The sequence below is a fragment of the Camellia sinensis genome, chromosome 10, assembly GCF_055761805.1.
Source record: "Camellia sinensis isolate YWXY chromosome 10, ASM5576180v1, whole genome shotgun sequence".
Taxonomy (NCBI): domain Eukaryota; kingdom Viridiplantae; phylum Streptophyta; class Magnoliopsida; order Ericales; family Theaceae; genus Camellia; species Camellia sinensis.
In genome coordinates, this window is record NC_138970.1 from 35,484,954 (window position 1) to 35,557,042 (window position 72,089).

General features: G+C 37.1%; 3 protein-coding genes and 1 non-coding gene across 4 annotated transcripts; 1 reads left to right on the forward strand and 3 right to left on the reverse strand.

Annotated features, from left to right (window-relative positions):
• The first annotated feature begins 6,058 nt into the window (after nt 1-6,058).
• FAC1 (AMP deaminase, putative / myoadenylate deaminase) lies at nt 6,059-23,051 on the forward strand. The gene is made up of 20 exons (XM_028265443.2): nt 6,059-6,729; nt 8,416-8,594; nt 8,792-8,999; nt 10,093-10,271; nt 10,390-10,441; nt 10,559-10,686; nt 10,797-10,976; nt 11,229-11,296; nt 11,464-11,606; nt 12,623-12,684; nt 14,673-14,786; nt 14,946-15,086; nt 16,192-16,344; nt 16,731-16,784; nt 16,862-16,972; nt 17,057-17,230; nt 17,317-17,397; nt 21,810-21,908; nt 22,324-22,444; nt 22,540-23,051. The coding sequence occupies exons 1-19, from the start codon at nt 6,354-6,356 to the stop codon at nt 22,390-22,392; spliced, it is 2,571 nt and encodes an 856-aa protein (XP_028121244.2). The 5' UTR covers nt 6,059-6,353; the 3' UTR covers nt 22,393-22,444; nt 22,540-23,051.
• Nucleotides 23,052-23,500: 449 nt separating this feature from the next.
• On the reverse strand, nt 23,501-36,774 carry HCC1 (electron transport SCO1/SenC family protein). Its single transcript, XM_028265444.2, has 7 exons — nt 35,515-36,774; nt 35,230-35,418; nt 27,090-27,180; nt 25,765-25,977; nt 24,830-24,919; nt 24,588-24,720; nt 23,501-23,935 (listed from the first exon to the last, which is right to left on the reverse strand). The coding sequence occupies exons 1-7, from the start codon at nt 35,695-35,697 to the stop codon at nt 23,818-23,820; spliced, it is 1,017 nt and encodes a 338-aa protein (XP_028121245.2). The 5' UTR covers nt 35,698-36,774; the 3' UTR covers nt 23,501-23,817.
• A 1,021-nt stretch (nt 36,775-37,795) lies between these two features.
• Nucleotides 37,796-39,730, reverse strand: LOC114318524 (uncharacterized). The gene is made up of 3 exons (XR_014341907.1): nt 39,698-39,730; nt 39,436-39,541; nt 37,796-37,938 (listed from the first exon to the last, which is right to left on the reverse strand). It is a non-coding gene; the product is annotated as an uncharacterized LOC114318524 (transcript).
• Nucleotides 39,731-41,626: 1,896 nt separating this feature from the next.
• LOC114318523 (protein trichome birefringence-like 3) lies at nt 41,627-46,519 on the reverse strand. Its single transcript, XM_028265441.2, has 6 exons — nt 46,233-46,519; nt 45,148-45,385; nt 43,952-44,123; nt 43,288-43,487; nt 42,862-43,020; nt 41,627-42,065 (listed from the first exon to the last, which is right to left on the reverse strand). Exons 1-6 carry the CDS (start codon nt 46,414-46,416, stop codon nt 41,738-41,740), a joined length of 1,281 nt encoding a protein of 426 aa, XP_028121242.2. The 5' UTR covers nt 46,417-46,519; the 3' UTR covers nt 41,627-41,737.
• Nucleotides 46,520-72,089: the final 25,570 nt, after the last annotated feature.

Below are 72,089 nucleotides of genomic sequence, written 5' to 3' on the forward strand. Positions count from 1 at the left end.
GTTTTCTTTTGTTGAATTTGAAAGTACTTTTTTATGTGCAATATTTTTAATGCCAAGTTTTCAAAATTTATCATGTAATTCTTCAAATGCGAATTGTAATTCATCAAAAGAATAAGATTCATTATTAGAATCATATACCTCATCACCTTCATTTGCCATTAAGTATGGATGACATGCTTCATTGTTGTTGCTTTCCTCATCGGAGTAACATTCATCATCATCTCCTTAAGCGACTTTAATTTTCTTTTTACTTCAATTTTAATTCATCATCATCTCCTTATGAGAAATCCCAAAAACTTTTCCATGTTCAATGTTTGTTAAATCTTTTACTTCTTGAATAGCAATCACTTTTGACTCCCAATTTTTTGGCAAGGATCTAAGAATTTTTTTCATCAATTCAATATTAGTATAAGATTTATCAAGAGATTTTAGAACATTAATAATGTTAGTAAATTTAGAAAACATTTCAGAAATAGATTTATGGGATTCCATCTTAAAAAGATCATAATCATGAATCAACATACTAATTTTAGATTCTTTAACATGGTTGGTCCGTTCATGTATGGTCTCTAATCTATCCCAAATTTCCTTGGCCGATTCACATGTAGATTTTATTAAACTCATTAGAATCTAAAGCACAAAATAAAAGATTCATGGCTTTGGTATTCATTTGAATGCTTTTCAAATTTGGAGAAAGATCAGAAAAGCATAAAGCAGAGCATCAAAAAACACCTCACACACTAAAACTGGGCATTAATTTGAAAAAAAAAATTAGAAACAAAATAAAGAGCATACCTTAAATTTGAATTGTATATGGCGATTTCGAGATGTTTCGCCTTAAAATCAAATAACACGAAACAAAACAGAGACAATGAGAGAAGACATTGAATCGTAGATGCATTGGCCCAAGAAGGAATTTGAGGAGAGAGAAAAAGAAGTGAAGGAGCTCTGAAAAGCAACCATTGTGGCCAGTGTTACTGTGACTCTGGAAGATTACTACTTCTGCAACGAAGGAGGACGTTCTCTCTCTAACCTATCGTAACCTATCTCTTTACAATCTTAAACTCATCAAACCCATCCATAAAATCTTCTCTTTTTTTACAGAGACCTTCTCAAAAACCCCCAAATCAGGTTTTGTATTCGACCCACAATGTGACTGGGGGCTAATCAATGGCTCCGAAGATCAAAGACTCTCCGAACACTCAATCTTTTCTTTCGCACCCACTTTCTTCTCAATACCCTCCGGCGACAGTGTTGCTGAGATTTTGGAGAAGTTTAGAGAGGAAGCCAGGGGTGAGAGACGCCATTGTTGTGGTTGAAACAGGGTGACGCCACCATGTCGTCGTATGGGTTAGAAGCCAAACAGTTGGTGTATAATTCTTCTTTGTCTTTTTTTTTTTTTGGTTGAATTTGGCGGCAGAAAATTTCACCTTGGCGCCTATTTTTTTTAACATACAATACACGACATGCATGGTACGTCGTAAAAAGGTAATACTTTTAACGGCAGGCATTATGTGAGTTGTAAAAAGTGTAAAACTTTTAACGGCGGGCATTTTGTGTGCTGCGAAAAGTGCAATACTTTTCATGGCTGGCGTATGTGTGTCGTGTATAATTGATGTATTAGCAGCACACCATATGCACGTCGTAGAAAGTTTTATTATTTACGGCGTGCATTGCAAGCCGTAAAAAAATTATCATTATTACCATTCACAGCCAACACAATAGACACGTCGCGGTTGGAAAAGTATTTACGACGTGCAAAAAAAGTAAGTTGTAAAAGTAAGAAACTACGGCGTGCATTTATTGTATGTCATCGATGTGGTGTCGTAAAAGGTCATTTTTGTTGTAGTGAAATCATTATTATATCATTCGTGTTCTTCCTTGGGCAAGATCCTTAGATGGTCTTAGAGGGTATCTTGTGACCATTGACTATAATTCTCCATAGCTCATAGTTTAAAGCTTGAATGAAAATTTTCATTCTTACTTTCCAGAAAGTATAATTTGAGCCACAAAAAAAAGGTGGACTAGAGGGCAATTGACTTTCAGCAAAATAAACACTAAAATTGGTTACCATGATCTACTCTTAGACGCTTAAGTCAAATGTAAGAGTCCAAGCTCTGATACCAATTGTTATCCCAGGTTGGCAATGTAAGAAGGGGGTGAATTGGATTTCTAAATAAATTGCCAAAATAAAAATTAACCCAAATAATATATAATTAAATATGCTCAAAAATATAAAATAAAGTAATGAAATAAAATGAGCAAAGGAAAGAGAAATCAAACACAACGATTTATAGTGGTTCGGCATGCCGGGCCTATGTCCACTCGCCAAGTTTTCTTCTCAGGAATTTCTCTACTATTCTTCAAATAGTAATACACCACTAGCTTCACAGGTGCTAGTGAACCTTTACAGATTAGTTTAAAATCCAGTGCCTAGTCACACCTAACTAAGTGATTTTATCTCAAAAATCACTTACAAAAATACCTGATTAGTTTTGAATCTGATGCCTAGTCTCACCTAACGCAAGTGATTTTATCCCGAAAAATCACTTACAAAAACTCTCTCTTTTTTATAAGAATAATAAGAATAAGGGATAGAAAACCCTTTTACAATTTTGCTCAAACTCTCAACAAATTTTCTCACAGAAAATATAACCTAATGAAGTACAATAGCCCCGTTTGGTAAAACTTATTTGTAGCTTAAAGCCACTTATAGCTTAAAATAAGTTCTTTTAGAGTGTTTGGTAAAAATTATTTCACCAACTTATAGCTTAAAGAAAGCTAATATTCAACTTATTTTTGAAGTGGGGCTGGAGGTGCTTAACGAGATAGCTTAAGCGCGCAGCTGTTATACAGGGTGCTAAAATGACTTAGATGCCCCTCCCAATCTCCATTATTTACGAAAATGCCATTATATATACACCACATCTCAACACTGTTCATGAACCAGAGAGAGAAACATGCGATTTCTGGCGATGTCTGGCGATTTCCGGCAACGTGTCGCTTGCTCCGGCGATGAAACAGATATCTCTCTGCTATCTCTCTCCCTCGCTCTCTCTGTCTCTTTCTCTCTCTCTCTGCGCTACATGCATGGCGTCGGTCGATCTCAGGTTCGTCACCATCACGATCGCGAAGCTCTGTCTGTCTGAACCAACGCCGTACTCGATCGATCTGAACCAAGCTTCGTTGTCGATCTGAACCAACGCCGTCACGATCTGAACCAACGCCGTCATCGATCGATTTGAACCAAGCTCCGTTGTCGATCTAAACCAACGCCGTCGCGATCTGAACTGTTGCCGGTCGTCGCCCTTGTGCTTTTGAAACCCTAGAAAAAAAATTGAAAATAAACTGAAAAAAAGAGAAAAATATCAATATTAATATTAATTAAAAAAGAAAAAAATACTTTTCAGAATTAATAGTTAATATGAAAAAAAATTAAAAAAATTACATTTCAAAATTAATATTTAACACAATTTATTAGAATTAATATTTACTCAATGTTTATTATGCAGTATAACCTATTGTGTAGTCTGTCTAGAAAAATTAAATATGACACATAAGATAGCCTTAGGAACTACTAAGGAAGATCATACGTTTCATAATTAAAAAATTACTTTTGAGAATTAATATTTACTAAAAATGAAATATTACTAAAAATAATTAAAACGAATAATAATAAAGAATAATAATAATATGAAAAATAATAATAATAATAATTGATGGACAAAATGATAGCAATTTTAATATTTACAAAAATTTATTTCAATTAATATTTACTTTTCATAATTAATATTTACTAAAAATGAAATATTACTAAAAATAATTAAAATGAATAATAACAAAGAATAATAATATTATGAAAAATAATAATTAATAATAATTGATGGACAAAATGATACTAATTTTAATATTTACAACAATTTATTTCAATTAATATTTACTTTTCATAATTAATATTTACTAAAAATGAAATATTACTAAAAATAATTAAAATGAATAATAATAATAATAATAATTGATGGACAAAATGATACTAATTTTAATATTTACAACAATTTATTTCACTTAATATTTACTTTTGAGAATTAATATTTACTAAAAATGAAATATTACTAAAAATAATTAAAAAGAATAATAAAATAAAATAAAATGAAAAAGAATATTCATGTTAATAAAATAAAAAAGAAAAAAAATTAAAAAAGAAAAGAAAAGAAAATAAAATAAAATGAAAAAGAAAAAGAAAAAGAAAAAGAAAAAGAAAAAGAAAAAAATGTATTTTAAATGAAATCACAAATTTTATATCTTATAAGGGCAAAAATGACAATTATACAGAAAAAGCTATTTTACAGCTTATTTACCAAATACTACTTTGCTGCTCAAATCCATAATCCCACAGCTGCACCAAACAAGTTACCAGCTTATGTTCACAGCTATAAGTTATAATCTGTTAAGTTATAATCTATAATTACTTACCCACAGCTCTACCAAACGGACCCAATATAATATTTGAGAATATTTCAATATCACATATTTTTCTCTTCTTCATTTCTAATTTTTCTCCAACTAAATTACTTCTTATATATCATAAAATTATATCTATTGGAGAGGAGAAGGTGTTTCTCTTCAAATCATTGATTTTACGCACAACGCCCTTCATCACGGGCGCACGACACCTTTTCCATTTTAAAAAATTGTAGCTCAAAAATAATTGAACAAACTTCGCTTTCGATAAATAGTGATACAAATAATTCAAAACTTTTGAAGTACAAACAAATGATGCACAGTGAGTGTATAATGTCTTCTCTATTAAAATATTTGAATACACAGTAAGTTCTCTTTTTAAAATATTTGAATATATAGTGACTTCTTTATTAAAATATTTGTATGCATAGTAAAATCTATTTAAATAACATTTATATATATCTTTTTAAAATCTTTGTAATTATTGTAGAGATTTTGGATATATAAAAATAACCTACCACCCTATATGGGTATATCAATTTTGTCAAAAGAAAATAACCTATCAAATTTGTCAAAAGATGACAACCCACTAATATCACATTTGTCAAAAGAATACAACCAATCAATTTCAAATTTGTTAAAAGATGAATAGTGACCAATTGAATTTTTCAACACGTGAACAGTAAATTTTCCAAAATAATTTCGTAAAATCAGATCTTGCATAGTAATTTCAATATAAATAATATTTATAACAAATACATTGTATAACATATATTTTAAAAGATAAAATTGTGTCAGATAATATAAAATATGTATATTAAAATATCGCAATTTATCCCATAATATTTCAGACATTATCAAAATTAAATTACATGATTAACACACCTTATTATCATCATTTCAGCAATATTCATTTTATTTACGTATTATTTTTTAGTTGCTCAGCATTCTGTCCCATACAATATCAGTGGTCTAATAGTCTATAGAACGTTTCTTTTAGTTTAGTGGATACTTGTTTATCGCATAATATCACATACGCACTCCTCCACTTAAGCCACTCCGCTTTAATTTTATGAACCACATTCACTCTAATCTCCCCAATTGTTATGATAATCAATCATAAATAATGAAAATGTTTACTCTTAGATAGTTCTTAATTCTCAATCTCCACTTATCCTATACTACCATTGTTATTGTTACTAAAATTTACACTCCATGTACTCTGTTTTAATTCTGTTTATTCTAAATCTTTTAAATTCAAGTGTTCCTCTAAAAAGTCTCTAACTTAGTGTTAATTTTTTTTTTTACTCTCATCCACTAACAATATATAATTTATAAAAAATATACATCATAACATATCATCTTAAATATTTCTCGCAACCTAAATATTTAAATAACATGATGTAAAAATTATATTACAAGTAATCTCATTACTGGGATTCTCATTATTTTTTAAACATTGCCGTCTAAATATTGCCATTTAAAAAGTAAACTTTTTAACATAAATTAACAAAAAAAAAAAAAAAAAAAATTTAAATGTTTTATGTTAATCCCAAACTCACCCTAAATCCTATAAAAAATTTTAACAGCGTCGATGATACAAGGACAGCACTGGGAACATTTTCTGAATTCCTCCCCCACCATACAAAAGTAGAGAGAGAAAGTAAGAGAGAGAGAGAGGATCCCCAAATGGCATAAACCCCATTCTCTCTCTCCTTCCGCTATAAATACTCGAGCAGCCCACAGCTCTTCCTAATAAAAAAACAGAGAGCTCTCTGTCTCACTCTCTCCTGTACACTCTCTCTCTCCTCTATCTATACCCATTCTAGTTTAGCTCTATCTATCTATATATAAAGTGCTAGGAAGAGTTTGTGTTTTAGAGAGGGAAAGTCATGGATACCTATGCTGTTCATCTGGCGATGGCGGCGTTAGTCGGAGCTTCGTTCGTGGCTGTCTCGGCCTACTACATGCACCGCAAAACCCTAAATCAGTTGCTGGAGTTCGCCAAGTCGGTGGAGAGGGAAAGAGACCGAGACGACGCCGAGGACGACCACGACTCGCCGCAGCATTCCAAGAAGTACGCCGAGAAGCGGAGGAGCCACGGCGGCCGGAGGAAGGGGAATGGCTATTACCGCCGCTCTTCGACGTCGTTGCCGGATGTTATGACTAATTGCGGCGACGTCGACGGCGGCGATGAGAGGCGGAACGGTCCGGTTCCGATTGATGGCATTCCGGCTGGGTTGCCAAGGCTTCATACACTTCCTGAAGGTATGTTTATGTCGGATTTCTCACCGGAGATGAAAAATCTGTACTGAAATTGAGTGGAACAATTGCAATAGCAATAGCAATAGCCCTGATTTAGCACTTTTATACTCGCTAAATTGAATTCTTATTATTGAAAATTGGAATGATCAGAGGGATTGATGTGTATATGTTATAATTTAAGTGTGATGGAAATAAATTTAGTTGAAAAGGTGTAATAGATGAGTCGGCTGTGAAGTGCCGATGGTATGTTCGAATATGCACTGTATATGTAAAATTAGAATAAAATTTATAGAGTACGTGATTATTTGGACAGTGGTCATGGCTTCAATTTTGAGCTCTATTGTTATATTATCCCCAGCTGTGACTTTGCCCTTGTTGTTTAAGATCATCGGTAATGCTCTTGAAAAGCAGCAGGCATGCCTGAAATACAATTGGGAAATTGCAAATCAGTGAGATCTTTCCAAAATATTTACAAATTCAAGAAAAAGTTTGTAACTTTAATTATTAAAGTTGATAAAATTTACCACTAATTTGAAGTTGTTTTTTTAAAATTTCCACTGAATTGCAATTTCCCCAAATACAATTAGTTGTCCCTTCCAAACCTTTATCAGATAAGGGTGTTTGATGGGATTGATGATATAGAAGTTAAGATGCAGAAGCAATGACCGAACTAGCATAATGCTCTATTTTCGAAGTCATGCTGTTAGTTTTTAATGTTCTATTTTCAAAAATATGGTATTGGCATAAAAATGCAAACTTTGACAAATATTTTTATTGGTAATAAAAAGGGAGACAACTTTTTTGAATTGTCCCCTCGTGCAACGGAAACCCTTTGTTCATTGTCCATTTTATGCAGAAACTCATGACTAGCTCCTCAAAAAAAAATGAGGGTTTTTTTCTTGGTGCCTCTTTCTTTTCATGGCTTGGTTTGGGCTTATAGAACTTGGAATAAGAGAGGCAGGATCGTGTGGAAAGCTCCCATTGTGCGATTAAATGGTCCTTTTGGAAATAAAGAAATGCAAGAATTTTCAGGGATGTGGTTGATGTTGAGGTTGTGGATAGTACCATCGTCATCTTGGCAGCATCTTGCTGTCATTGTACAGTGAAATTTCTGGAGTTCAATTTCTTACGAGTAGGACTTCTTTAATTAAACATAGCTTTGTTATCTTGTGAACCCAGCAAATGTTGTCTTTATCATTTCACATGTTGTGACTTGTGGGTTATAAAGTAGCCTGTGGTTAGCCGCTTAATTTTTGCAGACTCCTTAAGTAATTCAACCTTAGCTTGTGGATTGTTTAGCCATTTAACCCATCTGGAGAATTGCATTATTTCTACTTTCCCTTTTCAGTCGACTAGTTATCTTGTGCAGAATTACATGCTCAGCATTTGGTCATACAATGAACACTTTCAGTCAAACAAAATGTCTTCGAGGAAAACAGAATAATTTTTCATTAACATGTGGTTTAAGTGAAAATTTAGCTCTTGATTGAACAGAATGGTGAAATAGGACCCAAAAAAGTTGGGACAACAATTTGTTGAGTTGAGTTGAGCTTGCATTTCCTTTTGTACATTAACTCTAATTATTTTGTAATTTCTTGTATTTTGGTAGGTACTTATCAAAAAAATGTTTATGCTTTTAGCAGTCAGATTTCTTTTGCTTCTGATAACAATAGTATTCTTTTATTTTAGGGAAATCTCCTGGCCATGCGAGTTCGACCAAAAGAGCTGGGCATCTAATTAGACCAACTTCTCCTAAGTCTCCTGTTGCTAGTGCTAGTGCTTTTGAAAGCGTAGAAGGATCAGATGATGAAGATAATATGACTGATAATGCCAAACTAAATGCGTATATTCATACTAACGGAAATGTTGTAAGTTGGTTAAGTAATCTCTCTCTCTCTCCCTGGTCATTGATGCTTTAATTGAATGGCCTTGCTTCAATTTTACAATATTGCTTCTCACAAATCCTGATTATTTCTACTATACATCATGTTTTACTGCATTTGGCAATGCTTTTATTATGTGTCTAATTATTTCCTGAATTTTAGTTAAACCTTACAATGCACAGGTCCCAGAGTGTAATAGCCTGTTCAAGGATTTACCAAGCCAGAATAATGCCAATGGAGAGCAAATACCTATAGCTGCATCAAGTATGATTCGGTCTCATAGTGTGTCTGGTGACTTGCACGGTGTTCAGCCTGACCCTGTAGCAGCTGATATTCTTAGAAAGGAGCCAGAGCATGAAACCTTTGTACGACTTAACATTACCCCAAATGGTATTTGCTTCTTCCTTCTCTCATTGGTGCATCTCGTTCTTTTCTGCACTCACATTCTCTTAATACCCTTTTGTGTGTAGAAATTACCCCGTGAACAATGTTTTCTAATTTTAAGTGTAGAAATTCAAGGAAGAAAGGAGAAGAAAATAGTTTTAGGAATCACTTCTAGAGGCTTTAGGCATCGCACCGTGGTTTGATTGCATCACAAAATTTATAAAAGAAAGCTGTAAAGTTCTGAAAATTCTGTAACATATCAACTCTGTTAATAGAAGCAATACACAACTTTATAGATTTTACGGACTTCCTTTTTCAATTAGGACTAGGATTCCAAGTGAAGAAACTAGACTTTTGATTTCTGAAATGTATGTAAGACCAAATAAGACTCCTAGATAAATAACCAATTCAATTACTTGATTCACAAGACGATCCATGAGCGACCCCTGCACAACCCATATCCATAAATTCTGCAAATTACCAAATACCCCCTAACCTTAAATAAACATAAATAAGACACTATTAATAGTAGAAATATAATTATAGATGGTTCTAATTGATCCCAATTGATTTTGGCTCGAAACCAAGCAATTTCCAAATGCTTTCTTAATTTTAGTTTTCCTTGCTCTTGTTGTAGACTGCATCAAAAACATGGTTTTCTCCCCTGAGGAAAATTGATGAAGTTATGATTTAAGGTGATTATGGGATGTCTACTGAAATTTTAGTGCAAGGGAATGTCATATTTCATCATCTCTAGGCTTATGAACCAGAGTGCTTTTGCCCATTTCGAGATAGGGGTGAGGGCGGCTTTGATGAGAGCTCAGGGAATTTGTCAATTGAAATTGATTTTGTAATGAGAAGCAAAAATTTGAAAAGTCATTAACACCATGTGATCAGATTTGCTAAGTCCTACGAGCATTATCTTACTCTCATCATTGTTTTGGCATATTGTTGTTGATATGCAATTAAGACTCTTTTGAAAAATAAAATTTGATATTATAATGCTTTGAACAAAACTTTAAGGTATTGTCCTGGATGGAATTGCATCTTGAGGGCAATGTTCTAATTATTTTTTATTTTTTCCTCTAATTATTATTAGAGATGCCATCACCTGAAGAAGCGGATGTATATAGGAATTTGCAAGCTTGCCTTGAACTCCGACAAAGTTATGTATTTAGAGAAGCTATTACTCCATGGGAGAAAGAAGTTATATCTGATCCAAGTACGCCAAAACCTAATCCAAGTCCATTTGATTACACTCCTGAGGGGAAATCTGATGTGAGTTTCTATTTTTGCTTCTTTGTTGTCAGTGTTTCTTGAATTCTGGGCTTAACTTACTGAGGCTTGTTTTCAATGATTGGTTTTCTGGTCATTGACATTTTAAGTTCTCTTGCAGCATTATTTTAAGATGGAAGATGGAGTAGCTCATGTTTATGCCAATGAAGATTGTAAGCTGCCGAAATTTTGATTGCTTTATGCTTCCTGTTTAGTGTGAATTGTTCATTTCTGTTTGATTTGAGACTAATTCTGTATGTCTGTTTCCTGATTCTTGTCCCCTTCCACAGCAAAAGAGAAGCTTTTTCCTGTTGCTGATGCAACAACCTTTTTCACTGACCTGCATCACATTCTTAAAGTAATAGCAGCTGGGAATATCCGAACATTATGTCATCATCGGCTGGTTCTTTTGGAACAAGTAGATCCATCCCCTTCCCTTTCTTTATAAACTGAAAGTATGCTAATTTTATTATGTTGAGAAATAATGATATGATGTTTGATGTAATGCTTATCTGGACATCTATTCAGAAATTCAGTCTTCATTTGATGCTTAATGCGGATAGGGAGTTCCTAGCTCAGAAAAGTGCACCACATCGTGACTTTTATAATGTCAGGAAAGTTGACACACATGTTCATCACTCAGCATGCATGAACCAGAAACATCTTTTGAGGTTTATAAAGTCAAAGTTGAGGAAGGAGCCTGATGAGGTAATGGCTACATTTTTATTTTTATTTTTTTGGTTTCCCTGCGTGTTTCCACTATGAGATTTGATCTGGGAATTTGGGGCTTCTTGTGCTTTCTATGGTCAGTTTCTAGCCACATAGAAAAGTCAAACTTGACACCTATTAAATGTAAACGAATCCTTGCTTAACTAACTAATGATAAGAGTTTCATTTGTGAAGTTGATATTTGTTGCAATTTCACTTAAATTTGAAGCTTTCTTCCGCTTCTTTTTTCAGGTTGTAATATTTCGAGATGGAACATACCTGACCTTGAAAGAGGTTTTTGAGAGCTTGGATTTAACTGGGTAATGAAGTAGTCTCTAGAATTTTTAATTTCATCATCCACTGTATCATCATTATCATCAAGTTCTCTCTCCCTTTTTTCTTTTTTTTTTTGGTTGCTGTTGTTGTCATGTATTTTGGCTTTTGTGAGATTCCTGGAATAATTTTTATTTTGCAATTATTCAAACAGGTATGACCTGAATGTTGACCTTTTAGATGTTCACGCTGACAAGAGCACCTTTCATCGTTTTGATAAATTCAACTTAAAGTATAATCCCTGTGGTCAGAGTAGGCTAAGGGAGATTTTTCTGAAGCAAGAAAACCTTATCCAGGGTATGTCCTGTTTGTTTTCTCATTTGAGTGAGATGCTGAAGTTGCATGTTGAGAAAGGGTTTTCTTTCTTGTTCTGTATGATTTCCTCCTGGAACTTCCTGTAACTACTTTGCATTAGGTTTCTTCATTTTGAAATCCAGAATTAGGCTTGAATAGTTGAAACAGTTTGTTCTTTTGTTAGCAATTAGTTGAGAATTGGTTGGTTTGGAAGAACTGCTGACAGGTCTGTTAGCAATTCTATTATGTAGCAATAAATGATCTTAGAATTGTGGTGTCAACCTAGTTGTCTAAGCAGCAGAGACACCACTATGGAGGGGCCATATTGTTGGCAAGCACTCTTAACATTGAGAAATGTGTTGGACAGTGCCTAAAATTTTTAAAAAGAAAGATACACACTTTTTATTATAGAAAAAGAAAAAAGTTGTTAGCAAGATATGTAAGAAAAGAGTGTTAGTAATAGTATATAGGGAACAACTATGTGCATGACACTTGTTAAGCTTCATTTTCCAGGTTATGCAGTTGTTAATATAGAAGTCTGAACAAGTCAGTCTTGATTATATATTTCTCTCATATGATCCACAAAATTATCTACTAATATACACGAAACATCCATATATTGTGTGTTTTCGCTATGTCCCTAACCTACTATAAAATCACAGTTGCCTTGTCCATGTCATGCCTGTGTCTCCGCTACAAAGGTCTCACTCTTCCCCTGTATATCTTCGTGGAAATGTCTATGTTTCTGATTTACTTGTCCCTTGATATTAAACCGTAAAATTTGTCACAGAAAGGACCAGATAAAGATGATTTTACTTAAATGTGCCTCCCAATTTAAAAGATTTTTTTACGAGCTTTAATATTAAATTGTGCTTCTAGTTCAATTCAGTTCTGTTTCATACATTATTTTTTGTGTCAATATTAACAAATTGTTTCTTTTGATTTATCTTCAAAATTTATTCTTTTCCTCATATGTTATTTTTGTTAATATGGTTTTGATCATTTCTACTATCCAACAGGTCGTTTCCTCGCTGAGCTGACAAAGCAAGTTTTTTCAGATCTTGCTGCAAGTAAATACCAGGTGTTTTTTTTTACATTTTTTCATAGATATTCGTTACCAGATTCTCCTAGATTAGTGAAAATATGCTGTCTGCTTTTGTTTCACTGCTGTTTGCTCAGATAGTTAGTGAGCATGAACACTGAATGTACATAACTTGAGTCATTCATTGCTTCCACCCCTCTTTTAGAAATTTTAAAACCTTTTTATTCTTTTAAGGGGGTTGGGGCAGGGGTTATGATTACTCCTTTATTCGCATTAAATGCTGGTGCTCTTTTACCACAAACCTGAACCAGAGAATTTAATGATATGTAAGAATATTTAGCCATGATTTTCTTTCAGCAATATTGTTTGCTACTATGAAGCACGGACACCTCTCCGAGGGCTCCGTACCAGTGTCGGACACGTGTCGGACACGGACACGCGTCCGACACGCGGTGGACACGTGTCGGACACGCACTACAGAGTGTCCAATTTTTTTTTATTTTTTCTGAATCCGGACACGTCCAGGACACGTTATGGACACTTTCGGACACGCACGGGGCCAATTTCAGAATTTACAAAACATTTTTAGGGTCAATTTCAGAATTTACAAAATATGTTTGGGGTCAATCTGTAAAAAAGCCCTAAATCGATCAAAAAGCCCTAATCGATCAAAAGCCCTAATCGATCTAACAGCTTAGTAGAGATCAAAAAGAGAAAGAGAGAAGGCGAAGAAACAGAGGAGAAGAGAACCTGGGCTCGTCCGTCGCTCGTCATCGCTCGTCGCTGCTCGTCGCTCGTCGTCGCTCCTCGGCCGTCGCTCGTCGCTCGTAAGGTACATCTTCTTCCTTCCTCAGCTTCGGTCTTCTTCCTTCTTCTTCTGGTCTTCGCCAGTCGATGTCTCTCTCTCTCTCTGTCTGTCGAGGTCTCCTCTCTCTCTCTCTCTCTCTCTCTGGTCTTCGTCCATCGTCTCGACTTCGGTCTCTCTCTTTCTCCGCGACTTCGGTCTCTCTCTTTTTTTTTTTCTATTTTCTTTTTATATTTTTTTCCCTATATTATTTCAGAATATATATATATATATTTATTAATTAATTTTTGTTAATAAGTCTTTTTTTCAGTATTTATTTCAGAATATATATATATATATTTATTAATTAGTTTTGTTAATATGTAATATATATATATATATTTTATTAGTTTTGTTAATATATATATATATATTTTATTAGTTTTGCTAATATATATATATATATATATATTTTATTAGTTTTGTTAATTTTAATAATAATGTGTGTTTATTAATTTTATTATAGGAACAAATTTGTAATTCTGAAACAATGGCTACTGCGGGTGGTAGTTCTAATGATGTACCTGATGATTATTTTGATGAGAACAAACCATCATGCATTTTGTAACAATTGATGGTTGGTAGCTTTAAATGACATGTTATGTATTGATGGAATGCAATTTTATGTTATTTCAATGTTTTTTTAATTATTTTTTAATAATTTTATGACATATAATAAATAAAATTAATTATATATATTGAACGTGTCCCCAGCGTGTCCGTGTCGTGTAATTTATGACATTGTAATTTCCCCTAAATTTTATAGGTGCCATTGCATGGTGCAATGATAAACGCTTGAGCTGCCAAGCATGAGAACTTGGGTTTTGTGTTTTTGAGGCAGCCATATTTTGCAAGTAAAGCCAAAGTTTAGGCCTGTACGCAGTCCACCTCTCTTAACATCGCCACTTGAGGGGGATAAACACTAAGGAATGGCCTTCGTTATTTGCATGAAATTTTATGTTCTTTGAACTGTCTTTAAATAGTGTGCTTTCGGAAGTTTTGGTGTTTTTTTTGATGTCCAGTTTAGGCTGCTCATAAACTTTTGAAATTTCATCCCATGACCAATTAAATTTCAGATCACCTTCTCAGGATTTCCTTTTGGGGTTGTTTGTTTGTTCTTTTTAATACATATTTCTGATGGTTTGTCCATATTAATATTTTGAAGTTGTTGTTGCTGCTACAGATGGCTGAATACAGGATATCCATATATGGTAGAAAGATGAGCGAGTGGGATCAAATGGCAAGTTGGATAGTGAATAATGACTTGTACAGTGAGAATGTTGTTTGGTTGATTCAGGTACTTAATAGAATCTGTGTCTCAGAACCCATCAAATTTGTTTTTTGATGTTGTACTTATTTATTCTCTTCTTGTCTTTTCCTGTACTTTAGCACTTTTATTGTTGTTTTATGGAAATTCTTTCACAAATTAAAAGAATTTGAATTCCTCTTTCTTTAGCTTCCGCGATTGTACAATGTGTACAAGGAAATGGGAATTGTGACGTCATTTCAGAACATTCTTGACAATATCTTTCTTCCTCTGTTTGAGGTTACTGTTGATCCAGATTCACACCCCCAGTTGCATGTTTTCTTGAAACAGGTACACCCTCTATTGTTTATGAAGCCTTTTCATTGTACCAGTTATGGGGTTATAGTAAATCTTTAATATGTGTATGCCAAGGAGAATTTTGATATCTAAAAGCTGACTATAGTGTGATGAACTGAATGATCATTGTTGGTCTGTTTTCCTGTTCAACAAATGTGTTTATGGGCTTTGGGATTCAAATGTTTATGTTCTTTTTTCACTTATCAAAGTTTTTTGTTTATATTTTTTTTCACTTGTTTCTTTGATGCATGCACATAGTTATGCTGTTTTGTCTTTTTATGTTTCTTATTTCTTGATAGAGTAAAATATATGTTTTGTTTATGAAGGACCTCTTTCGTTAGCTTGCACTGGGTTGCATTTGGACTTATGGCTCTTTGCTCCTCAAAAGATGAGGTTTATCGTTGTATTTCTACTGTGATATTTCTTGAGCAGCCTTATTTGGTGGCAATTTGTGTTTCAAAGGAAATTATGCAACTTGTTCTTATGCATGTCCGGTCATGTCCTTTCTTGCCACACAGGAATGTTTCATAGAGCTATGCACTTTGCAATCAATAATTGAATAAACACTGTGCTGAGTAGATTTTAAGTCCAGCTATGTGAAGCAATGACATCTGGCTTTTGGCTAATCCACCCTGTTCCAACTTGTTAAATGCACATGCTAAGTGTCGGACACAAAATGGCATGCGAACAGATATGGATATCTCTGTCATGGTTACTTTGATTAGATGAACTTGTAATGAGTGATGGTACTCCATCACAAAGACAGTTTAAGATGGGCGCAATCACTTGCTTAATATCACATGAACAGTTCTATAATACTAGTTTGGGGGTATTAAAGTGGAAGATATGGGTCACAATCCAGTCCTAGTCCCATGGCCTGAGATCTTGATGTTGGACAGCCTGAGACACTAACTACACTTGACATTTATATTTGAGTATGTGCAATGTTGATCTAACTGAAATCATATTGCAGATTTTCAGTACTAGATGCTGTTTGACAGTTTAAGTTGCATTCTGGCTTATTTTTTGTTTTATCATATCTGAAGGTCTAAGATTACTGACTATGATATTTGTCCTTGTCATGTACTTGCGATTTCAGGTTGTTGGGTTGGATTTGGTGGATGACGAGAGCAAGCCTGAAAGACGCCCTACAAAACACATGCCCACGCCAGCTCAATGGACTAATATATTCAATCCTGCGTTTTCGTACTATGTGTATTATTGTTATGCTAACCTTTACACTCTAAACAAGGTGCGTATCATACCTTCAGAAACAACATTATACACTCATTCTGAGAAATGCTAGCAAGTAGGTGTAGGATATGACTTTTGGATTTTAGATTCTTTCTTCTCTCTCTATGAAAAATAAGAGCTATTATGGAACTCCACTTATCCGACCTCATCCATGTCAGTATTGTTTGTTTCATATATATCAGCGTCCTTAGAAATGGAAATTTTGCATATGAATGCCTATTTTGCCTATTTTTTTTTTAATCGAGTTGCATTCCTCTTCCCCATGTAGCATAGACATGGACACTACAGGATAAAGATTCTAATTCGTGAGAAATTTGTTCTTTCAAGTTGCTTGTTCCTTGTTTTACTTTAGTTAAATTCTGCACTTCTAATGTTATGTCTCAGCTTCGTGAGTCAAAGGGCATGACAACTATCAAATTCCGCCCGCATACTGGGGAGGTATCGATGGACGCTCCATTCAACTTTTTTACAATTATCACATTGTATAAAATGCTCATGTATATTATTATGTTTAGGCTGGTGACATTGACCACCTTGCTGCATCATTTCTTACGGCTCATAATATTGCGCACGGAATCAATTTGAGAAAATCTCCTGTACTTCAATATTTGTACTACCTGGCTCAGGTAAGAAGGAAGATTAAACTTCTTTTAGAATGAGGCATATTGAGTGTCGATCATTTCTAATTCTTAATGATTTGTTGTCATCAGATTGGCCTGGCTATGTCTCCTCTGAGCAACAACTCCTTATTTTTAGACTACCATCGGAACCCTTTCCCTATGTTTTTCTCACGGGGCCTCAATGTTTCCCTTTCTACTGATGATCCATTACAAATCCACTTGACAAAGGAGCCCTTGGTGGAAGAATACAGTATAGCTGCTTCTGTGAGTACCCTCCTTCCTTTGCATTACATAAGTACATAGACATGAAATAATGAAGGTTCAAGTAGATTAACTCTCCTCTCTTACAGGTTTGGAAGTTGAGTTCATGTGATCTGTGTGAAATAGCCCGTAATTCAGTCTACCAATCAGGTTTCTCACATGCTCTGAAGGTACATAGTCTTATCCAAGTAATAGCAATTACTGACAGAAAACTTTCCAATCTCTGCTTTCAACTGGAGCTGGGTCTGCTCCAATCCTCTCTTTTGGGTTGGGTCGATTGAGATGGTGCAATTTTTGTGGGTTGGGTCATGTTTTGTTTTGGGTTAGAATTGCAATTCCACTTGACAACAAGTTAGACAAAATTTAACAAAAAAATATTCTTTATCTTGCATCCTCAAAAAATTCTTAAAAATAATATTAACCTAGTATAAAAAATCTAAAGAAGTTAATGAATAAAAGCGATGGAGAAACTATAATTATTGCCACTCTGCCGATAATACATTATCTATTAAATGGATGAGCATTGAAAATGTTGGTTAGACACGTTGTAGTCAATTTAAGTTTTGTGTGGGAATTTGACTGAACATTTGGTGTGTTGCATTAAAAGGTGTGTGCTTCTTTGCCTATGGCGGATATGGTGTCCAATGAAATGAGAAATGGGGTAGAGAAATAGTGAAAGAGTAGTCTGAGTGGAGGGTTTGTAAAATAAACATCTAGAGGAGACAAATTGCAGGATTTTTTTTTTGAAAAAATTGCACGAGATACAAAAGATATGGGTGGACATATATAAAAATTCTAGGGGGCAAATTGGAAAATATTTTTATAAATATAGGTAGAAGTAAACTTATTAAAAAGTTGAGGGAGCAACTGACTCCCCTCTGGGCATTGTGGCTTCATCGTTGGTTAGGCTAGTTCTCAAGGAAACCCGTTGTGCAATAGTATATACTTTTTGTAGATGATATTATGTTAGTGGATGAGATTAGAGAAGGAGTTAACACAAAGTTGGAGATTTGGAGAGAAATATTTGAATTTGAAGGATTTCGGATAAGCAGAACTAAAACAGAATACATGTAGTGTAAATTTAATAACAGTAACAATGAAAGCAAAGGAGAAGTGAAGATTGAGAATCAAGAGCCATTTAAGAGTGAACATTTTCGTTATTTAGGGTCGATTATCACAACGGCAGGGGAGATTAATACGGATATGGTCCATAGAATTAAGGCGGGCTAGTTTAAGTGGCGAAGTACACCTGGGGTATTGTGTGATAAACAAGTACCCACTAGACAAATGAAATTTTTATAGAACGGCTATTAGATCAACAATATTGTATGGGACGGAGTGTTGGGTAACCAAGAAACAATATGTAGATAAAGTAAGTATTGCTGAGATGATGATGCTAAGGTGGATGTGTGGCAAGACTAAAAAAGACAGAATTAGGAATGAATGAGTATATTCGGAAATGGGTAGGAGTAGCACCGATAGAAGATAAGTTGACAAAGAATAGATTGAGATGATTTGGTCATATTCATCGGAGACCAACAAAGGCAGTAGTGAAGAGATGCGATGCAGTGACGGTAGATGGAAGTGTTAGGAGACGGAGTAGACCTAAATTGACGTTGGCTAGCGTAGTAAATAGAGATATGAATCTACTTAATTTGACCAACGAAATGACCTTTAATAGAGCTGTGCGGAGAAGAAAGATTCATGTAGCCAACCCCTTATAAAGCATGGATGCTTCGAAAAACATGCCGTACCCGTACCGGGTACTTACCGACGTATGGTACCTCGTATGGTACTTCTGTATACATATCAGATACACGAAACACGTATCTAAATTTTTTCTTCTTAATTTTTGGAGTACCTAGACGTACCTAGTATATATCCAAGTTGTACTGTATCTCAGTTGAAACAATATTTTTTTCTTCTAAACCAAATCAAACCAAACCAAGCCTTAAGTCCCGTCAAATGGGGTCGGCTACATGAATCCTTCTTCTCTACGCGGCTCTATCAAAGACTATTTCGCTAGTCAAATTAAGTATATCCATATCTCTATTTACGACGCTAGCAAACGTTAATCTAGGCCTATTTGGTCTCCTAACACTTCCATCTACCGTTACTGCATCACATCTCTTCACTACTGCCTCTGTTGGTCTCCGTTGAATATGACCAAACCATCTCAATCGATTCTCTCTCAACTTATCTCCTATCAGTGCTACTCCTATCCATTCCCGAATACACTCATTCCTAATTCTGTCTTGTCTTGTCTAGTCTTGCCACACATCCACCTTAGTATCCTCATCTCAGCCACACTTATCTTATCTACATGTTTCTTAGTTGCCCAACACTCCGCCCCATACAACATCGCTGGTCTAATAGCCGTTCTATAGAACTTACCTTTTAATCTAGTGCGTATTCGTTTATCGCACAGTACCCCAAACGCACTTCTCCACTTATACTATTCTGCCTTAATCCTATGGGGCCACATTCGCATCAATCTCACCCGTTGTTGTGATAATCTATCCTAAATAACGAAAATATTCACTTTTAGGCAAATATTGATTCTCAATCTTCATTTCTCCTTTGCTTTCATTGTTACTGTTACTAAATTTACACTTTCTGTCTTAGTTCTGCTTATTCGGAATCCTTTAAATTCAAGTGGTTTTCTTCAAATCTCTAATTTTGTATTAACTCCTTCTCTAGTTTCATCCACTAGCACAATATCGTCTGCAAAAATCATACACCATGGCACGTCATCCTGAATATTTCTCGTCAACTCATCCATAACTAAAGCAAAAAGATAAAGACTCAAGGTAGATTCTTGGTGTAATCCTACAGTAATAGGAAATTCATTTGTCTTTCCAGCAGGCGATCTAATAATGGTCGTTACCCCTTCATACATGTCCTTAATTATATTAATGTAACATTTTGTTACCCCTTGCTTCTCTAACATCCACCATATTATATCTTTAAGCATTTTATTGTATGTTTTTTCAAGGTCGATAAACATCATATGAATGTCTCTTTTCTTTTCTTTATACTTTTCTATTACTCTCCTCAAAAGATAGATTGCTTTCATTGTTGACCTGTCAAGCATAAACTCAAATTAATTCTCTGATATCTTTGTTATATCTCGCAATTGGCGTTCTATCACCCTCTTCCACACTTTCATTATATGACACATTAGTTGTTGCAACTTTGAACATCTTCTTTATTCTTATAGATTGGCACTAAAATAATCTTCCTCCACTCATCTGGCATGTTCCTAGTCAACAAAATTTTGCTAAACAACCTAGTCAATCAAGCAAACTCTTTTTTATCCAAACACTTCCAAGCTTCAATAAGAATATCATCGGATTCTAAAGCCTTATTTGATTTCATCTTATTAAGTGCAATCTCTACTTCAAAGTTCCTATAAAACCATTAGTCTTGGTTTATCGTATTACTGGCTATTTTTTCCCCTATTGACGTTCCTTCATGTTCCTCATTTAATAGTTTCTCAAAATAGTTTTTCCATCTTTCCTTAATCTCTTCATCCTTCACCAATACCTTAGAATCCTCGCTCTTAATGCACTTAACTTGATTAAAATCTCTTATTTTCCTCTCCCGTGTTTTAGCAAGTCTGTACCCTCTTCTATAATTAATAATATTTTCTTCTTCTACAGAAGTAAAACTCCTTTCACTAGACTTCTTTTTTATTTTTCGTTTCATGTTTAGTATGATTTTAATATTAAACTATAATTTATAAGTTATTTAATATATTGACATTTAATTTTGATTTATATTTTTACTTTTAACATTAAGTGTTAATTGTAGGTTGAACCTTAACAAATTAATAATTAATTTTTGCATTACTCTTAATTAAAAATAAATATTTTTTTGCAAGCGTAACAAGCCGTACCCGTACCCGTACTTTTTTTTTTTTTTTTTTTTAAAAAAAATTTACCGTATCGATGTACCCATATTGTATCAGTACCAGTACTCGTACCAATATCCGATCCCATTTGATGAGACTTCAGGCTTGGTTGGTTGGTAACAATGATGTAGTTTTGTTACTGGTGGAAACTTTCAATTGAAGTGATTATGGATTTTAACTACAAAATCTCTTGGTCCATATGCTTTTTGACTTCTTGACATGCTCAAAAGAATGTGATGGGCACCTTGTGGATGTACGAATGTCATAGAGCACTGCCTTGAAGAGACTATCGAGAAGTTGAATTTGTGATTATTGTATATCCATTATAGTCCTAATATTTCTCATTCTTAATTTGTTTGTCGGGTGGTCTGTTGATTAGACACATTTTTCGGTTGCATTGGTTAAGCTTTGTTGCTACTTTAAAGCAACTATAAACTACATGGTGAGAGACTGAATTCTGTGGGAATTTTTTGGTCTATTATGTTTATTCTTTTTTTAAGCCAATCCCAAATACTATGGATTGTGAAGTTGAGATTGTAAGTTTGGTTTTGTTTTGTAAGCTTATGTAGTTAGTAACTAGAATGGTATGTGCTATTTGATTCTTGGGAAAGTATTTTCTCATTTTTGGTTATTGACCATCGAGTATTTTGGTCGTTTTTGTTTTGTTAGTCGCACTGGATTGGGAAGGAGTACTACAAGAGAGGACCTGATGGCAATGATATTCACAGGACTAATGTGCCTCGTATCCGGTTGGAATTTCGCGATTTGGTATGTTTGTGGAACCTTTTGCATCTGGTTTTTTATATGTTTTTGTGCTCTCTTTTTTATATAGTTCTACTTTATTTGAAGTCTCAATTTGGTACTGAAGAAGCGAGACTTCAGAGAACCGTTGCCTTCATTTTAAAGAAAAAAATGCAAGAAATAGTTGTAACGATTCAGGCTTTCACAGCTTAAGTAGAGTGATACTAGTTAACAAGTTTTATAGTTTAGGGAATGAAAAGAAGTGGTGAACCGTGTTGTTTGCCTACCTCGTTACGTGAGAAAGCATATGCTGAAATCAGAATCAAAATGATACGTGAGATGGTTTGGACATTGATATCCTTGCCCAGTTGCATTTTCTGTTAAAACAAATGGGCCCCTGAGAGAATAACAAGTTGCTAATTAATGGAACTTTGCTTTGCAGATCTGGAGAGAAGAGATGCAACTAGTTTATCTAGGGAATGCCAGTTTTGCTGAATACATGGAACCATAATATGCTTGGCTTGTGCTACTGCATTCTCACTATATTTCTTATGTTTCCAGAGGTACCTATCAGGAGTTTATTGTTTTTGGAGATTTCTCAGTAAATATATATATATATATATATATAACAGAAAGATGGTTTGTGTTCTATCACCAGTTGTCGGAGGTGAAGGGCCTGCATTTCTTCTCACCAACAGTGAGTTGTACATGAGTCCACGAACTGGCCTATAGTGCAAGCCAGAGGTTAAAGCAGGCAAATGTTGCGGGACATGAGTATGCAAATATGCATGGAAATGTATTTGGTATTTGAGGAAGAGCTTGGGTCTGCAGAACAGCCTAGAGTACCTAGCTAGATCCATCCCAATATATATATATATATATATGAGTGAATGGAATCTAGTTTTTTAAGGTTTACTTAGGTTAACAATAATTAAATACATCATTAGTGAACTTTATACTAATGCTTAGCTTATATTTACCAAAGGGAAGCAAGGAAAAATTCTTCCCATGCGTAAATTTGTTTTGTATTCATGGAATAAACGTGTAAAACGTTGAAAGATTGTCTTTATTACCCATGATAAGGAATAAACTTAAATTATTGTATGATCATAATTTCAAAGGGCATTCATTCAGTGTTGCTCCTGAAATGAAAAGGTGTGATTTAAAATACACAAATGACCCAGTGCTTTCCGTATTTTTAACTACTCTTTTTTTATGATTGACAGTACTGACACCTACTGGAAGTGATTTTCGAAGGGGTGTTTGGTTGTGTTTTCATTTCTAGGAAAATAGGACTTACGATGGGTCCCGGACTCCAATACCAAATAATAATATATATAAAAAAAAAAAAAAAAAAAAAAACCTTTGGATGGCTTATTAAAGATCAATGATCTATGCCTAGAGTGTTGCAAGATCACTGCTCTAGAAAGCTGTATAGGCAACAAGGAGAGTGGATCTGCTGCAAAGCGGAGCCTCCAGCGGTCTGGAGGAGGCTTGTAGTTGTGGCACTATTTCGGATTCCCAACCGATTTTGGCACTAGTTAAATGGGGTAAATTAGCAGACCTTGAATCAACTATAATATCATCAATAGGGTGTCCCTCAATTTAATAGTAATTAGTTTATACAGCAAAGATCATCACTTTGTAGCTATTCATAAACAGTAACCATTCATAGCTTCACAATGTATCTGATATCCTTTGTCATCCCAAGCAATAACAAACTTTGAAACAAAGGCAAAAAGATGCAGATCAAGTGTCAATAACCTACAAAAAGTACATCCTCATGACAAGTTTTTTTCCCCATATCTAAGCCAGTCACCCATTCAAAACTGAATAAGCTGCAAGTTCAAAAAATAATCATAGAAAAGTGGCACAGGGAATAGAACTACTCCGCCAAAAGGCCTCCAGAATTCAAGGTACAATGGATATTTCAAAATCATGCTTTTATTTTCTTATACTGCTTTATTTCTTGAATTATACCATCAGTAAGTGCATCAACATCATAGTTCTTCCCGAAAAACTTCAGGAAATCCATGTTAGGATCCATCAAGTACCTGCAAAATGTTACCATAAAAAACATCAGAACATGGTTCATATGAGTATATAATCCAATTCTTGTAATCTTTTGCTAGGAATGAGAATTTCAACAAGGTCATTCAAGTTGAGCCAGACATCTCTCTTGAACATATGTTCAAGTTGACCTAGAACATATGCTGAAATAATTTATCCACTTCATGTTTTTCAAGGGATCATGTAGATAAACTGATATTCAGAAGAACTGAAATTATTCTCTAACTCCATCTACTTTTATTTCCAACTCTATCCAAGAAAAAGATGTACACTAGGAAGAAAATTTCAGTGTCCTAAGGCTCATGATAATCATCAGCAAAGGATCTCTGCAACAAAATTAAGGAGAAAAGGATAGCAGGTAAAAAGAATAGCTCATTTTTATCATGATTAGAGAGATGTAGTATAGACAAACACCAATTGCCAATCAATTTGAAAAGAAAATTTCCTATCACAATAAAGCAATATCTGATAATTGGATTAACTGTTGCAAAGAGAAGGTACCCATTGTCTGCAATTTGTACATTTACTAACATCAATGAAAACGAAAATGACTCATGTCCAGAGCAGGGATGACACCGATAGCATATAAATATTTATTAATTTGAGTCATGTTATCAAAATAAAGGCTATACATACATGATTATTGAGTGATCAACGAGGTAGTCCGAGCCTTCCTCTTCTGTCTTCATATAGTAGACTCGAAAAGCACGAGCAGCTTTCTTTATCTCATCCGGGTTACCAGTTAGTCCAACCAAATTTGGGTGAAATTCTGGGACATTCATACAGATATAAAAAGAACAAGTTGAGAGACATAAAAGCATCATATGCAACTATTTATAAATCATGCATCTTGAGTATGCAATTCCAATCTTAAGCACCTTTAACATATTCGCGAACTTGCTCAACAGTGTCTCTTTCAGGATCAACTGAGATGAATACTGGTACAATTTCAATCCCTGCTTTTTCCTCTGCAAGCATAAATTTAAAAAAAAAATTAAAAAAAAAAGAAAAAGAAAAAGAAAAGAAAGATGCCATCACGAAACCATCAAGATAACAACACATTTTCAAGTGAAGGATAATGAAATAATGGAACCTCCACTTCACCATCAGGAAGTGTTGGCGTTTAATGACCTTATATTTGACAGATTGTTCTGTCACGAGAACTTGATGAGTAAACCTTATTCAAGCTTTAAAAAAGGAAAAAAAGATCATTTCTAAAGCTGTCACTAGTCCCAAATGCCTTCATACCAGAATTCCATGTACGACAATCAAGGTTTAAACTGCTGTCGGATGACAAAGGGTGTGGGTAACAGGCCATAAATCATTTTCTCTTTCTTCTTTTGGATCACACAACTCCACCAAATAGTAGGAATACACATGTTTTAAACCTCAACTCCCCTAATTTAAATGATGTTTGATAAAGCAAATAGTTTTTACTAATTTTTTGGGCACACAACTCCCTCAAATTATATATACAGATACATTCTTTGTGTTTGTTTTGAATTGTTCGCCGAGAATAATACATTACTGCTTTTACAACGATAAAAGCATTAATAACATAGTTAGAAATCTTCTTCTTTTAATGAAATAAATTGGAATTTGTAATACCTATATGATGATTCAAGAAATGCAAAATTGCATTTTCCCATCAAAACTTGATTTCTCATTTTCAAGCAAAGTAGATTTTGGTTAGAAAGAATGAAAGATTGTATATTTCACCTAATCAGGATAGACACATCATGCTCTACATGTGGCCTCAATGGAAAATTTTCAGATCTCCAATCCATTTAACATGAAACAATTAGCAACTTACTTATTTTATCAACTGCATCAGCAAGCTTTTGTAGCCCATCTGGGCATATATCAGGACAGTGCGTGAAGCCAAAATATACCACCGTCCAGTTTCCCAAAAAATCTCTATCAGTCACTGCATTCCCATTATGGTTGATAAGATTGAATGAACCACCAATGGCTGCTTTCCCCGCAGATGGTCCCTGTTTTACTGCATTTGAAGAAGTATTTATTTCTGCAGCAATAAAACTTCAATCAGCGCAAGGTCAAATAATGAAAATATTAACAACTCTTAAAAGTATAGGATAGTCACACACATTGTAGAGTGTAAGAGACCAAGAGGCAGTCAATAGAATAGGCTATGGATCAAGAATGCGCAATTCAACACCACAATTTGGAGTTTTACTAATTTCTAATGACTTTTTGTTCAGCTTACCAGTTGAAAACATGATTCACTGTAGCTGATGTATTTTAAAAAGTTGCGGTCAAAAGAGTTTTATTTTCTATTTTTGCACTTGAGGCCTGCACTCTCATCTATATTAGAGGACATTAATGCAAAATGGGGAACTACATGTTAGGCAAATAAGACTTGAAGGAAATAAGCATGTTAATATGAAATCACTTAAACATTGATTCCATGAATTATACTTTAATGATTAATTACATTTTCATTATTCAACTTTCCAGGCCACACCAGATGTATATGTATTGAGGCCAACAAAAGGCCTTGAGCTGAATTGAAAAACAATATTTGCCAGATGAATGCAACTACAATCCCAATCAACCCAAGCCAAATTCTGTAACTTCCAACAAAGCATATAAATAATAAAACCAGAAATAAGCTTTTGATTGGATCATCAAGAGCCCTAATTTAAGCTTCCAACTACTGCATACAAGGCAGAAGAAGAATATTTGCAAAAGTTCTGTTCAAGATTTCCAGTATAACAGTAGTACAATTCGAAATTTATTCTTCCACATCAATCCAAACTACAAATCTCTAATCACCTTGGTGACAGAATGCGACAAAGTTTCACCCATTAAAAATTTGTGGTCCCTCAACACAATAATCGCCCTAGGAGACCTGTAACTTATTAATTGTATTGTGACAAATTATGGTGAAAAAAATAATACATGAACAAGTTCGAACAACAGGTTGAGCTGAATACACAAAATTAATTAATGATAATAACTGCACAACTACTAGTCTTTTAGTGAAGAATGAAGGGAATGTACCCAAGCAGGTTACTAATTCATAGAAAATTACTAAAAAAAAGTCCATTACATGATTATCAGGTCTACAGTTCAACTTACAAGTATCCTACAGTCCTACTCACCATAGTAATCTACCTTCAATATGCCGTTTCTTCTCCCTGTCGTAGTAGAAGATTAGTCCTGCTCCAGTGGCAACCAGCAAAAGAAAGCTCAACCATGAAACAGGCTGCAAAAGGAAAATTAATCCATTTCATTTATTTATTGGACAAGTAAAGAGTATTGGATTACAAATTACAAGTCAGTTTAAAAAAATCTATTATATTAAATTCATCGCAGCAGTCACATTATACAACTAACAAGAAACGCAGGACAAAGGATGATTCTGACATACTAAGTTACTAACATATGTACAAATAAACATACAGGTTCAAACAAATAAGCAATAGCCAAGATGAGTAAAATCTAACTATAATCCATTTTTGGATGCATTTATCATGCACCTAATCATCCATAATCTAATTGTGTTACGCTTATCACCATTTTTATCGTGCACTCAACAACCCGTACCATCTCTCTCGCTACTTCGTTTTGCAAATGCATCGCATATATATATATATGTTGGAAATGGTTAATTTTTTCCTAAGTTAGGTTTATTTTTAGGTGGGCCCCGAGTGTCGATTAACTCGGGTTAAAGTGGTAACGCGTTCTATGCCGCGTTGTGATTCACGTGGTATATTTGGTTGCTCAAAACCATTACCGAGTGAATGGGAAATTGAAGCCAAAGTGTGCTCCATGAAAATGGAGTTTTGGTGGAAATTCCTTAAGGTTGTAAATTGGCTTGTCCCACATTGATTTGGTGGGAGGTTTTGAAAGGGTTTATAAGGCTTAGGGTGAGATACTTGGGGTGTGCCCCAAGGGGTACCCAAGTGTTTTAGAGGGAGAGGTTATGGGCAAAATGGGCTAGACTCATTGGACCCAAAAATCACCACACACGCGCGCGCGCGCCGCCGCCGCCGTCCGTCCGGTCGGTCGGGCGGGCTGGGCTGGGCTGGGCTTGGGCGCGGGTGCGTGGTGTGTGGTTTAAAATCCATAATTCAAATTAAATTGGTTTGGATTTTTTGTTCATCCAAACAGGGCCCTTCCCGGTTTCAAACAGAAATAACCTGTTTTGGAAATAGTGCACACCCAAACAGGGCCCTTCCCGGTTTCAAACAGAAATAAACTGTTTTGGAATTAATGCACACCCAAACAGGGCCCTTCCCGTTTTGCTATCTGTTTGAATTCAAATCCAACAGGTATCATACCTGTTCAATTCAAAACCAAGAGTTACATACCTGTTTAATTCAAAATGAAGAGCCACCTTCACATCTATAAATAGGACCACCCTCATTTGATGTTTGCATTCAGAAATTTCGTATTTCACTTCTGTTTTCTATTCTTCATCTTGCTGCATTTTATTTTCAAAAGAAAGAGTGTAAACACTAAGTGTGTTCGTAAGGCAAACAATTAGTAGTGCTGCTATTGTTTGTGGAAGATCATTTCATCCTGGGAGATAGACGTCCGAATTCTGAAAGCACCGTGGAGAGGACGAATCTGTCTTAAGGAGACAGTGTTAAACACTGGACTTGATCACAAAAATAATTCGAAGAAATTAAATCAAGTAAGTTATTTAATTACTTTCAGTGTTATTTTTATTTGTTTATTTATTCAGATTTTAATTTTGTTTTTGTAACAAAATAAAATCTGTTTTGTTTTTATTTATTTATTTTTTATTTCGAGTTTGATTTTTGTAATCAAACATATTCTCTCCTTTTCTCTATTTCTTTTATTCTTGTTGTTGTTTTGTACACAACAGAATTAAATCTTTGTAAATACAGTGAAGATTGACCAACAATCTTAAGACAGATTCCTTTTTGGGTATCTTCATTGTATTTAATTTTCTGTGTTTTCAAATTAATATTCTGGTTGGAAAAACAAATAGTGATTTATGCTATTTGACAGATAGTAGTAATATACTGTCTCTTTTCTTTGACAACTACTAGTAGTACGATACTGGTGTCATTAACAATTCAGAATATTATTTGGTATTACAGAAAATTCTTGTGATATTTTATTTTTCTAGTTTTTGTAACAAGGAAAATAAAATTATTTTGTTGTTATAATTATTTTCTGGTTTTAGTAACTAGAAAATTAATTTGTGTTTTAATATTTTCTGATTTTTGTAATCAGAGATTATGGCTACTGCAACTGAAACTGCATCTGGCAGTGATACTCCTATTGTTACACCTACATCGGTCCCTATCCAGAACCATGTTCATGTACCAATCAATCATGGAGAAAAACCGGAAAAATTTAATGGTACCGAGTTTAAGAGATGGCAGCAGAAGATGCTGTTCTATCTTACAACTCTTAATTTGGCCCGGTTTCTCCATGAAGAGGCTCCAGCACTTAAAGAGGGTGAAAGTGATCGGCAAGTTGTTGCCGCTGTAGATGCTTGGAAACATTCAGATTTCCTGTGCAGAAACTACATCCTAAATGGCCTTGACAATATGCTGTATAATGTATACAGTCCTCTGAAAACAGCAAAAGAATTGTGGGATTCTTTGGAGAAGAAATACAAGACAGAAGATGCCGGCACGAAGAAATTTGTCGTCGGTAAATTTCTGGACTTTGTTATGGTAGACTCCCAAACGGTAATATCTCAAGTTCAAAGTTTTCAAATAATTTTGCATGATATTCATTCAGAAGGTATGTCTCTTAGCGAGTCATTCCAAGTCGCAGCTTTAGTGGAAAAGTTACCACCGGCTTGGAAAGATTTCAAAAATTATTTAAAACATAAACGCAAAGAGATGACTATGGATGAATTGATTGTAAGGTTAAGAATTGAAGAAGATAACCGAAAGGCTGAAAAGAGGAATGGGAAAAATCCCATTGAGTCCAAGGCAAATGTGGTTGAACAAGTTCATAAACCACATAACAAAAAGAGAAAGTTTACTGGAGATGGTCCTAAACAAGGCGATAGTAGTAAGAAGTTCAAAGGAAAATGCTATAACTGTGGCAAAACTGGACATCGAGCTTCTGACTGCCGCCGCCCTAAAAAGAATCATGGAAGTACAAGTAAGAAGACCACCAATCAGGCCAATGTAACAGAATTGGATTACATCTCTGACGGAGTGAATGACATCAACCTCTCTGCTGTGGTGTCTGAGGCTAACTTGGTTGGAAATCCCAAAGAGTGGTGGGTTGACACTGGAGCAACTCGTCACATATGTGCGGACAAGAAGATGTTCACTACCTACAATGAGGCTGCAAATGGTGAACAACTTTTCATGGGAAATTCTTCTACTTCTGCTGTGGCTGGACAAGGGAAAGTAATCTTGAAGATGACATCAGGGAAAGAACTGACCCTCAACAACGTACTACATGTACCTGACATCCGGAAGAATTTAGTTTCTGGGTCTTTGTTAAGTAAAAATGGTTTTAGGCTTGTATTTGAGTCTGATAAGTTTGTATTAACAAAGAGTGGTATGTATGTTGGTAAGGGATACATGAGTGATGGTCTCTTTAAGTTAAATGTAATGACAGTTGTACCGAAAGTTGCTATGAATAAGAATAACACATCTTTTGTTTATATTCTTGAGTCAAATTTATGGCATGGTAGATTAGGACATGTGAATTTTGATGCTTTGCGTAGATTAATTGGTTTAGATTATATACCAAAGTTTGAAATTAATCCTAATCATAAATGTGAAATTTGTGTAGAAGCGAAACTAACTAAGGCTCCATTTAAATCGGTTGAAAGAAAAACCGAACCTCTAGAATTAATTCACACTGATGTATGTGATTTAAAGTTTATTCAAACTAGAGGTGGCAAAAAGTATTTTATAACATTTATCGATGATTGCACAAGATATTGTTATGTTTATTTACTTAGAAGTAAAGATGAAGCCTTAGAAATGTTTAAACTCTACAAAACAGAAGTTGAAAATCAACTTGGTAAAACCATTAAAATGGTTAGAAGTGATAGGGGTGGTGAATATGATGCACCATTAAATGAATTTTGTGCACAACATGGCATTATTCACCAAACTACAGCCCCTTATTCTCCACAGCAAAATGGAATTGCTGAAAGGAAGAATAGAACTCTAAAAGAAATGATGAATGCCATGTTACTAAGTTCAGGCTTACCACAGAACTTGTGGGGGGAAGCAATATTGTCTGCTAATTATGTTCTTAATAGAATACCCCACAAGAAAACCAAAAGCATTCCTTATGAATTGTGGAAAGGTCGACCACCTTCCTACAAATACTTAAAAGTGTGGGGGTGTTTGGCAAAAGTTGAAGTACCTGTTCCTAAAAAGACTAAGATTGGACCAAAAACAATAGACTGTGTGTTTATTGGTTATGCTCAGAATAGTAGTGCATATCGGTTTCTGACTTATAAATCAGATATACCTGATATAAATGTGAACACTATTATAGAGTCAAGGAATGCTGTGTTTTTTGAACATGTCTTTCCTTACAAGAAAGGACAGGAATTAAGTTCACAGAAAAGAACTTATGATTGTACACAAAGTCAAGAGACTAATGACAATCAAACACAAGAGACTAGTAATAGTCTCGACCAACAGGATTTAACTAATGATGAACCAAGACGAAGTAAGAGAGCAAGAACATCAAAATCCTTTGGTCCAGATTTTCTGACATACTTGTTAGAAAATGAACCTCAAAGCTTTAAGGCAGCAATGACAGGTCCTGAAGCACCTTTGTGGAAAGAGGCTGTTAATAATGAAATTGAATCCATTATGCAGAATCATACTTGGGAATTGGTGGATCTTCCACCAGGTTCTAAACCTCTTGGATATAAATGGATATTCAAGAGAAAAATGAAAACAGATGGTTCAATTGACAAGTATAAAGCAAGACTTGTTGTTAAAGGTTACAGACAAAAGGAAGGTCTGGACTATTTTGACACATATTCCCCTGTGACAAGAATAACATCCATTCGCATGCTTATTGCTATAGCAGCGTTGTTTAATTTAGAAATACATCAAATGGATGTTAAGACAGCTTTCTTAAACGGTGATCTAAATGAAGAGATCTATATGGAACAACCCGAAGGGTTTGTAGTATCAGGGCAAGAAAAGAAAGTTTGTCGACTTGTAAAATCCCTTTATGGATTAAAACAAGCACCTAAGCAATGGCATGAAATATTTGATCATGCAATGCTTACTAATGGGTTTAAGATAAACGAATGTGACAAATGCGTCTATGTTAAAAACACTGACCAAGGATATGTCATAGTTTGTCTTTATGTGGATGACATGCTTATCATTGGAAGCAGTCAAAACATGATCAAATCAACTAAGCAGATGCTTAACAAGAGATTTGATATGAAAGATATGGGGGTCGCAGATGTTATATTAGGAATGAAAATTACTAAAACATCTGACGGATATGCATTATCTCAATCTCATTATATTGAGAAAATTCTTGATAAATTTATCAAGGATGATTTGAATTTAGCTAGAACACCTGTAGACATCAGTCTTTATTTATCGAAAAATAAAGGTGATGCAGTGTCTCAGTTAAAATACTCCCAAATCATTGGAAGCCTAATGTACCTAATGAATTGTACTCGTCCTGATATAGCTTATGCTATAAGTAAATTGAGTAGGTACACTAGTAACCCTGGAGAAGACCATTGGAAAGCGATCATTCGAGTTCTTAGATATCTAAGATTTACTCATGATCAAGGTTTGAACTTTACTCGATATCCAGCAGTACTCGAAGGTTATTGTGATGCCAATTGGATATCAGATACTAAAGATTCAAAATCCACTAGTGGATATGTTTTTACTCTAGGAGGCGCTGCTGTTTCTTGGAAGTCCACGAAACAAACTTGCATCGCACGATCCACAATGGAATCCGAGTTTATTGCTTTAGACAAAGCAGGTGAAGAAGCAGAATGGCTTCGTCACTTCTTAGAAGACATTCCAATGTGGCCAAAACCTGTGCCAGCTATTTGCATTCATTGTGATAGTCAATCTGCAATAGGCAGGGCACAGAATCACATGTATAACGGTCAGTCACGACATATACGTCGTCGACATAATACCGTAAGGCAATTGTTGTCAAACGGAATAATCTCAATAGATTATATAAAATCTAAAGAGAATATTGCGGATCCGTTAACAAAAGGTTTGACAAAAGAGCTAGTGTATAGTTCATCAAAGGGGATGGGATTAAAGCCTATTACATAAGAGTCGTCATAATGGTAACCCTACTTATATGACTGGAGATCCCAAGAACTAAGTTCAAAGGGACAACTAAGTTATGTATGGCTCGCCAGAAATCACCAAGGGATTAAAATTCCTACCCATTCCTATGGTGAGAGTGATATCTGCAACATATGTTGTCTGCAGGGGTATAAGGATAAGCTTTGCTTTTAATGATTACTTATATCTTGATTAAGGCATAAAATCAAGACGAGTATAAAGAGATACTCACAATAAGAATCATCTATATGAGTGTTGAACTGGGGCCGGTTCTATGAGAATGAAGAGGCTAAATTCTCTAGAAACACTTATGAAAACCAGGTGCGTTCAAGGCCAAAATGAACACAACAGTGAGAACCACGATGTGTTAGAAGATATTTTGTGTGAAATCTATTGTCTTGGCTTACACAAACGGCTGAACAATTCAAGGCATCGCGTCCATTGGTTAGCCAGTAAGTCCGATAGGTTATCACTAGGGAAGGTTCAAAGCCGAAAACTACCTATCCTGATGCAAGATATTTTCGACTTATACTCTTTCGTTAACTCTGCATATTGTTGCATTTCCGTTGTCATCAAATTCCATTCATGTGGGGGATTGTTGGAAATGGTTAATTTTTTCCTAAGTTAGGTTTATTTTTAGGTGGGCCCCGAGTGTCGATTAACTCGGGTTAAAGTGGTAACGCGTTCTATGCCGCGTTGTGATTCACGTGGTATATTTGGTTGCTCAAAACCATTACCGAGTGAATGGGAAATTGAAGCCAAAGTGTGCTCCATGAAAATGGAGTTTTGGTGGAAATTCCTTAAGGTTGTAAATTGGCTTGTCCCACATTGATTTGGTGGGAGGTTTTGAAAGGGTTTATAAGGCTTAGGGTGAGATACTTGGGGTGTGCCCCAAGGGGTACCCAAGTGTTTTAGAGGGAGAGGTTATGGGCAAAATGGGCTAGACTCATTGGACCCAAAAATCACCACACACGCGCGCGCGCGCCGCCGCCGCCGTCCGTCCGGTCGGTCGGGCGGGCTGGGCTGGGCTTGGGCGCGGGTGCGTGGTGTGTGGTTGGGTTGGGCTTCTAATCTTTTTGGGCCAAAAACATTTGAATTTAATTTTATTTTTATTAAAATAAAATCCATAATTCAAATTAAATTGGTTTGGATTTTTTGTTCATCCAAACAGGGCCCTTCCCGGTTTCAAACAGAAATAACCTGTTTTGGAAATAGTGCACACCCAAACAGGGCCCTTCCCGGTTTCAAACAGAAATAAACTGTTTTGGAATTAATGCACACCCAAACAGGGCCCTTCCCGTTTTGCTATCTGTTTGAATTCAAATCCAACAGGTATCATACCTGTTCAATTCAAAACCAAGAGTTACATACCTGTTTAATTCAAAATGAAGAGCCACCTTCACATCTATAAATAGGACCACCCTCATTTGATGTTTGCATTCAGAAATTTCGTATTTCACTTCTGTTTTCTATTCTTCATCTTGCTGCATTTTATTTTCAAAAGAAAGAGTGTAAACACTAAGTGTGTTCGTAAGGCAAACAATTAGTAGTGCTGCTATTGTTTGTGGAAGATCATTTCATCCTGGGAGATAGACGTCCGAATTCTGAAAGCACCGTGGAGAGGACGAATCTGTCTTAAGGAGACAGTGTTAAACACTGGACTTGATCACAAAAATAATTCGAAGAAATTAAATCAAGTAAGTTATTTAATTACTTTCAGTGTTATTTTTATTTGTTTATTTATTCAGATTTTAATTTTGTTTTTGTAACAAAATAAAATCTGTTTTGTTTTTATTTATTTATTTTTTATTTCGAGTTTGATTTTTGTAATCAAACATATTCTCTCCTTTTCTCTATTTCTTTTATTCTTGTTGTTGTTTTGTACACAACAGAATTAAATCTTTGTAAATACAGTGAAGATTGACCAACAATATATATATATACACACACACACACAGAGAAATATATATAAGCGTTAAGGAATCGATAGAAATTACCCCTCCGCGAACAGATTTTCCTTGGTCGGCAGTGTGTTGAGATTGATCGGACTCGTCGCCATTTCCAGAGGCACCTTCTGGAGATCCTTTTGTCGGTGAATTCGCCTGATTGACAATCGTAGTAGCAGTACACAGACATCTACGATGATAAATCGCCAAAGATTGCAATCCAAGACTCAGCCGAAATTCCTAGAAATGAAATTAACAACAATTTATTCAACAATACACACACACACACACACATAGAGAGAGAGAGAGAGAGAGAGAGAGAGAGAGAGGACGAACGGATTGGGGGAGAGGAAGAAGACGAGGAGGAGGAGGAGGAGGAGGAGGAGGTCGGTGGAGTGGAGTCTCGAGAGGTCCATGAAAGAGACGGAGACAAGGCTTGGGTGATCTCGGAAGTGTGTAGGAAGTGAGAGAGCGATAAAAGCAGCGAAGGCTTGCGTTTCTTGAGATCGCAGTCGCCATGGACAAAAGGTGTTTGTTCTGTTGTCTATGAGAGAGAGAGAGACTACTATAACAACGACGCACACAGACAGATATCAAAAGAAAGAAACGGCTTTTTTCTTCTCTAAAACCCTATTTATTTTATATAAATTGCGTATGTTTTACGTCTCACGGTGGCATGGGCTCCGTGGCACTACTTCGTTCAAAAACTGTGTTTTTTTTTTTTAAATTTTCGGTTTGGTTAAATTTTTTGAAAATTATTTTTAAAGAGTTCTTTTTCTATTTTTTTATATTTTAATTAGTAATTTTTTTAATTTTTCATAAGAATTTAGATTAAAAAAATATAACTAAATATATATATATATATATATATATATTTGTTACAATATCACTTTCTGAAAAATCAAATAGAACGGCTTTTTTTTTTTGCTTTCAGTAAATATTTTTTAAACTTAATTTAGATATACTTTAAAAATAAAATATACATAAAAAATATTTTTAAAATTTACTAAAATTAAAAAAATATTTAAAAAATTTTGTAAATAATTTTTTATTTTTTATTTCCATGGGTAACATCTTTGCAACTGCAAATTGTTAGTAAAAATTCTGTCAATTTATTGTGTGTTTTGATTATTACCAAAATTTCACACGACGACATTTGCAGTGGTATGACGTTTCAAAAAGTCTAAATAGTCAACTTTTAGATTTCTCACCTTTTAGCCTCCTGGTAGTGGATTTGGGAGATTGCTGTGCAGCAAAATAGATTTATTTTGAATTTTATTTTAATAATTCGAATAGTTTATATTTTAAAATATATCAAGTAAAATATATTTATATTTATAAAAATAAATAATAATTATGATTTAAACTATTAAAATGAATACAAATGTGAATGAATAAATGATATCCAATTAATTTAATTTTTTATAAATATATTCTACTTGATATATTTTAAAATATGAATAGTTCATATTATTAAAATGAACGAACCCGAAATGAGCACATTTTACTACTGTGCGAGCTGCACAACAGTCACCTCAAATCCCTTGACTAGTTCAAAAAATTAAAAAAGACAAAAAAAAAAAAAAAAAAAAGAAGCCAAATTGTCTCCCCTCCCATCCGCATAAGTCCCAAAAAAAATAAAAAACAAAGGAAGAAGACGCACGACAAAAATCAGTACACCAATATTTACAAGATTCAGTTACAAAACATTATGGGAGAGAGATTTCCTGTTATATATTTTTTTTTTTTAAAAAAAAAGAGACAATACAATGATTGAAAGTGTCACCATACATGATAAAATGAATACAAATTATATTACCAAAATTTAGTAATATAATTTTTGCATTGATAAAATTTAGGTATGAAAATAACATATTCACACTCCCCTTTAATCTCTCACCTTTTCTTTTTTTTTTCCCCAATCATCTTCCCTCTCCATGAAAAAATATAAAATTTCAAATAATTGTAGGCACCATCAATCTATCAGTATTCACTCTTAAATAGGGAATGTAATCAGGGGGACGCTTTTACCTAAAATAGGTATCTTCCACAAGGGGGTTCAAATCAAATTTTGCTAATTTTGCACATATGAACTATAACTCATTAACCACAGGTGGTACAAATTGCGTCTTTTTGTAAGAGGAAGCAGAATATAACTTATAAGTATCAAGGCAGCCTCAAGAAAACATTTACACACGGGATTGTGTCTGCATCTCTCCCATAATTACAATATACCAACGCATCATCATCAGAAGAGCAGGTTGATAGCACAGGGAGTAAAAATTCGTACACATCACGATGTTGATCTGTGGTTGCCAGCCAAGTATATATCACTGTTTTTTAAAATCCTGCAGCAAATGCAAGAAATGTGATTAGGCAAAGCTCACGGCAAATGGCAAGCTTACCAACACAGTGATTAATAATAGTTTTCTACCTCAAAATTCCTCGACAAATCCTTCACTTGCTCAGTAAGTTCTCGTTTCGTCTGGGCAGCTGAAACAATTATTCGGAAACAGCATTAGCCTCAGCATAAACACAATGCAGTGCATATTATTGAGTGGAAATGAAAAATAGAAATCATATCAATCAGTACCCTTAATAGAAAGATCTTCAATTCTCTTCGATGTCCTCACTGCGAATCTCTGGAATGCAGGGCTGAGAAACCACAACACAATGAATTTAGCCAACCCCTACTTAGTTGTTTATCCATTGTATCTTGATTATGCTCCACTCTACATGAATTCTTTCACTTCTATGTAACTTCAGATAGAAAAACATTACTGCTTCAATTGGAAGCTAAAAAATAATATGAGAAACAAAACAAGGGAATTGTATAAACCAAGTGGCAGTTCACCATCATATCTGGCAAGATACACAAATGGTTTGTGGTCTGTCACCACCAAAACATTTTTCTCTTCAACATATGAACAAACATTGAAGAATAATGTGAGGCCATGAGACAAATAGAATGATACGAAAACCATTTAAATCATGTGTCTCCCAAACGTCCAATTACAACATAAAAGTTGCAATGGATAGCGAGGGTGCATTGCTTTAGCTTCTTCAATCAGCATCACCAGATTTGAACCAATCAAATAGGTCATATTGAATTGCTCAAGTCCATGAAGCATTGGTTCATTACAAAGGACAGCCTAGTGTACAAGGCTCCCATCCCATCATTATAGGGCTTGGAAATGGTCAAATGTACACAGCCTAAACCTTATATGCAAAGAGGCTGTTTCAATATTTCAAAACCATAACACCCAAGTCACAATGGAGGAACTTTACTTGCCATTGCGCCAAGACATGCCCTTCCAATGAATCAAAAATATAATAAACCATATATGCAGTGAAGAAAAAGAAATTTTCATGTCCTTAGATTCAATAGTGACTACACTAAACTAATTGCTAAGACAATATCAATATTCAATACAATTTGGTCAATTTTCAAATTCCAAACTACTAGAAAAAGAACAAGAACAAGAACAAGAACAAGATCAAGATCAAGAAGAAGAAGAAATAAGCTCCTTAGGTAGTGTTTGGTTTGGGTCACTAGAATTTAGTAGAATAGAATGGCCATTCCATCAAAATGCCTATTAATATTCTTGGTTGACTAACAAAGAATGAAAAATACATTGCAAATGAAAGCATCATTAACTGTTGTAAGGAAATGATCATTCTATAGGGGAGTCTAAGGAATGACCATTTCATTCCATTGCATCTCATGAACCAAAAACATTACAACAATCAATAGAGGTCTATGGAGACATCATAGGCAAACACTTCATTATACACGAACATACAACTTTCTACACAGCCCAAGTACACCCTCAAGCTAAATTACAACACTAGAACAATGGCACTCAATTTTACAACTTAATAGACACTTTATAGACAATTAAGAGAGAGAAAAAAAATCTTGAGTTAAAAGGAAGAAACCGTCGACCCACAAAAATATGGTCAAATTACAATGGGGAAAACATTGGTAATAACAGATAAAAATACATATTTTTTATTATGTGGAATAAGTTTTATAAGAATAACATGTAGCACAAATTTCTTAAACTTTCAAACCTACAAATCAACACATATCAGAACATTTGAAACGTTTTCACTTCAGGGGATAAAGCATATCAGGAACCAAATGATCCAAATGGACAAAACCAAAGTTTCAATTGAACAACAAAATTATAGAATTCAGAAGCAAAAAAATTTATCAGTTTAACAATAAATGTACAGAGATGAGTGAAGGAGTACCTATTTGCAAGACCATTAACAACGACCTCGTTAACCACATAAGATATGACTCTGTGCAAGAAATTCCCTCCCGCCATGATCGTACCTCAGTGTTTCTTCTCACAGGCTAATCAACAAAACACAAATTCAATTTTAGGAATCATAATCAACTAAAGCTGAGAACTTTAATGATTTGATTACGGAGATTGAGAAATTTTTACAAACAATACGAACTTCGAAGCGAAATTATTGAGAAAATTTGCGATTTAAAAATCCATATTACCTGAGAAACAATAGCGAAGCGAAGAACCCTAGTTTTGAGTTTCTCGAAACCCTCGACTATAGACCGGGCTGAGACCGAACCGCATTTTATATGCGGAGTGTAGGCCTAATGTTCGGGAAGATCAACGGTTGAGATTTGTCGGGTCATTTGCCAAGTTTGCGGGTTATTGGGTTATGGGTTGTTAGGTTATGCTTGGACTCTGTTTGTTTGATAGGAAACCTTGAGAGAACGGGGAAAAAATGGAAATATTATCAAGAATTCCTTTCTATTTGATGCAATTTTAGGTCTCGTTTGAAACAGATTATTTTAATATTTTTTTAATTTTTTAGTTAAAATATGAGATAAAAAAATTAATATATTTTTAATGTCTTTTTATTTTTTTTCAAAAAGATATACAAAAAATAAAGAAAAAAATAAAATTTTAATTTTTTTGTATAAATTATTAACTTTTTAATTTTTTTTAATGACTTTAACTCTTAGGATAGTGAATTGCTAAACGAAACCTTAGTAGAGGCAAAAACGACCTATAAATTTTTAACAATTCTTTGTTTATGACAATTAAAAAAATATGAAAATCATGCTTATTATTTGTTTCTCATTTTACTTAACAAAACTAATCTCTATGATTTACCGATTAATGCTTGAGACCTTTAAAATTTGTGACCCTCATGACCCCCTCAATTGATGTGGACAAGACATGTATGTATTTTTTTTTTTATTTTTTCCTCTCTCATAGGTGCATGGGGTCGCGAGGGTTGGATTTTGTGAGGCCTATATCAAAACCTTGATTTACTTATAAATTTTTCAATCATGATTCAAAGCTCTAATAGTAGAGCTCTCGTTAGAACTCCACTGACGTGGCAGGAAGCAAAAAAAAAAAAAAAAAAAAACGTGCATCAAGTCATCAAAAGGTGGAGTCCACTGCCATCTCATTAAAATTGTGATTAGAGCATCATAATTAGACCTCTAAAATTTTTCACTATCTAATGATTGATTTGGAACACAAGCCATGTCATGTAAGGTTGGGGGACTGCTGGATAATTCTAACTAAAATGTTGGGGGTGTTTGGCTTGGTTAGATTGCGTTAACAGTATCTCTAATAGTCTTTTTAATTTTATTTTTATTTATGTTTTTCTATTTTATGGAGTCAAATGTGAAATAAGTTTTTTTGAATAGGCTCCCTATTCAATTCTCTATTTAAGAAAGAAAACTTCTGATTCTTTACATTTATAGAGACTTCAATCACTTTCTATAATTAAAAAATCTCTTATCTTTTTCTCAAATGGTGGAAGAGAGAATAAAGTTTGAAAAAATATTTTTAATGACAATGATAAAAAAATAAATATTTTTAAAATATTTAAACACATATAGAGAAAAAATAGAGAATATTACTAGAAATGGTAATTGAAATGGTGATTCATAAAATAGGAAATATGCTTTTTAACTAAAATCTAAAGAAAATTTAAGCACTACATGGCATATATGGGTTGGTTTAGAATGTGAGTTTGATTTTTGACTTTTTGACTATTAATCTTGCTTTAAAAAGTTTCGTTTAGTATGGCCTTTTAATTTTTTTGACTTTTGTGAGAGAAAAAATAAAATGATTATGATTTAGATATGATATTTTTTAATTTGGAACTAAAAAATCTATTTTATTTTTTTGTGACTATTTTAGTCTCAATCCACTCCAACCCAACTTCCCAAACGAGTACAATATGTATTTTGTTTTAAAAAAAAAAAAAACATAAACGTGTACTTTAATGTCTTCTATAAATAAAGAACAATAAACATTATTGAAAGGCACCTTAGTATTAATTTTTGCCATTGTTTTTAAAGAATTTTTGGGTACTTTGTATCATTGAAATAGTACTAACTTAGACAAACAAATAAAAGATCAAATTTGCAAATATATAATAAAAGAAAATTTCCTAGAGAGGAATGAAAAAAAGCTATATAGAATTGAAATCTTTTGACACAAAAACAAAAAACATACCAACATACAAACAAACAAAACAAAAATGTACATGATAATTTTCTTTGCTACAAATAAGCTAAAAATATTTGATTCCACGTATCAGGAACTCCGGGCAAACACCAATGTATGCAATCTGAATTGTCGGCAATTTGCTTATTATTAGTCAACATTTCTTTTTTCAATTTAACGTAAATTGATGAATGAGCATCTTTACGATACTCTGATAATTGCGTTATGTTGATGAAAGTGATTGGGACTTTCATTTTTTCCACCAGATTGGCCACCACACTCATCATCCCTTTATTAGACCCACTTCCCCAATACCTCTTCTTCATCACTGGCTTTGTTTCATTGTAGCATCTGATCCCATCCTTGTTTTTCCAATCTACACTTCTGAATATATGAGGTATAAATATTAGTTAGTATAGGGATCTTGTAAAAAAAATAGGTAATTATTCAGTATTTTCGGAGTATGGACACGTGGTACTCCATAAAGTTTTGATTGGTAGAAAGGGGTAGGGGCTCACGATTTATGTTGGGAATGGGGGAACAATATGGGGCTAAGTATTTGATAATTGATTTGGAGTATGACCACATGCTATTCCGGAATTATTGAATAATTTTTCAAAAAAATTCAAATAATTCTATGACGAATAGAATCCAGAATGGAATTTTTTTAGTTGATAATAAATAATTTTACGACTTTTTAACTTTTTTATATCAGAAGTGACCCTTTTCTTATTACTTCAAACACGCACTTGGTTTTGTAAATGCCACTTTCAAGTTTTCAAGCTAAGAATATTTTTCATAAATATGTTGAATAAACATGTGAAATGAACTATTTATAGATGAAGGACAAAATCCTCATACATTTGGACATGGTTTGAAATATAAACCAATTGCTGATAATATTTTACAAAACTCAATATAGAATCCTAAGTCCCTTTTGCTTATGATCAATACATAAATCGATCACAAAAATAAATATAAAACATATATACAGGAATAGATAAGATTTTACGAATTTGTTGGTAAGACATTTTAAAAAATTTGCTCCATTCATACATTATATATTTTATTCCATAATCAATTTATGTGTTCTTAGACTTATCTAGAATATATATATATATATATAGAGAGAGAGAGAGAGAGAGAGAGAGAGAGAGAGAGAGAGAGAGAGAGAGAGTACTTTGAGTGAGTGGGAGACATAGTAGTGAAAAACACACGAGTTTTGTTAGGATCAACATTTGAGTCAACCCAGTTGGCCCATGTTTTCAATCCCATTCTGTAGGCAACCTGTGTCTCCAATTCTTCAGATCCTTCTTCACCATTTGCAAATGAACCCCACCTGTTTTCTCAATCACACATTTTTAATTTCACCTCAATCACACTTTGCTACAAACAAATACAAAAAACCCACGTAAAGTTTTGTTTGGATCAATGACTTATAAATAAAAATTAAAGTTAAATTATTTTTACTTTTCCCTTCACATTTTCATTTTTTTATTTTATTTTGATAAATCTTTCTTAAAATCTTTAATCCAAATATAATGTAAAAAAAAGTTAACTAATAGAGATAGGACTTTTATTTTCTTCTGAGAAAGAGAGAGCTTACAATGAATTGACCTTGGTCCCACTCATCCACCAAACATAAGTGTTAAAGGCTAAGATATCAACTCCTTCCCAGTATTTGGAATGCTTGGAAAGTGAATCCACTTTGACTATCCTTTTCTTTGGATCTGCTAGTATTGGATTATCTGTATTGGACTCCACTAGAAATGGTGCCCAGTAGAACTCAATTGTAGCCTTGTACTCCTGAGTAATTTATAGATGAGAAAAAAGAAAAATAAATTGGCTAAGAATATTATAAAATATCTTGGAGAAAAAATAACAACACCTAATTAAAATCAGTGAGACATAAAACAACAAACAAGAAAGATAATACAAATCAAAATTATCACACATACAAAACAATATAAGAATTTACGTAATTCATCCTATAAATGAGGATTACACGAAAACAACAAAAAAATTATTAAAGTTTCAAAAATTTAGGAGAGGCTGATGGTTTAGTGATAAGTGCTTATTACGACTTGCAATATCCAACAAAATTATACCAATTTTTAAATCCTTCAAAATTAGACAATTTTGAAAATTAGAGAAAAAATAATTTTAAAATAATACGAAAAACAAACATAAATCAATTTTTTTTTTTTTTTAAAAAAAACTCTTTTGATCAAGTTAAATATTTTCCCCTCTCTCCTAAAATGGCCAGATACCTTGGCTTTGAAGACAGAATGAGAGCGGCCTCGTTTCATGGATTTCTGATCTTGAGGTATAATGGAATCAACCAGACAAACGAACGATGCCCATTGATTTTTTTGCAGAGAATCCCCAACAAACATTAGCCTTTTTCCTCGAAGTTTCTCTAGTGCAATTTTTGGATTAAACCTGAAAAATATGAAAGAAATCATTTCAGACAACTTTCTCTAATCATATAAAACTCCATGCATTAGTATATATAAGAAAGTGAAAAAAATTCATAAAGTACCGTATGTAGATTGTTTAATTCCAACTCCCTAGAAATTATTACATGGATTTGGTACACAAGGTGATCGCATGCTTGACTAATGGTGTTTTGTGATTTATTCATATTTTTATAGTTACATAATTTTTTGTCATTAGAATGCACATACTGCTTTGAAAAGACATAATAATTATTTTTAAATTTTTAAATTTTTAAATATCGAGATTTGTATGTTTTGAAATTCTAACTATATGGGATAATTATTCAGTAATCTCAAAATATAAACACGTGATATTCTATAATATTGTAATTGGTAGAGAAGGTGGACATGTAAGATATTGTGTTAAGTAATTGAAGAATATGGAAAGACATATTAAATAATAATTAATTAAAAAATATAAACACGTGATACTCTAACAACATTTAATAATTTTCCATCTAATTGAAACAACACAACATTTAATAATTTCCCATCTACATGAAACAACTAGATGTGTAGAGATTTCAGGAGAGAATAGTCCTGTCAGACACAATGACCCATGCTAATTGGTAAGACCACAACCCCTCGTGTATTTTGTACTTTATGTTGTGGGTTTTATTTGAGTTTTTTGTTTTTCAATTTCTTTTTTTTTTTTTTTGTATTTAATGAATTTTTTCATATTTAAGTTTTTTTTTTTGTTTTTATTTTGTAGATATACGTAAAAAAATATTTGTAAAAAAATATAGAAAAAAAGTTTATTAAAAAAAAAAAATCAGCATATGTCTAATAAATGTTTTTAAAATTTTTAAAAAATATTTTACACCTAGATCAGGTGGACCTAAAAAAGCAAAAACTAAAAATAAAAATTGATTAACATACGGAAAAAAAAAAAATCAAAAACAAAACGAGTTGTACACAAAAAAAATTCTTGAAATTGAAATATACAATGTAAGAAGTGATTTTCGTACCTAGGCAGCATACAATCATCTGGTTGCCATTCCCATTGACGATAATCAGAATCGGGCCGTCCATTCTTAAGACAAGAGAATTGCCTATCTAGGTATCGGCAAGTCTGGTCCGAGTACAATGGCTCAAATGAACTGTTAAACACCCATTTTCCATGGCCAACACTACACTCATTTGGGTCAAACTCAAACCTATCATCAACTTCTGAGTTAACTACCTCATCTTCTGCATTTCTCTCATCTGCATCAACATTTCATGTATACTACAACATTAGAATCATTAGTTAGGATATGTTTGGAATTAAATATTTTAGTTAAAAAGTCAAAAAATCACTACAAATTGTTGAATGTTGTTTCTTTTTTGTTGCCCGTCTTATCGTAAAAAATTAAAAACACTACTAAAAAGGTTAATTCTCAAATGAGCCCTTAATGTAGAAACCAATTTAGTTCTCTCAGTTGTTCCTATGACCCATGTTGAAAATCATGAGTTTGAATTTGTTAATGGTTAAAAGTTGGATTCTCTATTCATTCTTGAGGTTATGTGTGAAGATTTAGCCGGATAATTATATGATATATATAGGATGAAGAGCTGTATGTACTCAGGATTGACCCGGATGACAGGTAAACCATTGAACATTATTCATGTGGTTCTACTTTTTATATAATTTGTTTCTTGAATCAATTTAGTCATTGTAGTTCTAATTGTATCAATTTTGTCTTTTAATTTTTCATTTAGATCAATTTAGTCTAATTGATAATATCAATTAACAAAAATTAAGGGCAAAATAATTCATTCAAAAAGAAATAAGTCATTCCAAATTGAATGTCAACCATTCAATCACTTTGGGAAAAGTGAGTTAACAATTTTGCTCTTTGATTTTAGTCAAATTGTAAAATAAGTGTTATCAATTCAACTAAATTGTCAAAATGTGAAAAATTTAAAAGTAAAATTGATACAATTAGAACCATAAAGACCAAACAGACACAAGCTCCACGCTACAGATATTAAGGGTGTAATTTGCCAAAAAATAAATAGAAATAAAATAAAAATTGGTAGGAGGTTAATGAATAACTATTAGCTACTATACCTCTTGTAGACTTCCTAGACTTGACAACGTGTCTTTTAGAGCAGGATTTGAAATTGAAGATGGAGTGGGAAGAAGTTATGCTTTCAGTGAACAAGAGAGCAAACAAGGCAAGAGTGCAACAGATGACAACAGCAACAATGGAGAAGATAGACAGCCTACCCCTAGGAGTTTTCATTGTGCTCATTAAGGAAAGGAAAGTTCCAGGGAGAGCAGGGAAACTTAAGCTTAACACTCGGATATAAACAGAAAATGTTGAGAAAGTTTGGGTGGTGCTGCAACAGAATGATGAGGACTTTGAGAGAGGTTTTTGTAGCAATTTTAATTACTAGTTTTTGAGTAAGAGTGAAGCCAAAGTCATGTATATGATGGAGGTTAGAAGTAAGTTGAAAGGCTACCATTTTGCTCCTTAACCCATATATAGGAAAACAAAAATGTGTCTTTCTTTTTTGATGATCAAGATATCTCCAGTTTAACCAAATTAGACCCGAGTTATCTCGTATTTGGATAGTCGCAAAAAGAAATACTTAGAGGTCATGAAATTAATGATCGAACAAACTTCCAATAGACCTTTGGAAGACTCGAATTTGTGATCTTAGATTTTATTTTCTAGTTTTTACTGCTTGACCCATCCTTTGGAGTTAAGAAAATAGAAATGTTATGTGTGTATTTTTTTTTAATAAAATAAAAAGTTAATTACACTTAGAATACCCTTATATTTTTATTAAAATTTCAATCTCATCATTTTCAATTATGATAGTCAGCTATTTACATTTTAAGTCAAGTTGTAATGTTACATTCTATTCATCTATCATTGATAGAGTTGAGGAAAAATAAAAATAGAAGGTTCAGAATAAGATTTTTGTAAAACTATAGTTTAATGGAGTGAAGAAAATGTTACGTATGACTCGCATGACAAATTCTATTAGCCTTCTTAACACCAGATGTTTAAAGTGTAGGGGAGTGACTACTATTGATAATAAAAAAAATAATTAGTATGTTTGGTTTCAGTTTTCTGCATTCAATTTTCTGAAAATTGTGTTTTTTGTTTTTTGTGTATTTTTATTTTTAGTGAATATTTTTAAAATTTTAAGCATTTTTTTAAACTTTTTTAGATGCACCTTACTTAGATATATCTAAATAGTAAAATATCGGTGAAAAAATATTTTAAAAAATTAATAAATACACAAAAATAAGAAAAATGAACTGAATTTTCATTTTTTAAAATATATTTTTTGGTATTTAGTGTATTTTTAAAGATTTTTTCACAAATATTATATTTTTTAAGTGTATTTATGTTAGGTGTGTCTAAAAATTAAAAAAAAAAATGCTTAAATATTTTTTAAAAAATCATTGAAAACATTAAAATTTGGAAAATAAAAAAATAAAATTTTTTGAAAACTGTTTTCTGAAAATCAGAACCAAACAAGCTAAATAATTTTAAAACAAAAATTATATATATATATATAACTTATCTATAATGTTATAGCAGTAATATTTTTACAATTATGAGTTAAAATTGTCAATATTTTTAATTAAAATGAAAAGGCTACAAATTTCATTGCATCTTAGAACGAAATTGTATAAAAATCTGTTTATATAACTTATGAGCATGCTAGATATACAAAATCTTTTACGAAACACTCACATTTGATAAAAATTTTAAAATCTCTAGTGATTTGATAATTTGTATAACGCGACTTTTTACTTCTTATATGATTTATCGTGTGATATAATAAATGTCATTAGTTTTTTTAAATATAATAAATTCTAGATATGCGTGTAGCTTTTATCACGTAAATACATATAAATAAAATAAAATAAATCAGATGATAAAAATCATTATTTCTCGTAAAGATACTATGCCATTGTTTTCATCATATCATGTGGAGCCTTAAAGGGTGTTGATTAGGTGGGACAGCTTATCTATCAGCTTATCTATAGAAATTAGGAGTTAAATTTCTCCATCTCTCACTCTCAGCTGTGTCATGACTTGTAGTTACAGTTTTACATAGTAGAAGATATGTGCCATAACTGGTTAAACTTACCAATCATAAGGTTCTACAAGAAATTAAAATGGATATATTCAAAAACTCCCCAAACCATCCACAACTACCTTGGTGGAAAAGCACTTCTGTACTAACTTCTCAGAGCAACCAGGGCCATTCTTCTGAGCTATATATATATATTGTGTGGGTGAAAATCTGACCACACTGCCCGTCTAGTGATCAGCTGGAGAGCACAAGCAGAATAGATGGCTTAAGCAACCTGAAACAGAAAGAAAAAAGCTCCGGCGGTGGTTCTTCCACCCGGGGACACTCCGACGATCAAGTCAGTATATCTCTCAAAGATAATCAAGTACTAAACTGAATACTCACAGTATAAATTACATACCTTAGACCCACGGGGGTGCCTCTCTTTTATAATATACTTAATCCAAGTCCCACTAGAAGTATGACTTCTATGAACTCTAGTTCACTGCTTACTCTGGACTCTTTTAAGTGATAAAGATAAACTCCTTGAGAGTTTTATCCTTATCTTGGTTCAATCCCCTTTGTGCCTTAGGACTCTTGCCCCTTATCTCGGATTCCGATATCTTCAGAGATGACCTCGGCTTCTCCGAGATTACCTCGGCTTAACTACCAAGGCACGTGGCACCTCGGCTGACACGTCGGCGTCACCATGCCACGTGTTGGTATTCAGAAAATATATCCCCACAACTGCCCCCTAGGTTCTATTACCTCGGCATTCTGAGGTGATGGAACCTATTCCGAAATTTTGTCACTTCTTTTCTGAGTAATGGCTCAAAAACTATTTAGCCAAGATTATCTACTTTCAGCCGACGTGTTCTCTTCGGAGAACAAGGCTTCGATCGTATTCTCCCATGCGCATGAGCTGTCATGCATATCTAACTGTTTCTTTTACGTGTTTCATCTTTATTAGAGCGTGTCGGTGACGCGCCTGAAGCTGTCTGTTCATTTCGTCTGCGCCGCCTGACGCGTGCATTACCCTAGGCGTAATGATTACCCTAATTTTGCCGCCGTTTCACATTTTTGACAAAACTTTTCTTTTGCCTCTATCTTTTCTTCACTTTTTCATTCCGTCTTCTTGCTCTTTCTCTCTCTGAAAGCTCATTCTTCTTCGAATCTGCCATCGCCTCAATCTCTCTTCTGGATTTGCTTTTAACCCCTCATTCTTGCAAAGCCTTCTTCGCTGTTGCAACCGGTTTCTGGGTTCGGCGAACATTGCCTCGGCTTCCTTTGTCCTGGTAAGATCCTTTCCTTTAATTCTTCCATTCTTTTTATGTGCTTTTGTCTGTCTGTCGCCATTACTGATCTTTTGCTCGAAGTCTTGATTTTATTTGTATCTTGAATTTGTGGCTATGCCTTGAACTTTTATGATTTTTCATCATTCTCTTTGCCGCTGTTCTTGATTTGTTTCTGTATTTCTATTGTTTCTGAGAACTATACCTCTGCTCTTGAATCTGAAACTTCGTCTTTGTTTTCTCTTTTTTGTATCTGCCCCAGATCTGTGCCTTCGATTTTTATCTTCATACTTCATTGATTTGGGATTTGTCTATAGAACCCTTAATCTTTAGGGAAACCTGAAAAACGCCCATCTTCTGAAACATATTCCTCTTAGTTTAATCCAACATAATGGGTATGTGGAGGCATAGGGTAAATACCCCGACAAAACTTGAATACTTTAGGCAAGAATTCTCTATCCCAGCCGACGTTCATCTTAAATTGGCTGGGGATAATGATACCATCGTGCCCACAGATCATACAATGCCTTTTCCAATAGTTGCTTTTACCGAATGTGGACTTCGGCTTCCACTTGATCCCCTTTTTCGTCAAGTTCTCCATTTCTATAAGCTGAACCCTATGCAACTTACTATCAATTCATATAGGGTAATTAACGGTATTATTGCCTTAGCTAGGCAAGAAAACCTTATAATCACCCTAGCCGACCTTCAATATTGTTATACCATGTGCCCTCTCGATCTGAAGGATAGGGGTTTTGTCTATTACCTTAAGCCAAGATCCACTCAGTACAAAATTATAGCCGACCTCCCAGACTCCAACAAGGGGGCTGGAGATGATTTTCTCATTGCTTCTGGAAATTGGGAATTTGGCCCAGATGAAGATGTCCACCTCTACCCTCTTCCTCGAACACTTACAGAGGGCAAGAGTAAGAGCCCTGAGTCAACACTTAGTTGTTTTTACTTAAGACTTTAATACTTTATTTCTGACGCCTGTTTCTTTGCAGATCTTCATCAGCCACCGAAAAATTTTCGCTAATCCTTCTTCCCAGGAACAGATCTGAAAACACTTCTTGGCCTCCCAATCCATAAACGAAAAGCCCCAGTATTACTAAACTTCATCCCTACATACAAATCCACCTTACCCGACGTCCCAAGAAAAAGGAAAAAGAGCCTTTCTCCACCTACAGCCACAACCTTAACTGCTTCTACATCCCGAACAGATCAAGAATCCACATCTGACCCAGCCGATCTTCCATCAACTTCGGCCCCCTACTTAATACCAATTCCTGAACGTAAACGCCGAAGAAAGCTTGTAAAAACAGCCGAAATGGTTCGTCCAAGGCCTGTCGTCCAAGATCTTCTCACCGACCTTCCAACTGACGCCGAAGCCGCACCAACGCAATCAATGCTTCCACCCAAACCAAAGAGGGTAAAAAAGGCTCAGCCTAAGGCCAAGGCTACAGATGCCGAGGCTGAGGATGCTCTGCCGATTTCGAAGCTAGCTGAAAGCAAAAAATCAGCCTCTACTTCAACCAAAAGGTCTGCTGAGGGCCAACCCTCAGGGTCTACACAAACAAAGAGGCCAAGGTCATCGTCTGCGACGACCTCGGCTTCGAAGAAGCCCGACGTCCCCTGGGCCCCTGATCTATCCCTGGAGGATAGGCCCATCATGGCTAGTGAAAGTGCTGACGACATTAATGTTGCTGTCGCCCTTAGCACTGCTCTTCTTCTACCAAATGACTTGGAGCGAAATAGCAAGCTTAGTGAGTATGAAAATTATGCTCTTATGCTCCAACATTCTGCTCAAGTAAGTATTTCTGTTTGTACTTGTGATTTTTTTTTTTTTTCTCTGTTCTTCACTGAGAGTACTGTCTCACATTTCTGTTTTTCTGCAGGCCATTCAACATGCCCACTCATTTGCCATGCAATCCTTTGAAAATCGTCAAAGGTTGGTTGATATGAAAAGGGAAGCATCTTCTATGAAGAGAGAGATCAAGTCTCTTGAAGCAAAAATGAAAAAGTTGGAGGATCAAGCCGAGGCTGCAACCAAAGTTCAAACTTTAGCTCTTGAGAAAGCCGAAGCTGCTGAGGCCGTTAGAAAAGTTGCTGAGGCCGAGAAAAGAGAGGCCGAGGTTCAGAAGGCCCAAGCGGAGAAAGAACTCCAGCAAGCTCTGGCTACAAAAGAGGCCGAAATCAAAGAGGCCGACGAAAAGGCCTATGCTCAAGGTATGGCCGACGTCGCAGAAGACTACAAGCTTCAAGTCAGGCAGGCATGCAACAGGGGATTTTTCCTTGGTTGGATGTCCTTGATAAAGAAGCTTGACCTTCCTGCTGACTCGCCATTGCGTCAGGCCGACGCTATTCCGTTACCGTTTCCTCCTCCTCCTCCTGAAGGTGAATCAGAGTCTGAGGCCGAGGCCGTTGATGAAGATGAAGAAAAAGATGATTGTGACGCCTTGGTGAGAAGGCCCAAGAATGCTGCCGAAGCCAAGTCCCCTCCTCCTGCTGAGCAGGTTATGGACTTGACTTTGGATGAGGAGGGTGATGGGGCTGAGGGGGCACCCAAGGAGACTGCCACTGGGCAACTATCGTCCAATCTTCTGTTGGTAGAAAGAAGTGTTGAGTCAACAATCGCTGAGATTGATGCCGAGATAGAAGCGGAGAAAGTGGCCGAGGAGGTACCACCAGAGTCATCTGAGGTCCCAGTCCCTGCAGTGGCTGATGCTGAGGAATCTTGAAAAAATTGTCCTTTGTACTTTTTTCCTTCTCTTTTTTTTCTGTTCTTTTTTTTTTTTGCGCTTTGTACTTTTTTACTTTCTGGGTAATGCAAAACTCTTTCTTTTGGCCGACGTGGTTTCTTCTATATGTAACTGCAACAGTTCTTCTTCTGGATGTTCCAATCTTGTGATATTCTGTTGACTATTTCTGCATAGTCTTGTACTTATGAAATTTTTGCATATTTCCTCATGTTGCTTCTTTTGTGCAATCTCCTCGGGGTTTCATACCTCGGGTATAACCATAAAACTTTGACTTCGGCAAGATACTATCCTGCAAACTTTTCATAGATTTCAACAAGTATAGAACATATAAAATGTAAACTTTGCAAGCTTCTTCTCAATTAAGTATTAAATGATAATCTTAATCTGACCTACTTGTAAATTGCTACAAATTTTAACAAGTAATGAACAATATACTTAGCCTTTATTTTAACCTGTAACTTTCTGTATACCTCGGCGGTTGATCATATGTCGGCTTAACATAAACTTGTAAATTGCTACAAATTTCAACAAGTGTTAAGCATCTTCCCTAGGGTTTAAACAACCCACATATTGCTATGAGAACTTAAGCAATAACTTCGGCTTATCTTCGTTTTGTAAATTGCGACAAATTTCAACAAGGGAAGATAAGGAATCAGCTTAATTCCAACTTGTAAATTGCTACAAATTTCAACAAGTGAAGATAAGGAATCAGCTTAATTCCAACTTGTAAATTGCTACAAATTTCAACAAGTGGATTAAGGAATAACATCGGCTTAACTTCAACTTGTAAATTGCTACAAATTTCAACAAGTGAAGATAAGGAATCAGCTTAATTCCAACTTGTAAATTGCTACAAATTTCAACAAGTGGATTAAGGAATAACATCGGCTTAACTTCAACTTGTAAATTGCTACAAATTTCAACAAGTGAAGATAAGGAATCAGCTTAATTCCAACTTGTAAATCGCTACAAATTTCAACAAGTGGATTAAGGAATAACATCGGCTTAACTTCAACTTGTAAATTGCTACAAATTTCAACAAGTGAAGATAAGGAATCAGCTTAATTCCAACTTGTAAATTGCTACAAATTTCAACAAGTGGATTAAGGAATAATATCGGCTTAACTTCAACTTGTAAATTGCTACAAATTTCAACAAGTGAAGATAAGGAATCAGCTTAATTCCAACTTGTAAATTGCTACAAATTTCAACAAGTGGATTAAGGAATAACATCGGCTTATCTTTGCCTGAGTTTGATGTGTCTTCGAAAACATCCATGCATAACTTTATCAATCGAACATGTTGAAAGGATTCTGAAAAGACTTTATTGATAATATCGGCCAAACAATGATGTTTATCTAATGATAGAAAAATTTCAAATTACAAGTATTCCAAGGTCTGGGTAATGCTTTGCCCTCATTGTCCTCAAGCCGATATGCTCCATTGCCTAATACTGAAGTGACTCTATAGGGTCCTTCCCAGTTTGGGCCAAGCTTGCCCTCCCTGGGATCCTTTTTGTTCCCGACGACTTTTCTCAGGACTAGGTCGCCAACTTGAAAATCTCTTGGATTAACCTTCTTGTTGTAAGCTCTGGCAAGCTGTTGCTGGTATACTGCGAGCTGAATTGCAGCTTTTTCTCTTCGTTCTTCCAATAAATCCAGGTCTCGGGCTAAGAGAATGTCATTGGTGCCATTCTCTACTCCCTGGGTTCTGATCCCTGGGATGCCGATCTCCAATGGGATGACTGCTTCTGTGCCATAGGCCATGGCAAAGGGGGATTCACCTGTTGATCTTCTTGGCGTAGTCCGATATGCCCAAAGTACGTTGGGCAGTTCGTCCACCCACTTTCCTTTTGCTGCCTGCAGCCTCTTCTTTATTCCATCCAAGATTACTTTGTTGGATGCTTCTGCTTGCCCATTGCTTTGAGGAAAACTTGGTGTTGAGAAATAATTCTTGATCTTGAATTTTGCACAAAAGTTTTTGATGAGTTTGCTGTCGAACTGTGTCCCGTTGTCGGCAACAATTGCTCTTGGAATCCCAAATCTGGTGATTATGTTTCTCCAAATAAAATTCTTGACGTCTACATCTCGGATTTTGGCAAGAGGTTCTGCCTCTATCCATTTTGTAAAGTAGTCTGTTGCTACCAGCAAGTATTTTCTCTGCCCAGTTGCCTGGGGAAGTTGTCCAACCAGATCCATGCCCCATTGGGCAAACGGCCAGGGGCTGGATACTGGGTTTAGGTCGGCAGCTGGCTGATGTATCAAAGGTGCAAACTTTTGACATTGTTCACACTTCTTTACATAAGCTTCGGCATCCTTTTGCATGTAGGGCCACCAATACCCCTGGGTAATGGCCCTGTGGGCTAACGATCTGCCCCCTGCATGGCTTCCACAAATTCCTTCATGAATCTCGTAAAGGAAATCTTCAACCTGCAAAGGATGTACGCACCTTAAAAGTGGTCCAGTGAAGGACCTCCTGTAGAGATGGCCTTCCGCTGTTAGACTGAATCTGGCCGATTTCAGCCTAATTTTATGTGCTTCTTTATGGTCTTCTGGCAGCTTCCCCTCTTTTAGGAATGCAATGATTGCATCCATCCAACTTGGTCCAAGGCCCACGCACATTGCTTCTTGTTCAATGCTCTGTTTATCTATGCTCGGGGCCGACATGTAGTCGATCATAATTGTCCTTGTTTTTCCAGTTTGAATTGAGCTGGCCAAGTTTGCTAACGCGTCGGCGTGGGTGTTGTCATCTCGGCTTACTTGGAGTAATCTGCAGTTCTGGAATAGGGCTGCCAGTCGGATGACTTCCTTTGCATATGCTGACATTCTTTCGTCTCTGGCTGCAAATTCTCCTGTTGACTGGTTAACAATCAATTGTGAATCACAAAAAACAATTACCTCGTCTGCCTCTGCTGCTGCTGCTAGCTTTAGCCCTGTAATTAATGCTTCATATTCTGCTTCGTTATTGGAGGCTTTGAACCCCAGACGGATGGACTGTTCTACAATTTCTCCATCTGGAGATATCAGCAGTACTCCTGCTCCTGCTCCCTGGCGGTTTGAACTTCCATCGACGAATAGTCTGAATGAATCGCCGATGTAGATGCTGCATGGTCTGAGCTTTTCTTTCTCTTGCTTTTTTGTCTTTGACTGGAGTTCTTTTTCCTTGTCGGGCCGATGCTCATCTTGGCTCGACGGAGCCTGAGGTGTGATGGCTTCCGGTGTGAGTTCTGCGACGAAGTCGGCCAAAACTTGGCCCTTTATTGCTGTTCTTGGTCTAAATTCTAGGTCAAACTGGCCTAGTATTACTGCCCATTTTGCTATCCTTCCTGTTAAGTCTCCTTGATGTAATAAGGACTTCAGTGGGTGCTCTGTTAGGACCACAATCTTGTGTGCCTGAAAGTAATGGCTCAATTTCTTTGAGGCCATTACCAAGGCTAGCATTAATTTTTCCAGTGGTAGGTACCTTGTTTCTGCGTTAGCCAGAGTCTTGCTTACATAATAGACAGCCTTCTGTTCCCCTTTTTCCTCTCGGATTAGCACTGCACTGACTGCGTGTTCAGAGACTGCTAAGTACAAAAACAATTCCTCCCCTGGGATTGGGTTAGAAAGGACCGGGGTTGTGGTCAAGTACTTTTTTAGGTCGGCTAAAGCAGCTTCACATTCTTCCGTCCATAGGAAGTCTGTGACTTTTTTTACCAGGTTAAAGAAGGGTCTGCACTTGTCTGAGCTTCTGCTGATGAATCGGTTTAGGGCTGCGGCCCTTCCAGTGAGCATTTGAACTTGTTTTGCCGATGTTGGACTCTGTAGTTCCAGGATGGCCTTGATTTGGTCTGGGCTGGCTTCAATGCCCTTTCTTGTTACCAGATATCCTAGAAATTTACCTGACCCAACTCCGAAGGCGCACTTTGAGGCGTTGAGTCGGAGCCGATATCTTTTGAGTATGTCAAAGACCTCTTTAAGGTCGGCAAGATGACCTTTTGATTCCTTGGTCTTTACGACCATATCATCGATGTAAACTTCTACTGTTTTGCCAATCAGGTGTTTAAACATCTTTGTCACTAACCTCTGATAGGTTGCTCCTGCGTTTTTTAGCCCAAAAGGCATTACCCTGTAACAGTACAGGCCTTTCGGGGTGATGAACGCGGTCTTCTTCTCATCTGGAGGGTACATAGCAATCTGGTGGTACCCTCTGTATGCATCTAAAAAACTCATCCTTTCATGTCCCGAGGTGGCGTCTACCAGTTGGTCGATTTTGGGCAGAGGAAAGCTGTCTTTCGGACAAGCTTTGTTGAGGCTGGTGAAGTCTACACAAACACTCCACTTGCCATTCTTCTTTTTTACTACTACTGTGTTGGACAGCCACGTTGGGTACTGGACTTCTCGGATGGCCCTGGCTTCAAGGAGTCTGTCTACCTCTTCCTCGACTGCTTCGACGTGCATTAACGTCGGCCTTCTGGCTTGTTGAATCACAGGTTTTGCCGATCTGTCGACATTCAGACTGTGGCAAGTGACCTCGGGGTCAATGCCAGGCATTTCATAAGGTGTCCAGGCGAACGCCTCTATGTTTGCCCTTAAAAAATCTTCCAGTTCTTTTTCTTTTTCTCTGGCTAAGCCTGAGCCGAGAAGAAAAAATCGTTCTTCGTCGCCCTCCTGGACGAGGATTTTCTTTAGCGCCTCTTCGCTTTTCTCGGCTGGTTCTTTCCCAACATCTTCCAGGACTTCCATGTCCTCATCTTCAACTTCTGCTTTCTTTGGTTCCTGTACACTACAGGTGGATTTTATTGCTGCCATGGAGTAATTTTTGGCTTGTAGTTGATCCCCTCTGACTTCTTCAATCCCATTCTCTGTTGGGAACCGGAGTAGTTGATGCAATGTCGAGGGAACTGCCCCCATTGCATGCAACCACGGCCTTCCCAAGATGATGTTGTATGGTGAGGGTGTGTCAATTACCAGGAATTCCGTCCTGATCTTCTTAGTGCCGGCTTGTACTTCTAAGCTTGTTGCACCCAGTGGCCATGTCGGCGTTCCGTTAAAGCCGACCATCGGGCCGCTTGATTGTTCTAGGTCATCGGGGTGAAGGCCTAGCTCTTTGTAACATCTGACATACATGATGTCACAGGAGCTGCCTTGATCTATTAGGATGCGTTTAACTTGGCACTCCCCGACCTGTAGGGATACTACCAAGGCATCATTATGCGAGTGTTGGACCAGTTCTAGGTCGGCTTCAGTAAAGGCTATTATTGGCCCTTGGCATTCTTCTGGCCGATGTCTCTTTTCCCCGACTTGATAAATATGCTGTAAATGTCTTACCCTCTGGGTTTCTCCTCTGATTTCGTTTTCATTGACCCTTGAGTGGATTACATTGACCACCCTTGGTTCTCCTGCTTGTGGTAGCTGTGCTGGGGGAGGGGGTGCTGCTGGTGCTTGGGGCAGCCTTGCCTGCTCTTCCCTTGTTCTGGCCTCATCGACCAGGTCCCTCAGAAGGCCTTGTCTTACTAGGTCCTCCAAGTGTGCTTTTAAGGCTCTGCAACCTTGAGTTGGATGCCCTTCTTCATTGTGGTAGGCACAACGTCTACCAACGTTCCTTCCCATGAATTCCCCTGGTGCTCTTGCCGGAGCCCTGAAATAAGGTTGATTTCGAATCTGATCCAAAATTTTATGGATTGGGATCCGGAATACTGTGGTTACCGCCTGTTTATTTCTTAATTCTATTTCTTGTTTGGTAGGCCCATTGTTGATTCGGCCTCGCTTTGGCGAGCCGTTTCCCTTTTCTTGTTTCACCTCTTTGTTTCCCGATGTATCTTCTTCGGCCCTGGCATATTTCTCAATTCTTGCCATGAGTTCTTCCATGCTTTTTGGCAATGTTTTTGCCAAAGACTTCCGTAGAGGGCAGTCATCTTTCAGGCCGTTCTTGAAAGACACGACTGCTACTTCCTGGTTGCATTCAGGTATTCGGTTGAACACCTCGTAGTACCTCTTCGCATAGGCCCTGAGGCCTTCTTCCTTGGTGATTCGTAGAGCCATCAAAGCATCAACCCTCAGGGGTTGCAGCTTGTTGGTCACGAATCTGGCCACAAACATCTCGGCCAAGCCTTCCCATGTCTTTATACTTCCTTTTGGTAACTTGTGGAACCAATCAGATGCAATTTCCCCAAAGGATGAGGGGAATACTTTGCAGAGCAACGGCTCGTTTCCGCTATATAACGCCATTGAATTTAGGTACAACCCAACATGAAAGTTTGGATCTGATTTACCGTCATAGATTTGAAACCTCGGCATACTGAATCTTTTGGGCGGTTTGAATTTGTCCAGTTCCGCCGAGAAGGCTGTCTTCGGTTTCACTGGGGAGTTTACCTCGGCTTCTGCATTCTGTTGCCTCCTCTTGAGGTAGTCCCTCAAGTCTTCTTTGCTCCTCCCTGGAGCTCGGCTGTCTTTGGATTTTAGTCTTTTTGGTACACTGCTTTCGGCCTCGTGGTGGGGTCGTTTGGATCTTTCTTCGTGGGATGTGCCAAAATGGAGTACTTGCCCCTGAACATGTCGATGTTCTTTGGGGTCTGGATTCTTCATGTGGTGTGTCCTTCGGGACTCTTCTTGCCTCGGGTTTTCCCGTCCGACTTCCCTGGAAGGCCGGTGAGAATGCCTTCCGCTTCTGGTATGCTGAGGGACCTCGGGGATTGTTTTTCTTCCATCCTTCTGGGTGTTGTTTGCCGGCATCGGCGTATCTTGCAGCGGGTATGGTGGCTGCATAACATTATTCTGCATCATGAAGTTGACGACTGACTGGAGGTCCGCCAACTTGTTTGCTAATTCTTTTACTTCCTCATCCCTCCGTAGGCACCTGTCCCTCCATACCTGGAGGTTATCTTCATTGTAGTATTTTCCTTGGTTTGCTCTTTTTGACGTGTCGCCTTCTGGGATGACATCGTTCTCTCTGTGACCCTAGTCACGGGCTTCTGCATTGTGGTTATCTCCTTCGATATCAAGATCAATTGGGCTGTCACTCCCAGTGGGAGCGTCATCCCCAATATTTTGCTGTCCGTTACTGGCCATCTATTCTTCCTTCGTTCCCACAGACGGCGCCAAATTGTGTGGGTGAAAATCTGACCACACTGCCCGTCTAGTGATCAGCTGGAGAGCACAAGCAGAATAGATGGCTTAAGCAACCTGAAACAGAAAGAAAAAAGCTCCGGCGGTGGTTCTTCCACCCGGGGACACTCCGACGATCAAGTCAGTATATCTCTCAAAGATAATCAAGTACTAAACTGAATACTCACAGTATAAATTACATACCTTAGACCCACGGGGGTGCCTCTCTTTTATAATATACTTAATCCAAGTCCCACTAGAAGTGTGACTTCTATGAACTCTAGTTCACTGCTTACTCTGGACTCTTTTAAGTGATAAAGATAAACTCCTTGAGAGTTTTATCCTTATCTTGGTTCAATCCCCTTTGTGCCTTAGGACTCTTGCCCCTTATCTCGGATTCCGATATCTTCGGAGATGACCTCGGCTTCTCCGAGATTACCTCGGCTTAACTACCAAGGCACGTGGCACCTCGGCTGACACGTCGGCGTCACCATGCCACGTGTTGGTATTCAGAAAATATATCCCCACATATATATACTGAATTCAGGATATTCAAACTTGAGTTGGGGGTAGTCAGTCATTATCTATGAAATATGAAATATAAAATATGTGTATTTTAAAAAATATGTTGCACATGTATCGGTTATTATAACTTTTGCATGGCATTTCTATATATATAATAGGTACACGAAAAATGTACTTAATTTTTTTTATTTAATTTTTGTCATACTCTACCTAATATATATGCAAGTCGTACTTCAACATGAATAGTATTTTTTTCTACACAAAAGTGAAGTTGGAGTTTTATTTATTTATTTATTTTATCAAGTACAAATTACAATTTACATCTTCACCAACTAAATTATTTAACTAACACTCAATTATACCTATATCTTATTTTTCCAAAAATTTTATTGTATCGAGGTACTCGTAGTCGTGCTTCATATGTCATTACTCTAGCAAGGTCGGTTGCAAATGGTTATTTGGTATCATTTTCTTTCTTTTTTTTTTTTTGGGAGGGGGGGGAAGCAATTTTTAAAAAAAAATTTGAAGAACCATTTTTTTGGGGGAAAAAAAATCCTGAAAACATAAAAACAATATGTATTTTCTTACATTCATTATCTTTATTTCTAAAAACATGAAAAGTGAAAATGAAGAAAATGAAAACGATACCAAACACCTCTTATCCTACTAATCATGATTCATGATGCATGACCATGCCGTGTGCTATGTTGGTTATAATCAATTTAAATCCACCAAATTAGCCAATTGGACTCTTTGTAATATTAGTAGCTGCTCGTGATGTAGTGGTTCAGCTGAAGTTTGAGACTATGATAGCATCTAATATCAATAAAAGTTTTTATTTTTATTTTTATTTTTATTTTGTTAGGGGCTCTTTTGGGAAGTAAATTAATAGTTACTTTTTAATTTTTAACTCATTTTAGATTATATTATCTCTCACATTTTTTACACGTTTTTTTAAAAAAAATCAAAAAGAGTAAAACAATGCAGCTTTTAATCATCTTTTCAAAACAACCCTTAGTGATTGATTTTTATACTTGTTTGGCACAATTTCGTGTATTTAAAAGTCCTTTTTAAAAAATAACTTTATAGAAAGAACTTCATAAGAATTTTTACGAGGAGACATATATTTACTAAATGGTTTGTTTGAAAGTTCTTATAAATCGGTCAAATTATCTCTTAATTTTACTGTATGACATTTTTGTGTGTGTAGTTAATCGATAAAAGATTGATTATAAACATGCTAATAATTATCAAACTAGATAATTATAGCTCAATAACACAAAATTGAAAGCTCAATAACAAACTCAAAAAAATAACAATAACAAACTCAAAAAAATAACAATAACAATAAATAAACCATAATAGCAAGAAAAAATAATTCAATACAACCCCATAATAACAGTGGATTTGGAGTGGACTTTTTTAAGTTAAAAAAATTAATAATATGTTTGAGAAATTGCTTAAAAATTACTTTTTATGAGGAAAAACAAATTAACAACATTTGAGTTTTTTGATTGACTTTAACCTTACAAATATAGACAGTGAGAGGGTAATTTTTGGTAAAAATTGGGCCGAGCTATGTGATAGGCTTCGTGGCCCAAAGTGCCAAGGACTTGGTGAAAAGGCCGCAAGGTTATTCCGGCCCAGGAGAGACAGGGTTACTCCGGCCGAGGAGAGGCAAAGCTATTCCGGCATAAGAGGGACAAAGTTACTTCGGCACAGTAACTATAAAAGGTACTTCGGTCCGAAAGCAACTTGGAGTTGTGCCGGTCTTGGGGTTATACCGGTCGAAAGTCGTTGGTTCGGTCTAAAACCGTACTATGGGTTCTACATGGAAAGCCGAGATAAGAAAGGGAAGACAAAAGAACCGAACTATGAATGAGTTCGGTCCACTCGGTGGCTCAGTATAGCCAAGTTTTATTTCGGTCGAATGGTAGTTCGGCCATGGAGGAAACCATCCCACTTGGTTTAAGCAGTGGAGGAGGGTGTAAAAGGATAAGCATTATCTTTAGGAGGATGAATCCTAGGAGGACTCTGTATGGAGAAATAAAAGTCCTATTAGGATTATGCCATTCGAAACCTATAAAAGCTCACAAGCACCACCTTGGAGGAGCGTGGACTTGGTCAACAGGATTATACGAGGAGAATTATTTCCTCCCCGTACAATTGGCGCCGTCTGTGGGAAGAAATAGACAAGAACAAAAACCTCTTGACTAAGCTCCTCCTTTTCTCAATCAATGGCACACATTGAAGAACTACCGCAGTCCGCCGTCGACGGGCTAACTCCAGACGGGGGCGCAAGGCGAGAAGGATTACCCTCTGTCCCTCCTATGGCAGATCTGGAGCCCCAACAACATAACTCCAGGAGGAGTGGCAGGGGAAGGCGGAATAGCAGCCCTCGTCACTCTCAAAGTCCTGACAGGCAAAGGAGGAGGATTGATCCTCAAGCCCTGGCAGATCGCGTGAAAGAACAAGATGAACTAATTCGGAAGATGGCGGCGGACATGGAAGCATTAAAACGCCAGATGAAGACTAAAGATGTGGCGACAGGAGAGGGGCGCAAGCACAAGACGCCCCCTCGCCACTCAGAGAATCGTAGTAGGAATACTACACCCTCCCAATGAGAGAGCAGAAGCCTCAGGACAGGCGACACTCATTCCTTATCTTCCAGGACTCGTCACTCCAGGTCTGAGAGGACGAGATCCGAAAGATCATACACTGAAGGAAGCACGTATTGGCCTTCACATTCACACCAAACCAGATCTAGACAAACAGAGCTGCCCAGGTCATCCGACTTACGAACCGTGCTCGAAGAAAAAGCACGATACAAGGAGGATGCCAGGTCAAGGGATCCATATCGAGTTTCGGCCTTACAACGGTTGGCTCCTCGGACGCATGGAAGCGTCGAGGTTGGAATGCCAATACCGCGACCGGCCTACGAACCAACGGACAAGGCATTGGCAAGACTACAGACTTCGCCGTTTGTCCCAGCAATCGAAAACGCGCCCCTACCATCAGGCTTTCTTCAGCCGAAATTCACCACATATGAAGGGAAGACGGACCCGTATTCACACTTGAGCCACTTTCGCCAAGTCATGGTTGTGTACAGACGAAACGAGGCCTTAATGTGCATACTCTTCCCGTCAAGTCTTGGCGACCTAGGCTTGACTTGGTTCGAAAAGCTCCCAGAGGGCAGCATAGCCTCCTAGGCCCAATTGGCAGAAGCGTTCGTAACGAGGTTTCGAACAAACACTAAAACACCGGTGGAGATAGACCAGTTACTCTCCATCGACATGGGTGAAAAAGAGACCCTCAGATCTTACAACAGTCGCTACTGGGAGACATTCAACCAGATTGGAGACTGCCCCACCAATCTAGCTATTGCGTAGTATAAAAGAGGCCTTCCAGTCGGAAACAGACTAAGGGACTCGATCACCATGACGCCACCCCTTACCATGGAAGCCCTGATGGAGAGAGTGTATCAGCACATCAGGGTAGAAGAGGATGGCGCACGTGCCAAAGCAAAATCTGGTACAACCACAGTACCAGAAAAGAAGACCCCAGCGAAGGTCAATGCAGTAGATCGGCAGAATAAAAACGGGCGTGGCAGACGAGATAACGGGGAAGACCCAGACAAAAGATGGTTGAGAATCCGCACTTCCATAACAACGGTGTTCAAAAAACCAATATATCGGATTCTGAGCGAAATAAAAGATGAGCCTTTTGTCAAGTGGCCAGCCAAGCTAGGGGAAGCTCAGAAAAATTACGACGACAGATCACGGTGCACCTTCCACAAAGAAAAGGGGCACCGAACTGAGAATTGCACGCCACTGAGACAGTACTTGGAAGAATTGGTGGCAGCAGGCCACTTGGACAAATACATTGAAGGAGGGACGCAACCGGCCCCCCAAGATCATAATGACCATCCCAACAGAATGACAATCGATGCACCGCCTCAAGGTATCATCAATGTAATACATGGAGTCTTTGAACCTGAGCGTGTATGCGAGCTCAGGGGATCAATCAAGAAGGCTGAACACTTTAGGGAAGTGTTAAGTACCCAACCTGCTACCAAGAAGGGGAAAACAGAGGCAACAAATGTCATGTCCTTTTCGGATAAGGACTTGGATCGAATATACTGTCCTCACAATGATGCGCTGGTCGTCACTCTCCGAGTCAAGGATTTTGACGTCAAGCGGATTCTGATTGACCAGGGTAGTTCATGTGAGATCATGTACTACGACACATTCAAGCAACTGAAGCTGCAAGACAAAGACTTGGCACCTGCAGTTTCTCCCCTGATTGGATTCAACTCCATACCAGAGTGGTCTGTCGGCAAAATAATCCTTCCAGTCAGAGCAGGGAGTGTAACAAAACAAGTGGAGTTCTGGGTATTGAAGGTCCCCTCCACATACAACATCATCTTGGGCAGAACATGGCTGCATGCCATGCGTTCGGTAGCATCATCATACCATCAGGTAATGCGGTTCCCCAATGACACCGGCATAATTGAAAAAGTCTATGGCGATCAGATCATGTCAAAACAATGCTTCGCCACAGCGAATGGAAGCCGAGCTGCCAAAGGATACGTTCATTCGGTGGAAGAACCAGAGAGTAATGAACTATTCGCGGACGTCGGCAAAGAGGCTGATCAGAAAGCGGTGGAGGACTTGGTGGAGGTAAAAATAGATGAGAAGAACCCGGATAAGTTCTTCTTGCTTGGCTCATCGTTGTCCAGCACTGAGAGATTAGAGGTCTTGGAATTCTTGACCTCTAATATCGAAGTGTTTGCCTGGACACCTTACGACATGCCAGGCATTGATCCAAACTTCATCAGTCACCAACTCAATGTCCACCCATCCGCCAGACCTGTCATTCAACGCACACGCAGATCGGCACTCCACCACGCCGAAATAGTGGCAGAAGAGGTAGGCAACCTGCTGGAGGCAGGAGCAATAAGGGAAGTGCACTACCCAAGATGGATCTCCAACACAGTCGTAGTGCCAAAAAAGAATGGTAAATGGCGTGTCTGCGTCGACTACAAAACAGTCAACAAGGCGTGCCCAAAAGATAGCTTTCCTCTACCAAGGATAGATCAACTGGTGGACCTAACGGCAGGGCATAACCGACTTAGCTTTCTGGATGCATACAGAGGCTACCACCAGATCGCCATGCATGAACCAGACCAGGAGGTCACATCCTTCACAACACCAAGGGGGTTATATTGCTACAAGGTCATGCCCTTTGGCCTAAAGAACGCAGGGGCAACATTCCAACGAATGGTCACCAAGATGTTTGAACCATTGTTAGGCAAAACAATGGAGGCTTACATCGACGACATGGTGGTCAAAAGCAAGGATGAGAATGACCATCTTAAAGATCTAGACGAGATGTTCCAGATCCTAAAGAAACACAAGTTGCACCTCAATGCGTCCAAATGCGCATTCGGAGTTGGATCTGGCAAATTCTTGGGCTTCCTGGTGACCAACCGAGGTATAGAAGCAGACCCCTCTCAGATCAAAGCAATCCAGGAGTTGGAGAGACCAAACTCAGTCAAAGAAGTGCAGCATCTCACTGGTATGGCAGCTGCGCTCAACCGGTTTATAAGCAGGTCATCAGACAGACTACGACCATTCTTCCAAGCTTTAAAGGCCAAGTTTGAGTGGGATGAAGAATGCGACCGAGCTCTGGAAAGCTTGAAGGAGTACATGTCTTCCCCACCACTACTTGTTACTCCAGTACCTGGTGAAGAACTCTTTTTGTACCTGGCAGTCTCTCAGCACGCAGTCAGCGCAGTGTTGGTTCGTGCAGAAGGAATACAACACTTGCCCATCTTTTATGTCAGCAAGACATTGTTGGGAGCCGAAACAAGGTACTTGCCCCTGGAGAAACTAGCATTAGCATTAATGATGGCATCCAGAAAATTGGCGCACTACTTTCACGCCCACACAATAGTCGTCCTCACAGCCTTTCCATTAAAAGCTCTGTTTGAAAGGGCGAACTTTAGTGTGCGAATTTTGAAGTGGGCAGTAGAGTTGGGACAATTCGACATCAAGTTCCAACCCAAGACCACAATTAAAGCCCAATCTTTGGCAGACTTCGTCGCAGAGTTTACTCCTGGAAGTCATCATATCTGCCCAGTCGACCTAACTGACACAACCGAACTAGGAATGGAAGTTGACGCCGGAATAGCGCAACCCCTAGTAGAAGGTAGTCAATCAAGCACCAAGACAGACTATACTAACGACAAAAAGGAAGAGACAAACAAAGGCTCACCAGCAGTTCAAACAAAGGACGAAGGGTAGACAGCCAACATGGACCTTGAAGAAAACACCATTCTAGACCCCACGACATCATCTGATCCTTCCACTTGCTGGAAGTTATTCGTTGGAGAGATGTGGAAGCTCTTTGTCGATGGAGCATCCAACCGACATGGTGCAGGGCTTGGTATAGTCCTCATCTCTCCAGACAGCCTGGTTGTAGAGCAAGCAATCAACCTTGGCTTCCCAGCATCCAACAATGAAGCGGAGTATGAGGCGCTTCTCGCAGGACTTAAGTCAGCATACTACATGAAGGCCACCGAACTAATGGTATACAGTGACTCTCTGCTGGTGGTAAACCAAATTTCTGGCGAATACGAAGCAAAGGACGACAGAATGGCCAAGTACCAAGAGTTAGTCAGAACAGAGATCAAGAAGTTTGATGTAGTGAGAATAGAACAAATTGGCAGAGAGGAAAACTGCCGAGCGGACGAACTAGCAGGCCTTGCCTCAATGGCAGATACAACAATCCCCCATCCATTACTCATCGACTTCTTACCAAGACCAAGCATAGAAGACCCCGAAGCAGAAGAAGTATGTTGCTCAGAATTAGGCCCTTCATGGATGGATCCCATCATCCTGTTCCTAAAAGACGGCATCCTACCAGAAGAGAAAAAAGAAGCCAACAGAATAAGAGCAAAGTCGCAGCGATTTTGGCTATCTCCATCTTTGGCACTATACAAGAAGTCATTCTCTGGGCCTTACCTCAAGTGCGTTCATCCCAGCAAAGTAGAAGCATTCTTGTTCGAAATACACGAAGGGGTGTGTGGAAGTCATCAAGGGGGAAGGTCGCTCGCTTACAGGGCTATTTCGCAAGGATATTGGTGGCCCTATATGCAAGCAGACTCAGAAAAATATGTGAAGAGGTGTGAGAAATGCCAAAAATTCGCGCACCAAATACATCAACCAACAAGAGAACTCCTACCATTAACTAGCCCATGGCCTTTCGCAATGTGGGGCTTGGACATAGTAGGACCACTTCCAACAGCGCCCGGCGGCAGGAAGTTCTTTCTCGCAGCAACAGACTACTTCACAAAGTGGGTGGAAGCAGAAGCGTTGGCATCAATCAAAGAAAAAGACGTGAAGAAGTTTGTTTGGCAGAATATCATCACTCGGTTTGGCATACCAAAAGCACTGATCTCAGACAATGGTACTCAGTTCGACGGCAGAATCTTCAGAAGCTTTTGTGAAGAGTACAAGATAGAGTTCTACAATTCTACACCGGCATATCCTCAAGCAAATGAGCAAGCAGAAGCATCAAATAAAGTCATCTTGGATGGACTAAAGAAAAGGCTAGAGAAAGCAAAAGGCAAGTGGGCTGATGAACTTCCTCACGTCTTATGGGCTTACCGCACCACGCCTCGGCGATCAACTGGAGAAACACCATTCTCCTTAGCCTATGGAATGGAAGCAGTAATCCCACTAGAAGTTGGCCTCCCCACAATTCGAAGCGAAAATTTTGATCCAAACTTAAATGGAGAAGCCATAGCCTTAGAACTCGACCTTGCAGAAGAAAGAAGAGAAAGAGCACTAGTCCACATCGCCTCATACCAACGAGAGTTAATCAGAAAATACAGCAAAAAGGTGCATCCAAGACAATTCAAGATTGGGGATTGGGTACTACGCAAAGTAATGGGAAACACCTTGATCCCAGGAGACGGCAAGTTAGGCCCAAATTGGGAAGGTCCTTATAAGGTGGTTGGGTTAGCAGGCAAAGGGGCATACCACCTAGAAGACAAGGATGGCAAGGCAATCCCTAGGCCATGGAATATGGCCAATCTCAAGTTATTTTACTTTTAGCTTTTCTTTTTCAAACACATGTAATTTTCTCTTCCTTCAATAAAATGAGAAATTCTTTTTAGCAGAAGTTGTTCCTTATAGAAGTTAGCTTTAGTAAAGATTAAGTATATTGCAAACATTCTATTCTAAGTTAGCGGGAAAAACTAACTTAGAGGTTGGCTGGATTAAACCAACACCCTTCCTAAGCCCAGGATAAGGATCCAGGCTGCAGGACATTTGGTCGGAATAACCAAATACTATAAGTTAGCTGGAAAAACTAACTTTGATGGTTGGCTGGAATAAACCAACTCTTGTTACTCTTCAGCCGAAGTAAGTGCAAGGCTGAAGAGTGGTTGGCTGGAATAAACCAACACCTGTTACTCTTCAGCCGAAGTAAGTGCAAGGCTGAATAGTGGTTGGCTGGAATAAACCAACTCTTGTTACTCTTCAGCCGAAGTAAGTGCAAGGCTGAAGAATGGTTGGCTGGAATAAACCAACACCTGTTACTCTTCAGCCGAAGTAAGTGCAAGGCTGAAGAGTGGTTGGCTGGAATAAACCAACTCTTGTTACTCTTCAGCCGAAGTAAGTGCAAGGCTGAAGAGTGGTTGGCTGGAATAAACCAACTCTTGTTACTCTTCAGCCGAAGTAAGTGCAAGGCTGAAGAGTGGTTGGCTGGAATAAACCAACACCTGTTACTCTTCAGCCGAAGTAAGGGCAAGGCTGAAGAGTGGTTGGCTGGAATAAACCAACACCTGTTACTCTTCAGCCGAAGTAAGTGCAAGGCTGAAGAGTGGTTGGCTGGAATAAACCAACTCTTGTTACTCTTCAGCCAAAGTAAGTACATGGCTGAAGAGTGGTTGGCTGGAATAAACCAACTCTTGTTACTCTTCAGCCGAAGTAAGTGCAAGGCTGAAGAGTGGCTGGCTGGAATAAACCAACACTTGTTACCCTTCAACCATAGTAAGGGTATGGCTGAAATTGGATTGACTGGATTAAGCACTTTGTACTCCTCAGCCGAAGTGATTATATCGGCTAAGGAGTGGTTGGCTGGTAAGCAAAGTTTAAAAAAGCCAGAACCGAAATAGAAGTTGGTGTAATAAAAGGCATTACAAAGTATAGGCATACATATCAGAACCGGAATAAGAGTTGAAGCAAATTTTTCATTCATTAAAAAGTCATTACAGAAGGGCACAGCCCGGTTACAAAGACAAGGTAACAAAAAAAGGGAGAGAAAATCAGGAAAAAAGTTCATCAATTTCAGCATCAAAAGCCGCATCACCACCAACTTGAAGACCGGTTTCAAGAGGAAGCTCACTCTCGGCTGCCAGGATTCCTTCGGTTGGAACCACGTTTTCATTTGGCTGTTCGATAGGAAGGTCCTCTACCATGGGTTCCAACGGAAGTGATGGGTCTGCACCAACAACCAGAATGTCTTCAGGAGCAGAGGAGTCATCAGTGTCTGAGTCTTCCAGAAACTCTTGTTGCAAGGCGTCTGCATACGCCGCAAGGGACTTCGGTATAAAGTAAGCTGGAGGGTCGAAGACCTCGGTCTGTTGATCATGACCGAGCTTCTCCACAGCCGCCCTCCAGCCGCACTTGAAGAAAAGCTCCTTGGCGGCGTCGCATTGTTTGACATAGGCGTCTTCTGCCTTCTTGTAACCTCGCTTGTACCCCTCATTTTCGGCCGCCTCCACGCTCTTTTTTAGTTCGCTTATTTCGGTGTCTTTTCTCTTCTCAAGCTTCAACAACTCCCGCAGATACTTGTCCTTCATAACGATGGCGGCTTTCTGCTTCTCCGCTTCAGTCGAATTAACCAGATCGGCAAGCCGGCCGTTCTTAGCTTGCATCTCGGCCATTTTCTTTTCCGCTTCTTCTAGCTCGGTCGCCCTTGCTTCGGCTTCCGCCATGGCCTGCCTTGTGGTTTTTCTAAGCTCTTGGACTTTCTTGTATGTGATGTTGTTCTTTTGTAAGGCCTGACAAAACAAAAACTTCTCTTAAGCCGAAGTAAAAGTTGGAAATTAGACAAAAGAAACGGACAGAGCTACTTACCAAGATCATGGACTTCGATGTGGACCGGATTGACTTCATTTCGGTATTTAATTGCTTTAAGTGGTGCTCCATATCCTTGGGGAGGCACACACTTTTGGCCAGGTTAAAGGCCAATTGGTGATCTTTTTCAGCCACGACCGAGTCAGTAGCTTTGATGTCTCGGTCGTTGAAGGTCAGCGGCGGAGCCCACTTCGGAGATTCAGCCCGGTCAGTTTGCTCCGGTTGGGGGGAAGGTTGAGGACTTTGGGGGATGGATTCAACCTCATCGACAAGTTGCTGTTCGGTCGATGTAGATCGGACGCGTTTGGAAGGGCGAGATGAAGAAGGTCGTTAAGAAGGGAGGGCCACAACGGCAGGCTGCGCCTCAATAGTTGGTGGTACTTCGGCTCTGGTTGTTGCGGTCAGAAGGGCCCTAACTCTGGCTTTCTTTGCCATCTCTTCTTCAGCAGTTAATGGGACAAGTCGTATTTCGGGTAAGGTTGGGTCCGGTTCTGGTGCTTCCTCGAGAAGGAAATCGGTCACTCGAGCCTTCCGACGACCACTATATCGGTAGGTCGGTTCAAAGTTCATAAGCTTGGCCCAACTCCTTTCTTTACACCGTAGTGCGGCTCGCAAAATCGCAAGGTTGGGATAGTTGTATAGGGAACGGAGGTGGGCGAAATCTGCAAAAAGAGAAGTGTTAGTTCGGCTAATAGACTAAAAAAACCGAAATAACATACAAGGAAGAAGACCGAAGTTAAATTACCAGGCTCTCCCTTTTTCCAATTTATAGGTCGGCCAGGAATTTTGGGCTTGAAAATCCTCAAAGTTCCCAGAGACCCAGAAAAAATCATCGTCGTTAAGATCTTTGTCCGGTGTGTTTTTAACTATCTTCTCTTAGCGGCGGCGAATCCTAAGGTAGTAGACCCACCCAGCATCTTTTGAGCCGATGGAGTATTGATGGAAAATTTCGGCCAGGCCGAGGTTCAGTCCGGTTTGGTGGTTCAGTGCGGCTATTCCCATTATGATGCGATATGTATTGGTGGACAGTTGGGTGGGGCATAATCTAGTCTGCCTAAGAAATTCGCAGATCAACGGTTGGACAGGAAACCGTAGTCCGGTTTCTATTATGGATTGAAGGGTAAAAGGGACGAAGCCTTCATTTTCCCAAGGAATAACATCTTTTTTGGCTAACGTCAGATGGACGTCATCAGGAATTTGGTAATCTTTCCTAAATTCGGCCATGCCACCAGGGGTCTCAACTAGATACCTATACTTACCCATCTGATGAATAATTTACTTATAATTTATATCGGTGCAAAAATCGTGCTCAGTAGCTCGGTTGAGCGCGCACAGGAGTGCCTGGGTAACCTAAGTCTGCAAAGTAAAAAACAGAGGGGGTTAAAGCACTGATCAATGGACCGTGCTACAATTTAAAAGCAAGGTATAAGAGCCCTACTTCGGCCTTAAAAAACTGGTTCTATCTCGGTTCATCAAAAAGGTTTGGTAGCTCGGTTTGAGCAGTTTGCTCGGTAGACCGGTTTAACGTCTAGGGGCAGCTTTCTGAGTTCGGTCTAAAAAACTAAGAAAGCTGGTTTAGCCCCAAGGCCTAAATCGGTTGTAGTGTGAATAAAGTTACTTCGGTTAAGCCTCTAGGGGCAGCTTTCTGAGTTCGGTTTAGGAATTAAGAAAGCTGGCTTGGCCCCAAAGGCTTAGCTCGGTTGAAGACTAAGGTTCTTAGGTCAATGTACTCAGACTTCGTTCGGTGATCTTATTTCGGCTAAAGTGAATCAGAAGGTTATTTTTTGAAGCTACTGTCATCTCTACAAGTTCTAGTTCGGCTATTGACTGAAGTAATTTGCCTATTTGGACAAACAGTACCCTAGATCGGTCGCTACATTATTCTGGATCTAAGGCTAGTTTTTTACAGAAGTTCATACACACATGAACTCTGCTACTATTTCTTCGTGAAAGTACAAAAGCAAAGCAACAAATGAAGAAAAGTGTTTGCAAAAAGCATACAAAGCAAAAACAGATGATAAAACAGGCAAAAGAGCAAGAAGGATAGGCTTGCTTACCCGAGTAAGAGAGAAGCTAAG

Bases quoted from the DNA above. Each gene is read 5' to 3' on its own strand.
- FAC1 (XM_028265443.2), top strand. From the start codon at position 6,354: ATGGATACCTATGCTGTTCATCTGGCGATGGCGGCGTTAGTCGGAGCT. The intron at 10,687-10,796 runs GTAGATCCATCC...ACATCTATTCAG, and splicing joins GGCTGGTTCTTTTGGAACAA to AAATTCAGTCTTCATTTGAT. The intron at 11,297-11,463 runs GTAATGAAGTAG...TTATTCAAACAG, and splicing joins GAGAGCTTGGATTTAACTGG to GTATGACCTGAATGTTGACC.
- LOC114318523 (XM_028265441.2), bottom strand. From the start codon at position 46,416: ATGAGCACAATGAAAACTCCTAGGGGTAGGCTGTCTATCTTCTCCATT. The intron at 43,488-43,951 runs GTATCTGGCCAT...TAAATTACTCAG, and splicing joins ATTCTGTCTTCAAAGCCAAG to GAGTACAAGGCTACAATTGA. The intron at 42,066-42,861 runs GTACTCTCTCTC...TCATATATTCAG, and splicing joins ATGTCTCCCACTCACTCAAA to AAGTGTAGATTGGAAAAACA.
- HCC1 (XM_028265444.2), bottom strand. From the start codon at position 35,697: ATGGCGACTGCGATCTCAAGAAACGCAAGCCTTCGCTGCTTTTATCGC. The intron at 35,419-35,514 runs GTTCGTCCTCTC...TTTCATTTCTAG, and splicing joins TTCTTCCTCTCCCCCAATCC to GAATTTCGGCTGAGTCTTGG. The intron at 24,920-25,764 runs GTAAGTTGCTAA...TTATGCTTGCAG, and splicing joins TGATGCAGTTGATAAAATAA to AGGAAAAAGCAGGGATTGAA.